This window comes from Equus asinus, chromosome 14 (genome assembly GCF_041296235.1).
Source record: "Equus asinus isolate D_3611 breed Donkey chromosome 14, EquAss-T2T_v2, whole genome shotgun sequence".
Lineage (NCBI taxonomy): Eukaryota > Metazoa > Chordata > Mammalia > Perissodactyla > Equidae > Equus > Equus asinus.
Window position 1 is genome coordinate 31,333,575 of NC_091803.1, and position 71,199 is coordinate 31,404,773.

The following is a 71,199-nucleotide window of genomic DNA, read 5'->3' on the forward strand; positions in this document are numbered from 1 at the left end:
AACATTTTAAAATTGAAAACTTTAAGATAAAAACTTAGATTTCTGGCTTTTCTTTAAAAGTTAGACCTCCTTGGAATAATGAGGAAGGACTTTACTACCGTGACTCAGAATCCTGAATCCATAAAAGAAGTGATTTAATAAATCTGCTATGTAAACATCAAAAACCCTCTCCATTGACAAATAACACTATAAGCAAAATCAGAAACTAACAACCACCGGGAGAAAGTATTCAACTTATATCACAGTAGAAGAGTTGATATCCCTAACACAAAAAGAGCTCCTAGAAGTTAAGAATGAAAAGCTGCAACCCAATGTAAAAGTGGGCAAAGTATATGAATGGGCAGTTCACAGAAAAGTGAACTCAAATGGCCTTTAAATATTAGAAAAAAATGCCCCACCTCACTCATAAGAAGGGTAATGCAAATTAAAACTTCACTGAAGTAATACTTTTTACATACCAGTTTAGTTAAATACAAAAGTTTGACCATATACTCTGTGGACAAGGCTAAGGGAAATAGACACTCTCACACATTACTGGTCAAAGGGCAAAATGGTACAACTCCGATGGAGAGGAATTTTGAAATATGTAACACAATTACCAATACATTTTCTCTTTGAATTTGCATTATTGCTCTCAAACTATTATGTGGGGACCCCTGAGGACACCAGAGATTCAGGGCACCTGTGAATTCAAAGCTATTTCAAAACAAAACTAAGACAAATTGGAATCCTTGTGCATCACTGGTGGGAATGTAAAATGGTACAGCTTCTATGGAGAACAATACAGCAGTTCCTCAAAAAATTAAAAATAATTAAATAGATTTAAAAAAATTACCATATAATCCAGCAATTCCACTCTTGGCTATATATCCAAAAGAACTGGAGGCAGGATCTTAAAGAGGTGTCTGTATATCCATGCTTATCAGTATTCACAATAGCCAAAAGGTAGGAACAAGCCAATGTCCATTGATGGATGAATGGATAATGGAGGATGCAGAGCTCATGTTCTAAAACAGCTTCTCCCCGAAGGGAAGGTGATCAGGGTTCTTATGGACTATGAAGGGGGAGGTGTCTCTGCGTCATCACTCAGGGCAGGGCATTTGGAGCATGCAGAACTTCCCTTCTTGCACACAGCACCTTTTGCATGCCTTTCCTTTTGCACATGGCACCCATCGCCATTCTTGGGCCTTTCTGGTTTGGACCATTTCTGCAGTTTGGCCATCTGGCAATGTTCTGCGTTGGTTCCTATAAGCAAGTACAACTTAAAAACAGAGCCTTAGAGGGGCTGGCCCCGTGGCCGAGTGGTTAAGTTCGCGCGCTCCACTGCAGGCGGCCCAGTGTTTCGTCGGTTCGAATCCTGGGCGCGGACATGGCACTTCTCGTCAGACCACGCTGAGGCAGCGTCCCACATGCCACAACTAGAGGAACCCACAACGAAGAATACACAACTATGTACCGGGGGGCTTTGGGGAGAAAAAGGAAAAAATAAAATCTTTAAAAAAAAAAAAAAACAGAGCCTTAGACGTGGAAGATGTTTTAGGGACTTCCCTGGGTGACACTGTCATGATGAAAGCCATATTCTTTTCTGACATTCAAGGCCATCTGGCCTCACCCTCACCTCTCAGTTCTTTTCTTTCCACACCTTATACTTCAGCCAAATTGGCCCTGTCCTCTGTACGTCCTCCTGCTTTTTCTCTTCCAGGCTTTGGGTTGGTTTATACTGTTTCCTTTGCTCTGAGTGCTCTTTCCACTCTCACCTCCACATAATCAAATCCCATATACAGAGTTCACCTCCAATCCTTTATATGCCCCTCTCTTTTGGAAATGATTGCTCTGTCCTCTGAGTCTCCTAATGCTTTCTCCTAAAGAACGGTGAACTTTCTGCCATGGATTAGTTATTCATATGCTTGTCGTGGCTCTCTGACTAGCCTGTGGACTACTTGAGGGTAAAGATCACACCTGACTCCTCTTTGAACCCGTCCTTTCTCCTGATCTAGTGACCAACACAGAGTAGAGATCAGATATCACCCTTACTGTATGGAGACGTTCAGTGAACACAGAATTGGAAATGACATTAGATAGAGACCTTCAAACCTGCTCTCAATTCCTACACTCTTTAAGGCAAGTTGATTCTGCAGGGTCCTAAATCTGTGTTTGGATCTCCTTGATTGCTTTTATCTTCTGATATTTGCATTAGAACACAAGATCGGTTAAACACCTGCCTGTAGGCCTCTGACCTACTTTCAGCCCTCCAGGTGCCTCAGGTCCCCTCTTACCTCAGTTTCCCCATCATAATGATGTGGGTGGTTCTGGCATTGTGTTGTGAGGGAGGTGAAATTGGAGGCTAGGGACTTGGCACAGATTGTAATTCTAGATCTTAAAAAATCACTGTGAAAGCTCCTTTCTTTGTTTATCTGGGTGACTTGTGGACATTTCCTGACTCTCAGGGTATTCCCATGTGACCAGTAAAATCTCCTTAAATTCTGTCAGTGTCTGTCTTAGTTGGCATTATGTTGCCTTCCAGGTACCAGGGCTTTAGAGGGTCTTGGATGTTATCCAGAAGACACTGTTATGAATTCATAGATTGAATAAATGAACAACTTCAGTTTCTCCAATTCTAATTCTCTACCTGATATCCACTGGTTGTTGTAGCTCATAAAGAGACAAAGACTTTGTGGTGAGGCTGGGCAACACATATACGTGTACCTACCTCCCCTAAGGGATCTTTGGGTAGAGTTTCAAGAACTTGAGCATGGAGTCAGAACACATAACCTTTTGTCTTAGGCAGAATTGACTGTAAGTTTGGGAAACCAAAACAAATGCAAGCCAATTACTTCCGTGGGTGTTGAACCAAAGAGATTGAAATCAGTCTCAATGCTGGAGGAAAAATTGATTAGATCAGATTTTCCAAGAGATAGTATAGTATCCATGAGCTATTTAAAAGATTATTTTTGTAAGTTGATTTTGTATCCCGCAACTTTGCTGTAATTGTTGACTGTTTCTAGTAGTTTTTTGATGGACTTTTGGGGGTTTTCTCTGTATAAAATCATGTCATCTGCAAACAGCAAGAGTTTCACTTCTTCATTGCCTGTTTGGATTCCTTTTACTTCTTTTTCTTGCCTAACTGGTCTGGCCAAAACCTCCAGTACTATGCTGAATAAGAGTGGTGAGAGTGGGCACCCTTGTCTTGCTCCTGTTCTCAGAGGGATGGCTTTCAATTTTTCCCCATTGAGTATGATGTTGGCTGTGGATTTGTCATATATGGCCTTTATTATGTTGAGGTAATTTCCTTCTATCCCCATTTTGTTAAGCATTTTTTATCACAAAGGGATGTTAGATCTTGTTTAATGCGTTCTCTGTGTCTATTTGAGATGATCGTGTGGTTTTTGTTCCTCGTTTTGTTAATGTGGTGTATCACACTGATTGACTGGCAGCTGTTGAACAATCCCTGTGTCCCTGGTATAAATCCCACTTGATCATGGTGTATGATCTTTCTAATGTATTGCTGCATTTGATTTGCCAATATTTTGTTGAGGATTTTTGCATCTATGTTCATCAGCAATATTGGCCAGTTGTATTTCTATACTCTAATAATGAACTAACAGAAAGAGAACTCAAGAGCACAATCTCATTCACAATTGCAACAAAAAGAAGAAAATATCTTGGAATAAATTTAACCAAGGAAGTGAAAGACCTATACAATGAAAACTACAAGACTTTCCTGAAAGAAATTGATGATGACATAAAGAGAAGGAAAGACATTCCATGCACATTTATTGGAAGAATAAACATAGTTAAAATGTCCATACTACCTAAAGCAATCTACAGATTCAGTGCAATCCCAATCAGAATCCCAATGACATTCTTCACAGAAATAGAGCAAAGAATCCTAAAATTCATATGGGGGCATCAAAAGACCCTGAATTGCTAAAACAATTGTGAGAAAAAAGAACAAAGCAGGAGGCATCACAATCCCTGACTTCAAAACATACTACAAAGCTATAGTAATCAAAACAGCATAGCACTGGTACAAAAACAGGCACACAGATCATGGAACAGAATTGAAAGACCAGAAATAAAACCACACATCTGCGGACAGCTAATCTTCAACAAAGGAGCTGACAACATACAAATGGAGAAAGGAAAGTCTCTTCAACAAATGGTGTTGGGAAAATTGGACAGCCACATGTAAAAGAATGAAAGTAGACCATTCTATTACACCATTCACAAAAATAAACTGAAAGTGGATCAAAAACTTGAAGGTAAGACCAGAAACTGTAAGACTTCTAGAAGAAAATCTAGGCAGTATACTCTTTGACATCAGTCTTAAAAGGATCTTGTTGGATGCCTTGTCTTCTCAGACAAGGGAAACAATAGAAAGAATAAACAAGTGGGACTTCATCACACTAAAGAGCTTCCACAAGGCAAGGGAAAACAGTATTGAAACAAAAGGACAACCCACCAACTGGGAAAAAATATTTGCAAGTCATACATCTGACAAAGGGTTAATCTTCATAATATATAAAGAACTCACACAACTGAACACCAAAATAATCAAACAGCCCGATCAAAAAATAGGCAGGGGATATGAACACACATTTCTCCAAAGAAGATATACAGATGGGCAGTAGGCATATGAAAAGATGCTCATCATCACTGATCATCAGGGAAATGCAAATCAAAACTACACTAAAATATCGCCTTACACCTGTTAGAATGGCTATAATAACCAAAAGAAAAAAATAACAAATGTTGGAGAGGTTGTGGAGAAAAAGGAACCCTCGTACACTGCTAGTTGGAAGGCAAACTGGTCCAGCCACTATGAAAGACAGTATAGAGATTTCTCAAAAAATTAAAAATAGAAATACCATATGACCCAGCCATCCCACTACTGGATATCGATTGAAATAACTTGAAATCAGCAATTCAAAGAGATTTCTGCACCCCTATGTTCATTGCAGCATTATTCACAATCACCAAGACGTGGAAGCAACATAATTGCTCATCGACTGATGACTGGATAATGAAGATATGGTGTATATATTTACAATGGAATACTACTCAGCCATAAAAAATGACAAAATTCCTCCATTCATAACAACGTGGATGGACCTTGAGGGTATTATGTTAAGTGAAATAAGCCAGATGATAGAGAAAGACAAACACTCTATGATTCCACTTATGTGTGAAATATAAACAAACACATGGACAAAGAGAAAAGATTAGTGGTTACCAGGGGGAAGGGGAGTGATGCGGGTACAAACGGTGAAGGGGTGCACCTATGAGATGACTGACAAATAATAATGCACAACTGAAATTTCACAATGTTTTAAACTACCATAATCTCAATTTTTAAAAATTGTAAAAATAAAATTTTAAAAAAGATTATTTTTTAAAAGAGTACCATGATGACATGGGATTTTCATCTTAGACGCTGAGTCTAGCCCCAAACCCCTTATAAGTTGTGATTCTGCCTTTGTGTTTATCACTACCTATAGTTGTCAACACACTTGTTCACCATGGTTCTGTTAGCAGAGAACAGGAAACATACAACAGTGTGTCTTTTGGGTAATTGCCCTGGATCCCTCCCCAGCTACATGGACCCACTGCTCTTCCTCTCTCCACCCAGACTCTTGGATTTCTGGATCTACAGTAATTTGTTTTTAATCCTTTTATGGACACCCTCCCACTTTGCTTTCAGTCTCGTTCCTTCTCTCAGTATTGACATTTTCTGCAGGCGTGGGTGAGAAACTCCTTTCTTAGCTTTAGTCCCATGAAACTCTCCCTTCATTCCCCAAGAAAAGAGCTTTCAGGCCTGTATAGGCTGTGTGAGGACTGTCCCTTAAAGCCTGACAAAATCCCATTCCCAAACCATACTGGGAATACTTGACCAGTGTGGGAGCTCCTGTTGTCTTGTTGGTTAATCCAATGGCCATTGGACCTTGACTCTTCATTCTCATGCAGGTCTGCTTCAGAGGGGCATCTGAAGTTGTGAGTTGTAAAAGATGCAACAATGAGTTCCAAATGCAGCTTCTCTGACTTAGAGCCAAGGACCCTGGCTTGGCTATCTGTGCTTTTTGAAAATAGCAGTCCATATCTTGGCATATCGGGGCATGATTTTTAGGGAGTCTGCTGCTAATTTTTCTTTTTTAAAAATTTTGTATTGATATTTTTGCATAAGAAATATATGAGGCATTTACAGCCTTGTTTTTCTCAGTAAAAGATCCTCTATTCAACCAATAGCTCAAGTCAAAAATCTGTAGGAATCTTTACTGTTTCTCTTTCCTATCGACTCACTTACTTACTTACCTACCTATCTACCTAGCCCACATGCTAACCATTGACAAGCCCCGCCAACTCTACCTCCAAAACATATCATGTCTATCTATTCTCATCACTTTCTCTGCTCAGGGATTGGACTGTGGTGAGGTGAGTGAAACATTTGCCTCAGGCATGGTGTTTAAGGGGACATCAACAAATTCAGTAGTCAAGGTAAATAATATTTTAATATCATAATTTTTTAAAAAGTAAAAATTAATGAAAAGATCCATAATAAACAAGGTTTCAAGATTTTAAATAAATATAGTATCCAGCATAGCACTTGTATGACTCACCTCACTGTGCCACCTTAATCCTGCCCCTGGCTCCAATCAAACTTTATTTGTAAAAAACAGGAAGCCGGTTTGAGGGTTGTAGTTTGCCAATTTGATTTTTTTAATTTCAAAAACATTTTTAAAGTATTTGTTTTTAAAAGGTTTATCAAATTAAAGTTACCTTACAGTGCCATGGTGGAGTGAGCTGTTCCCTTTGTCTCTCCCATGTAAGTCACAACCAGTAGGACATCCATTGACCAACAAAAGACTCCCTGCACAGCACACCAGAATGCCTGAGAGGTGCATACATCTATACTTCTGAAGGTGGGTGGATTGGACTTCCAGGAGGCAGGGGAGCAGCTCCCTCCCCCTTTCCCAGCAGTGACAGTCCAAAAGACAGATACCATTGGCAGGGGCGGTGGTGCCCTGACCTGAGGTTTCAAAAAGCATGCTGATGCTGGAGACCAGAGGCTGCAGGAACAGCCACAGTGCTCATGACTCAGCCCCTCCCACTTCCCCAGCAGTGGTACATGACACTGGAGACCTGAGGCTTCAGGAGCTATAGCAGGACCCATGACCCAGCCCACAGTGATGGCACCCCGACACTGACCCTACCAGCAGTGGGGGCTGCATACAAGACCCCAGCCCTCTGGCAGCAGCGGTGACACCCATGAACCCAGTTACCCTGGCAGTAGTTCTCCCCGGACCCCCAGATAACCCCAGTGCAGCAGTGCAGGTGGCATGTGGCAGCTGCAGCCAAGCCTGTGGAGAGCCCATGGAGGGCCAGTGAGGGATCACAAGACCCAAGTGACCGCAAAAGCAGCAGAAGTGCTCTCAACCTGGCGACCCCAGTGGCAGCACCCACAACTGAAGCAACATTGCAGGCAGCAAGCCACCTGCAACCTCGGAGACACAAGCAGCACAAGGAGGGCACTGATGATGCCTCTGGCAGAGGCACTGGAGGGTGGAAAGTGCAGGCTCTCAGATACAACCAGAAGCGACTCAGAATCAAAGTAAGAAAAGCCTTATCCACATAAGAAAGCTGTTTACTACCACAAATGTGCCGGCCCAGGATCAACTCATCAAGCACCGTGAAGAACTACAGTAACATGTCAGAACAGAAAGAAAATGATGTCTCTCCAAAAACCAAACATGAAGTCACAGAAGATTTCAACCTAACTGACAGAGAATTCAAAAGAGATGTCATGACGGAACAATGAGTTACAAGAAAACTCAGAAAGACATTAATGAACTCAGGAATAAAATTAATGAACAGAAGGAGTACTTCACCAAACAGATTGAAACTCTGAACAAAAACCAAACAAATTCTGGAGATGAAGACCACAATTAATGAGATGAAAAATAAAGCTAAAGCATTGGAAATAGAGCAGAAAATGTGGAAGAGACAACTAGTGAGCTCGAAGATAGAAATCCAGAAATGATTCAGGTGGAAGAGGCGATAGACTAAGATTTTTTAAATGAAGAAATTGTACAAAAAATATCCAACTGTATTAGGAAAAGCAACATAAGGATAATGGATATCCCAGAAGGAGACGAGAAGGAGAAAACAGCCGAGAGCTTATTTAAATAAATAATATTTGAAAACTTCTCAAACTTGGGGAAGGAACTAGACCCACAAGTACATGAAGATAATAGAACTCCTAATTATCAAAACATAAAAAGACCTCTCCAAGGCACATTATATTAAAACTGTCAAAAGTCAATGACATTACCATAGGGGAAGGCTAAAGGGGTAAGGGGTAAAGGGGTAAAGGGGCACATATGTATGGTGATGGATGAGAACTAGACTATTGGTGGTGAACACGATGCAATCTATACAGAAACTGATAAATAATAATGTACACCTGAAATTTACACAGTGCTGTAAGCCAATACGACCTCAATAAAAAGAAAAGAATACCTACAACACCCCAAAAAATCCAATTTAAAAAAATTATTAAAGGGCTTAGGTAGACATTTTTACAGGAAAGATATTCTGCAAATAAGATATATTTCTACAAATAAACAAGGAACACAAGAAAAGATGCTCACCATCATTAGTCATTAGGGAAATGTAAAATAAAACTGCGATGGGGCCCGCCCAGTGGCACAGCAGTTGAGTGTGCACGTTCTGCTTCGGTGGCCTGGGGTTCGCTGGTTTGGATCCCAGGTGCAGATATGGCACTGTTTGGCAAGCCATGCTGTGGTAGGCGTCCCACATACAAAGCAGAGGAAGATAGGCACGGACGTTAGCTCAGGGCCAGCCTTCTTCAACAAAAAGAGGAGGATTGGCAGCAGTTAGCTCAGGGCTAAACTTCCTAAAAAAAAAAAAAAAAAGAAAAACCAACATTGATGCATGCCAGCAAGATGGTGCGATAGGAAGGCCCAGCACTCATTGCCCACAGAAACCATGATTTAACCATAATCCATGGATGAAAATACCTTTAGGAAAGTTCTGGAATTCAGGTGTGAGGTCTCAGCATGCCGGTGGAGCAGAAAATCTGAGAACGACCACACTGAAAAGGGCAGAAAGGACAGCTCCACCTGCGTCACCGTTCCCACAGGCTGGCTCGGCTCAGCTCAGAGAGACCCCACCACCTGCGATTTCTCTCAGGGGGAAGAGAGCAGTGTGAGCGTCACTTCCACAGGCTTTCCAGGCACTGCTTGAAAGCCTATGTCTGTCTTGCTGAGGGAATCAGCATGGCTGGATCCTCTGGAGGTAGCTAAGAACAAAGATGTGGAGAGGGGTTCACAGCAACCACTGTGGGATCTCAAAGCCAGCCCACAGACACTGCCAGCCACCCCACCCACAGGCCCTGCAGCTGGTATGGATGTTCCTCAGAAAACTGAAAACAGGGCTACCATATGATGCAGGAATGCCACCCTGGGTATATATCCAGAGGAAATGAAATCAGGATCTCAGAGAGATATCTGCACCCCATGTTCACTGCGGCATTACTCACAATAGCCAAGATACGGGAACAACCTAAATGTCCATCAATGGCCGTATGGATAAAGAAAATGTGATGCATTTAAACACAATGGGATATTATTCAGCCTTAGAAAAGAAGGACATCCTGCCAATTGTGACAAGATGGATGAACCTGGAGGACATTATGCTAAGTGAAATAAGACAGACACAGAAAGATAAATATTGCATAAATTCACTTTTATGTAGAATAAAAAAAAACTGAACTCATAGTAACACACAGTAGAATAGTGATTACCAGAGGCTGTGGGATGGGGAGAAAGAAATGATATTGATCAAATGTAATAAACTGTCTGTAATAAGGTGAATAAGTTATGGAGACAAATGTACAGTATGGTGACTATAGTCAATATTGTGTTATATACCTGAAATTTACTAAGAGATCTCAAGTATTCTCACCACACACACACACACACACACACAGACATGCAAATTGTAACTATGTGAGGTGAAGGATGTGTTAATTAGCTTGAGCACAGTGATCTTTTCAAAATGTGCGTATTATCAAAATATCAAGATGTACACCTTAAATATATACAATTCCTATTTGTCAATTATACCCCAGTAAAGCTGAAGGGAAAAGAAAAAAAAGGTCAATGACAGAGAAAGAAAATTAAGGGCAGCCAGAGAATAGAAAATAAGATAGAATGGAACCCCCATCAGTCTATCAGTGGATTTCTCAGCAGAAATTCTACAGGCTAGGAGAGAATGGAATGAGAGATTCAAAATATATCACAGAAATATACCACTTCAAATATATACAGACACACAGAGAAAAACTCATGTCCACAATCAATATACTCACAGACAGAAACTCAGACTCTCAGGTCTCTAATGCAGAATAAGACAACCAAACACACATGCGCACACACACACTCCCAGACCCTCCCTCCCACCCCAGCCCACAAGACAGCTCCCAAGAGAGACAGACAGCCCTGGCACTCAGTGGAGGCCACTGCAGGCAGACAGGATGAATAGACCTCAGCATGACCTGCCCCACCTAAGCTGTCATGGCAGGGGGCATTTTCCTGATTCCAAACCAAATACTGGGGATCTGCCTCAAGCCAGGGCCTTCTGGATGGCTGTGCGTGGGTCCTGAGATGCCAGAGAGTGACCAGGGTAGGGTTTCTCTGAGGACAGGGGTCCAGGGCAGGGACAGGGACCCTGACAGGATGCAGTTAGAGTGGGTGTTTTGGATGGGGCTTAGCAGATCCTGAGGTCAAGAGAGGTGGAGAGGAGAGCTTCCCCAGGACCCTGCCGTGTGTTGGAGAGGGCTGCACCCTCTCCTACAATAACAACAATAACAGTAATGCCATCACTAGAGCTATTATATGGCAATATTATCTTCATCACAGCAATGACTGACCATTAGTCCCAGGTCAAGGAGCTGAGAGCTGACCATGGCTGCCTGGTTTGGCCTCATCTTCAGAGTAGGGCAGACCTCAAGCAAAGCTGGGTCCTGGACAAAGCTTCTCTCTGGCCCCTTCTCCCTCTGGAGTCTCTAGGCCTCAGTCTGCCCCTCTCCCAAAATCCCTTCCCAGACCCAAGTCCTCTCTGACCCTTTTCTCAGCCTTGGTACCGCCCTCTCCATGACCACTCTGAAGCTGATTCCCCAGCTGTGCAAGGGGGATAGAGATGGTACCAACTTCAGCATCCCATGAGATGATGCCTACACAGCACAATGCTTAGCACATGCCCATAAGAGGAGGGACCTTTGATTATATCATTATTGCCTTTAATGAATGTGCACCTTCTAAGGCACAAGTTCTGGGAGGACAGAGACCCTGGGAGATGATGCCAATATGCACAGGGACTGGGCACTTGGCTACCTCTTGTCCTTATGACAGTCTTCGGACTCAGGCATGGACACTCCCATTTTAATGAAGGAAACCTGATCAGTGTCACACAGCTGGTAAGCTGCACAACCAGCTCTCAAGCCCAAGGCTCCTGGCCTGGCCTCCAGGGACCTTGAAGGGCTCCCCTGCACTAGCTTTTGGTTGCAAGCACTTCCTTGGCTGCATAAAGGATCTCAACTGTTCCAGGTCCCCAACCTCTGTTCACTTCTCTTTCTTTCCTTCCTCCCTGCTGGAGCTCTGATCAGGGTGACCCTGGCATCCTTCATGGAAGTCACCAGTCCCTTACAGGCTGGGCCTCTCTCCCATTCACTTCTCTGCTGGTCTGACTTCCACACCTTCTGTACTGGTCTCTCCTTGTGTAACCAGATCAGTCCACCTCTGGGGCTCTTTAGGCAGCCAACAGCATCTAAACAGAATTTCATATGCTCTCTTGTTTTGTTTTTATTTTGCCTGATTTTTATGTTTTCTTTATATTTATGGTGAAAGACAGTGATTTTCCACCATAAAAGTGATGGAACATTTCCTGTTTACTATAAATTTACATAATAATAAAAATGGTGGGATTTAAAGTAATGATTTTAAGCTGCCATGGGCCTGAATGAGTTGGGGAAACAGTGTGCCCAATCATGCAGAACAGAGCCTTAAGGAATTCAGGATGGGAACAAGGAGAGATGATCACCAGTGGGGTTTGTCCTAGTCACCTGAGTCCCCTGGCCCCTGCCCGCCTATGTGGCTCTCCCCACCCATCACTTCTGGTGCTGCCAAGCTCTCTCCGTATTGCCCCCATGTGGCCCAGCAGAGAAGCTGATGAACTTTCTCTCTTAAAATGCTCACTTTCCTGGAGATCCTGGGAGATCAATCATGAGAGTCAGCTTAGAGATTTCCCCCATTAAAGTTCATAATGTAGAGCCATGCTATCTAGTAAGATGACATAGATAAGTGACATATCCACTGCTGTTTCAGGTGATAAAATATCTGGTTCATTAGGAATGATTTTGAGACCACACACACTTTGTCACGCAAAGTAGAATATCCAGACCAGAAGAAGACATATTTTCTTACCATTTAATCATAATCATATCATTCAGGTCAAATATAGCCTCTTTTCCTTTGGGATTTCTTCCTACAGTCTTATTTTATTAATCATATTTATAAATATTACAGTATTTTCAAACATATGGAACTATCTAGTAGCTTTCTATCAGTGACTTCTAGCACAGTTCCATTATTAGAAACATGCTCTGTGTGATGTCATTCCTCTAAAATATATTGAAATTTGCTTTATAGCCCAAATAAATAGGATTGATTTTGTAAATGTATCATATGTGCTTAAAATTAATGTGTCCTTGAGGCTGGCCTTGTGGCCTAGTGATTAAGTTCAGTGTGCTTCACTTTGGCAGCCCAGGTTCAATTCCCGGGCACGGACCTACACCACTCAGTAGCAGCATGCTGTGGTGGTGACCCACATACAAAACAGAGGAAGATTAGCCCAGATATTCATTCAGGGGAATCTTCCTCAGCAAGAAAAAAAATAATGTGTCCTCAACAGTTGTTTTCTGGGTACAGACAGATATACGTATACATCTACAGTATTAAGATGATGGGCTATTAAGATCTTTTGCATCTTACAGATGTTCTGCTTTTTGTATGAATTGCTGAGGGAGGGGTGTGAAAACCTCCCACTCTGCTTGTGTATTTGATTCTTCTTTCACTTCCGTCATCATTTGCTTTATATTTTTAAGCAAATGCCCATGGGAAATCTTGGGAGGTTGGAAAGGAAGGAGGGAGTGTCCAGAAGTGGGCGGCAGGGGACCTGGGTTGGGAAGGACCGGAAACCAAGTCTTTGAAGGTTCCAGAGAGGACCTGTCATTGGGATGCTCCTAGTGAGGCACCAAGTTGGGGAGGGGCATTCTAAAAACGAGGTCACGCAGAGTGTGCACTGTGATGAACCAAAGGTGAAGGCAGGGGATTGGTCAAGAGGGAGTATAAAGGATCAGGATTCCTAAGGCAGCACCCAAACAGGAGAAGGTTTAGAGGAAGACGAAGCCCTTGTCCCCTCCAACTGCTCCTGAGAGTCCACTTCACCTGCTCCTTGTGTCCTGCTGACCTACTGACCTGTCTGAACCCTCCTCCCTCCCCTCTAGGACTTGATCTCACCCAGTACTTTCCCTGACTCCCTTCTTCTTCTCCTCCCAGGTGTCCAACACCCGCCTTCCTGCACAGCCCCTGCACAATCCCATCCCGAATTCCAACTCCTCCCTGGACCCCCTCACCACCCCTCTACTGAACCCCTCCACATTTTTACTTCCCAGTTGCCTTCCTGGAAACCTCAGGGCCCTTGAGAGGATCAGGACATGGATGTGCAGGGGATGGTCTTGTGGCTCCTCCTGCTCGGGTCTCCCAGTTACCCAACCATGAATGTGAATAAATATCAGACATCACTGGTATCTTCTTTTTATTGGGCTCTTTCCCATGGTGGTTAATAACAGCTTTTCATGTAATCCTTGTCGGGAACTCAGACATTCCTTCTTTCTTTCTTTCTTCTTTTTTTATTTTTGAGGAAGATTAACCCTGAGCTAACATCTGCTGCAAATCCTCCTCTTTTTGCTGAGGAAGACTGGTCCTGAGCTCACATTCATGCCCATATGCCTCTACTTTATATGTGGGACACCTACGACAGTGTGGCGTGCCAAGTGATGCCATGTCTGCATCGGGATCCAAACTGGCAAACCCCGGGCTGCTGAAGCGGAATGTGCACACTTCACTGCCGTGCCACTGAGCCGGCCCCGGAACTCAGACATTCCTGAAGCCTGAGGGCCTCAGGGCAGGTTTCTTGACCAGCCTGAACTGGTTCTGGCCACAGCTGTCCACATCAAGTTCTGGGTCCTGACAGCACTGCTTGGACCAAACACAACAAGGCTGACAGGATGGAAACCTGAAAATAGTAACTTTATAGCTTCAAGAAGGAAGAATCTGTGAATATACTGAAAGCCATTGAGATGTACGTCATCAATGGGAGAAGTGTATGATTTCTGAATTATATCTCAATAAAGTTGTTTTTAGAAACATAGGGAACTCTTATTTAATAGAAGTCATGGGAGTTAGACTGGCTCCTGGAAGCCTTGTCAAGATCCTGCTTCAAGATATGGAAGTGTAGGGTCCATCTCATTTTTGGTTTGTTTTCCTGTAAGTACATGGTTCATATACGTGAAAGTTGGCAGCCCTGGGAGCAGTGGTATCGAAGCATTGGTGTTGGTACTAGTCTGTTAGAAAGTGAGATGTCATTTGTGCTCTGTGCTTTCTAGATTGTTGGCTTTTAACAACTTCTGAGTCATCCCTTCCTTTTGCTCTTGGAAGCTGCCCCCAGGGACTCTGTGTCCAACCAGGATGATGGGAGCCCTGAGAAGTCCCTCACAAAATAGGTGGCTGCATCCTGCTGGGATGTTTATAATGGGGAAATCATCAGGAGTGATATGACCAGCAGGTGAATGACTTGTGCTTTCTTTAGTAAAGTGTTCACGTCCAAAGTGTTGATTTATGCAAAGCTAAAAGGGTCCTTAATGTCCTTAGGCTTGTCCAAATATAAAGAAATTCCAGATTCTTACTGTGAAATGTTTACTTTGTCATTAAAAAACATGTCTACCTCCAGGAGAAGGAGTGAGAGGTGGGGGGTGGAAAGATACTGAGAACACCCTACAGAGATAAGTAGATGTGTTTTGATCAGCACGCGCCAGATTTGTAGAGAGGGATCTGGAAAGGTCTAGTGGTCAAGAATAACCCTTGCATTGAGGCAGAATCATCCCACATGAATAGCTCCAATCAAAGAAGAATCTATTCTGTTTCTTTTGAGTCTACAAAGGAGGAAATTTCTTGATAGTCTCCATTGAAACATTTCCTTCTCTACCTAGGCTACATTCTCATAGATGAGTTAAGCTCTCTTTCCCTACTTCATCTTTGAGAACCTGGATAAATTAACTCGTCTTGCATTTCCCACAGCCACCCTTTTTCGTGGTCATTGACCGTCAGAATCTCAGCTTTTTGGCCCCATTGGATCTCATCTAGGTAGGAGTCAACTACTGATATCAGTGTCCAGACAGTTGCCAGATGTAACGAGAGTGCCCACGACTGGGGATGTTTAACCAGGTAGTGACCAGATGGTCTTTGTCTTTTTTGTACATTTGGTCCACGTGTTTATCCATTGTGCTGAGAGTTACTGCTCTCTCCCTGACAGTGGTGACTCAAAGACGGTGTCTGTTTCCCATGAGCACACATTTTACTGACCCCAGCTGTGAGGGCTGAAGATGAAAATGTTATAGATTTCAGAGGCTACTTTCTAGAGAAGTTTCATTTGCACAAAACTGAAGTTTGGTATGTGGATTAGTACGAATTACATTGTGAGTTTGTTTTCTCCTAAGATCCTTGTAAATCTAGTTTTTGTAAATCAATGTTTGCCTTTTTATGTTGCCTTTGGTTTTGGTGAACATGCATTCCATAAATTTTGTATTCCCTTACAAATTAATTTTCATGGTTGCTGTTGCTTGATTTAGGTGCAATACTATGAAATATGAATGTGAATTCTTTTTGTTAGCTATGTGGAATTGTGTTTTTAACTAACTCCAATTCTCATACTTTTAATCATAATATACAAGATCACAGTATTATGCAAATCTTTACGTACTTCCGAAATCTGACATTATGTGCTCTGGTCAGAATCAAAGTGAACACTGAAAGCAAACCTCAGTGATTTCAGAAGCCTGGACTAACCAATAATCTATACTTAATTTTTATTGGAATAGTAATCCAAGTATTATTATAATAGCAGCTGCCCATGTCTCTCAGCTATGTGCATATTTGTGAACATCTCTCTGTATTATTCTCGTTTGTGTCTTAAGCACACATCTTTGATTGTTTTTGCCCATTCTTCTGGATATTTGGGCAGATTTTTGAAGATGTTTCAAAGAATTTTATCCAAGTTCTTCGTGAATCTACAACAGAAGACCTAGGTTTCCATCCACTACAAGTTTGATTTGACTTATTTTTCAATTATAAATTGATTTATAAACTCGTAAGCTCTGTTAACTGTTTAAAAAATATTTGCAATGTGTTTGTCAGCAAGTAAAACTTATCAGTTTGTGTATCACACACAGCTTAAGTGTGGTATAATTCATGCATAAAAGAAGCACATTTTTAATGAATACGATTTGTTGATGTTTGACATACGTATGCAGCAAGGAAACCACCACCATGTGTCTGTGTGTGTGTTTACAGTGTGGTGAGAGACTGGCGGTGGGGACAGGCACTGGAAACTCGCCTCCCTCGTTCTTGAGAGCCACATCACCCGCTCCTCTGCAAAATGGCCCTGCTCTTTTCACCCCTTTCCCATCCATTACCGCAATTCACTGCCATGGTTATGTCCTATTGTCATGGAATAATGCAATGCATGCTTTTATACTTCATAAAGTTATTTATATTTAAATAAAAAATACTTGCACGCATACTGGATTTTGTGTTTCTACTGTGGTTGACTGTAATGCATAACTTAATGCTTTCAGAAGACCAATTTCGTAAGACAAAGTTGACTTACCAGGGGCATGTTCAAAACTTCACAGGACTGTCGAGGTTCCAAATGGACACTAATCCATTAGCCTGAGTCCCCCAAGGAAGAGGATGTGGAGCAGAGCCACCGTTGACCTGCTGTGGACATGTGGTGTGTGAGATATAAACCTTCGCTGTGGTAAGCCACTGAGAGTCTGGATCACTCATTCACAGACGTAACCTTCTTTGTCCTGACTGATGCATGACTTAATGCCGTTATAAGATAAATTTCCCAAGACGAAGTCAACCACAGGCTTCCTCAGCACCTCAGAGAGCAGGCCTCGAAGGAGGGCCAGGGTGGAACCCCTGTGCAAGACAGACCTTCTGCAAGGTCCAGTTACAGCACTCGCCACCTATGAGACCTTGAGCAATTCTCTTCCTCTGGCTCCTCATCCCTAAAATGGGATATGGGGAGTGCTGGGTAAATACGATAACACACATGAAGATTTTTTTCTCTGGGCACATTATACTGCTCAGAGGGAAACCTCAATACATTTTCCCTAATATTAATCAGAGCCTTGGTCCCAACTCATTAGGGTAGGAAGCATTTCTGACTGACAGTAGGAGGAGATAAAGTGTCCTTGACGCCTGAGCACCCTGGATGGGATTCAATCCCATCTCTGCCAGTACCAGGCATGGGACCTTGGAGGCAGCACAGTGCCCCGCACCTGGTTTTAGAACATAATGCAGCTGCGGCTGGGGTGGGTGGAAACGCAGTACGAGCTCAGGAGCTGTGAGGAAGACTGCTCAGGGTCAGCTCCCCACAGGGCAGGCTCTGGAGTTTACCGCCAAGCGGCAGCACATTCTCCTGAAAGTCAACCCTATAAGTGACTGACCCAGAGGCTAAACGCAGTGAGCCCAGGAATAATGGCAAGTACCCATCTTCCCAAGTGTGATGGCCCCTGCAGATCTCGGCCCCAGGGAGGTCGGAGCCTTGGAGCTCGCAGAACCCTGAAGCCCGAGATTCTTGCCTTTCTGCCCCCTCCACTCTGGGCCCCTTCACAGAGCCACTCCAGCCTAGCCCATTGCTCCCCTTCCACCCACCCTAGCCCAGCTCCCCCGCTTCCTCCTTGCTTCCTCTTGTCTCTGCTTCTCTCTAGTTCTGTTTCCTTCTGACTTCCCTTTGCTCTCTAGGACTTAACCACCCCCCGCCCCCGACATCACTCACTCTCCCCCTGCCTGTCTCTTTCTTGTCTCTCTCCCCAGGCCCTCACACCCTCTGCTCCACTGCAGTCCTGTCCAGGACCACAGAGACCACCACCCTCGCCTCCACACCCTCCCTGCCATGTTTTGGCCCAGGTTCTGCTCACAGTGAATGAGAATGTGGTTAAGAGTCTGCTCATGCTGAGATTTACTGCTGTGCCGTTGTTCCAAGCCACTCCTGGGCAGCATGTGCACAGTCAGACCTTGACCTTTTGGTCTGGTCTCAACCCCAGAACTGATGAAGGGCTGGCCACTTACTCCTGCTTGGAAGGAGGGAGGGCCCTTCAGCCTCCAGGGGCTGCGGGGGCAGAATGGATTGGATTGGGGGACCTGGAGGGAGCCAGCTGTTTCCACCCCAGCACCTTCTCCTTGAGGTATGTGGGGGGTCCCATGCCATTGATGCCTGCCCTGCCCATCCCTCAGTAAGGAAATCATGGGAGGATTATGGGACCTCATGGGACTTACAAAAAACTGTGCTTCCATCAACTCCCCACAAAGCCTCCTGGACTTGGTGCTATTGGGGGGCAGCTGGCAAGTTGAGTGAAGGGCACAAAACCTGGATTGCCGCAGGGCCTCTTCACTGGTCTCCCGGAGCCACTCCCGGTTCCTCATCTATTCCCCACCATCAGAAATCGGCCACTTCCTGGGGACAGATAGCTGTCTCTCTGATCACCAGACACCCCTGGGACTGGCAGGCACCACGTGAGTATTTGCTGACTGAACAAACACAACCACAGCCAGATCCAGATGTAGGATGTGTCCACCACCACAGAAGGACTTCTCAGGCCCCTCGCAGTCAACAGTACCCCTCCCAAAATAACCTTGCTTCTGCCTCATTCCCATGGTTTCTGCCTGTTTTTGAACTGCGCGTACAAGACTCACACTGTGTACGCTCCCTGGAGTGAGTCGGTTGGTCCTCCAAAAAGCAGACGCTGACACTGAGTTAGAACCATAAAGGGTGTATTAGGGGTGACAATAAGAAAGATAAAAGTGGAGGGGGCAGGATTGGGTAGGGAAAACCATAATCAATTGCCATAGCCTTTTTATCACGGCTCAGACTCCTCTTTCAAAATCATCGTCCTGTAAGGCAAAAAGATTTGAGGTTATTTCAATGTGATCTTATTTTGTCCTGTATACATTTGTCTTCTGTAATATATCTGTGGCTTCTGATGAGCACTTTACTGTGTGGCTGCATATTTAATGGAAAATAATTGCCTTTGGATCTCAGGTATAGATCTCTGAACTCACATATTCTCAAAATTATCTTTCCTTTTTTGACTGGAAGTTCCTGAATTTCACTAGGAAAAAGGTGGGGGGGGGGGTCTTTGCCTTATCTTTCAAACAAGGATTGTGCATCTCTGGGCCTGAGCTCTTACGCCCTTAGTTTAGTTGAATGTACTTCAGTGACCATCTTCTGATAATCTTCTGTGTGGAGATATTTTCATTTGAATAGTGAGAATGGTGAGTGCCAACATGTCCCAGCCATTTTGCAAGACACTTTCATTATGTACTTAGTCTTGTCTTCCTCACAATGACCTCAGAAGCCAGTATTACCCCCTCTCACAGACAACGGGGCTGAGGCTCTGAGTAGGCCCCACTGAGAGCTGGTATTAGGGGCTGAGACAGCGGGAACACAGGCAAAGAATTGGGATACTGTGTGGTAAGTTTGGGGAGATGCAAAGCTGACAGTCAGGGGTGGTGACTGGAGGATGCAGGGATGTGGTGAGAGGGGTCCAGCAGGGGTGGCTGCTGATCAACCTTGAATCCCCCACAAAGAGTCCGACTCACTGAAGGCCAAGGCAGCCGCTCGGCTGATCTAGATCCTGTCTGCACTCTCAATCTCACGCGGGCACGATAATCCCAGGCAGACATAGCATCCTGAAAGAACCAAGTAAAATCTCCAAACCTCCAGGGATTTTTTTCTGTCACACAGATCAAGAACTTTCAGAAACCCAAGGGAAATAAGAACCTCTATTTAGATTATGAACCAAGGGCTGTCTGGCAACAGTGACAACTTGGTGAGGATAACTGCATTGCTCGCTCTGTGTGACTGGAAAACACGCAGTGGCTCTGCATGGACCTCACGCTGCCTTCACACTCCCTGCTCAAGCTGCTTGCCCTGCTGGGAATGGCCATCCCAGGCAATACATTATTGTCATCACACATGTCACTGCCTTGAAGCCAAACACAAATGTCACAAATCTTGCAGCCAAACAGCTCAAATGAACAGCCTTTTGTAGTGGAAGGTAAATATTGTCACCAGATTCACCTTGAAAGTTCTCTGCTCCACATTAAGAGGGATAGGACTTTTCAACATGGCTAGAAGTCTCCAATACTCTCTCCTACAATTTCTCAGTTCTATGTTTCTTGGAGGGGAGGGAGAGCTGAATGATAAAGGATGTAAAAACAAAAAAAAATTCTTCCTAAGTCCTTAAATTTAAAAAGGCATTGTGGTATTAGTACTTGAAACAGCAGTGAACAGCATGGAGGAATGCAGGGCTCAATTCATCCAATGAACGAAAAGTCTCAAAAGCCAAATTAGGGTCATAGCTTAGTAGCAAAACTTTCCCAAGTCCTGATTCTTCTTTTTTTCTTTTTTGCTGAAGAAGATTCACCCTGAGCTAACATCTGTTGCCAATCTTCCTGTTTTTGCTTGAGGAAGATTCTCCCTGGGCTAAGATCTGTGCCAATCTTCCTCTATTTTGCATGTGGGTCACTGCCACAGCATGGCCACTGATGAGTGGTGTAGGTCCACACCTGGGAACTGAACCTGGGCCACTAAAGCGGAGCACACTGTTATTAACCACTAGGCTACAGACCAGCCCCACCAAGTCCTGACTCTTGATGTTCCGGTCTCTATCTGACTGCAACTTCACATGTATACTTTGAATGATGCTATTAAGGATTTCATTAGTGCGTTCAAGTGATTCGAGGTTATTCTTCAACAAAACAAACAGACATTAGTCATAGTTACCCATTACTTGTACTTCTGTTTTTAAAGTGTAATCTAGGAAAAGAAGAGATTTTTACCCTCAATTCTTTTAGGCTTTGCTTCTTTGATCTACAGAAATATATGATAAAGGATTCAGAAGTCAAGAATATTAATTATAGTGATAGCAGAACCTGTCTCCCGTGGGTAAGTCCTTACTAAAATAAGTAAAGTGGTGCTTTCTAAGATGCTTGCTTGGAATTTAGACTGTTATACAATGTAATGAAACGGGACACTAGGATGAAGGAAGAGACAGCAAAAGAAGTGAAATAGAAGAAAGTGGAATTACTTCAACATGAAGCCATGAAAAGAAAAATCAAAGGATGATTATACCTTTTTCTCATGCGTGGCTATGTCTGTTTTTAAATAGGCTATGTCCTGCATGCATTGCTTTATCTCCCTTGAAAGGTGATGCAAATTAATCATAAAGAGATGAAAACCATTTCTAAGATTATTACTAAAACCAATAAAATTAAATTACCACAATACGTCAACAGCAAAAGCACGTTATTGGCACTATAAGTATAAATAACTTTTCAGCGGGACTATGGTCCCTGAAGAAAGCAAGGCTTAGTTAGTGGCCTTTCAAATGTAGGAAACAAATATGGAAGTAAGAACCCTATTTCAATGAGATTCCTATTTAACCTTTTTTCAAAGATGGGGAAACACAATAAAATGTCTTAGTCTAACATCCCATCATTAAGCAATATTCTTAGAAAATATGAACAGTTCAAACAGCCCTGTCATCACCAGAGGAGAAACAAGCGAAAAATCAAGCAACTGATGTACTTATATTCCATCCTCGAATTACCAAATACAATAAATAGATCAGTGTAAACGTGTTAAAAAACAAAAATCAAGGCTCTGGCCCGGTGGCACAGCAGTTAGGTTCACACATTCCACTTCGGTGGCCCGGGATTTGCTGGTTCGGATCCCTGGTGTGGACCTATGTGCTTCTTGTCAAGTCATGCTGTGGCAGGCGTCTCACATATAAAGTAGAGGAAGACACACATGGATGTTAGCTCGGGGCAAGTCTTCCTCAGCGAAAAAAAAAAAAAAATGGGGAGAGGATTAGCAGCAGATGTTAGCTCAGGGCTAATTTTCCTCAAAAAAAATTAAATAAATAAAAATAAATTTAAAAAATTTAAAAAAGAAAAAAACCCAAAAAACAAAACTCAAAATGAAAAGAAAACAAAACACCTGACTTCCTACAGGTTTCCCCTACTTCCACCTGGCCTTTAAAATTATCCAGAGAGGGGCCGGCCCGGTGGTGCAGCAGTTAAGTGTGCATGTTCCACTTCGGCGGCCCGGGGTTCCCCGGTTCGGATCCCAGGTGCGGACATGACACCGCTCGTCAAGTCATGCTGTGGTAGGCATCCCACATATAAAGTGGAGGAAGATGGGCATGGATGTCAGCTCAGGGCCAGTCTTCCTCAGCAAAAAAAGAGGAGGATTGGCAGCAGATGTAACTCAGGGCTAATCTTCCTCAAAAAAAAATTATCCCAAGAGATTCTTCTAAATGTCACTTGACTGGCTACTCAAAGGCCTCCAATGCCTTTCTGCGACCCAGCAGATTCCCTTTCATGAGAACCAGGGTGGGTGGCTCAGGAGGACAAGGTCTTTGGAATCAAATACACTTGAGTACAGTCTCAGCTTTACCACTTGATCATTACAGGACCTGGATAACTCACAATTTCTTTAAGTCACAAGATATATCACCACAAAGATGCAAATGTTACCACCCACCATATAGGTAAACAACACACATGAAACACTCACCTTACAGGTGGATGACACGTATAAAGCACCTAGAACATGACCCAGGATTCCAGAATCTTCTGACAGGCATTTAATTCTACTGTTTGACCCCAAAGTACAAACTTATCTTCTATTTGCATGACATGACAGCTCTGCTGCCCTGAGGCCACACTTCTCCCTACCACCAATGCTCTAGTCACCATAAGAGACACCAGCTTTTAAGGGCCTATTGTGTGCCCGAAAGCCACCCTGGTTCTCAACAGACAGCATCACTTAATCGTCACAGTCTACGAAGCCGATGCAGAATGCATTAGCCCCACTTTGCATCCTATTCACTTTGCCTCATTCTCCACTGGCTTTAGGGGCTCCTTCCACTGAAGACTCAGAACACATGGTTTCAACCTCTGTTGTGACACACACTTTGCCTGGCAGTAGTTAGGTTCTTCTCTAAGCCTTAAGCTTCTTGATAGGCTCATATAGAATCTCGATCATCTTTACATTCCCCCAATTGTTAGGTCAAAGCACTCCGGCCAAATTTCAGACTCATGTCATCACTGGCTTCCTAAACATTTCTAATCAGAGTTAAACTCCTCCCCTTCTCACTACTCATGTGATCTGTTCCTCCTCTCGGTCTCCCACTTCAATAGGTGGCAACTCAGTCTATGTCTTCATTTGGGCTGCAAACCAGGAGTAGTAAAATTGTCGAGTTAAGAGGCCAACCAGACCTGAGAAGTCAATGGATTTACTTCTAGCTGAATTAGAACCCACATCAAACATCTGTCTTGAGAAAATATTACAAGGAAAACAGAAGCCTGAAATCTTACCTTCATGCACCGGAGGGCATTCCTAGAAGAAGGAGAAGCAAAATTGATGTAAAAACATGTCATTTTTAAAACAAACCTACAGTTCCTGACCATACAGTCAAAATTGTAATCCAATTGTATTATAATAATGTTGTAGTTCAGCAAAATAAATTCATAGAATTATAATCAATAGAAAGATTTTCCTATTTAATTGGTGATATTTCATAAACCATCTCTAATAAAGAGAATTAAAGTAAATATCTTATTTTGGAACAAAAGCTCTAGTTATGTTCTACTAAATGCACACCAATCTACTTCACTTTAATAATGGAAATGGCAGGCATTTTAACATTAATATGCTAATGCACCATTTACCTGGCATTCTGTTTGTCAATGCCAAGAGCCATAATAAAGTCCAGAATCAAGGACTGTTTTCAAAGCCTCCAAGAAAACAAAAGTAAAGGCAAAACTTTTGGACTAACACATGCCTTTTCACTCACCAGAAACACCTTAGAAATCTTTTATTCAGTGTTGACTATTCACTGAACTGACAAACAATTCTAACAAATCAGGTCCTATATCTTTCCCAGATCACTAACGACAAAGGTTGTCAAATTAGAAATGGAGTGGGAGACAGCTAGAGAAAATGGACAAGCAACAACGTAATGAGAGCTAACATTCCAGAAAAAGCAAAAAGTCTTCCCAAACCTGAGTCATCTCCTGAAGACATCACTGAATTACAGCTCAGTGAAACCCAGGCAGGGCCCCAATTAAACAACATGGAAAGACACACTTTCTTGGCCTCTAGAACATATTTCCCCGATCAAAAGTTATAAATGGTCATCAGATGCTGAGTTCAGCCTGAAAAACTTGACAAGAATATCATTGCAGTATCGAAACACCACTTATAATATGTTATCACGGGAAATGCATCCAGAGAAGGCCAACGGGAAAGTCAAGGATGTTCCTCTAACATTGTATCCTGCTCAGCAGACAGTGAGCTTCCTCTACCTGATGACACCCTACCCACAGGCAGTGACAAGCAGGAGGAGCGATGAATGGCAACTGAGAGGAAGGAGGAGGATTCAAGAGTCAAGTAATTCAGCTGAGGGGCAGGATCAGGATCAAGACAACAGTCTCCTGAAAATCAGAGCAGAGGGGCGTTTCAGATAAGAGAAGCAGTGGGAACATGAAGTGCTTTCCCCTTCTCCCGCTCCAAGCTCTGTTGTACTCTGATTCTCTTTCTTCTGAAGGAATTCCTTGGGCGAGGGGGAAGAAGATATCCCAGGAACCCAGGAGAAAGACGTTTGCTTTCAAGGAATTTCCCAAGCAATATGCATGGGGAAAAATTCATTTACAATGATAGGTCCATTACAATTATGAAGTCCAGAAATCTGTTCTCAATTTTAGAACTTTTGTACCTAAAACTCTGCCGCTTTAACTCATCAGTTTCAGTCATCTGCAAAGCTCATTTATGCAGAACAATTTGTTCCCAGTTATGTTAGATAACTGAGGCATTGGTTGGGACCATCACCAAATATAGTCACGTCCTGCCCTCCACAATTAACATATTAAAAGGACTTAAAATATAAATCAAGTCCAAGGATGCCTCGGACATGAATGTGTGGGAAGACAAGCGAATATGACAAAATGTGAATATTTGCCTGGTGTCAGAAACCATTTCACTTCATTAAGGTGAGTTACGCACATCAATTAACTAGGCCCTAAGGTTGGTCTTCGTCTAACCATGTCTCCGAGTTTCCTCCTGGTCTATTGATAAAAGATTGTTATACATGTTTGGTGAGTAAAATGCTTTTCAAAGAAGAAGAAATTTGCTAAGCACCATAGTACATAATCAAGTCAGGAAATTTTGCAAACAGATGCATTAGAAAAAATGTTAAAAATTACCTTGTCCCTTAAAGATAAGCACTTTTTCTTATCATTCTATGGTGTTTTCATGTAGCAATTTTTTTCATTCTAGGTATACATAGAAGCATATACATTTTTAACTACAGTGTATAGAAACTCATGGTTTCTGGTTTTTCCACTTGACAATAGCATTGTCCATTTCCTGAAATGTCTTTGAAACATACAAATTTTAAAAGCTGCCCGATACAGTCACCCCTCAGTATCCTCAGGAGATTGGTTCCAGCAATCTGGTATCCATCCCCCAGCAGATACCAAAATCAGAGGATGCTCAGATCCCTTACTTGGTCCTCCATATCCATGGATACAGAACCTGCACATATAGAGGGCCGACTGCATTTCACTGTGTGGATGTACAATAATTTAACAATTCTCCTACTAAGTATCATTTAGGTTGCTGCTATCTTTTCACTATAATCAATACTGTCCTATTAAATATCTTCATACAAGATCTTTAACTGCATGCCTGGTTATTTCCTGAGGGTGGATTATGAGAAGTGGAATTATACTCAAGAAAAGAAAATGAACATTTTTAAGGTTTCAGATACATACTATTAACCTGTATCTAAGAATGGTTACGAGATTTCACAATTCTCTAACAGTGTATGAAAGAGCCTATCAAGCAATTAAAATTTATTATTTCTTTTTGATAGAAAGGATTTCAAGCTTGAAGTTTTCTTATGGAGTTTATAGTTGTTTACTGAGTTCTTTACTAAAAAAGATTAGAATATTTTACAAGGTTGCTTCAGTTTCAAACATTAATTTGTATTCTTGTTAATAATCTGAAAGGAAACAAATGAAAGGCCCAGTGACTATAAAAAACCCCTGCATATTTAGGAATCAAAGTCTACCTACAAAGTACTGTAATATACTCACAGCGAAGAGCTTCTTCCAGCAGTAAATGGCCAATAGAGCAATTTGCAGGTAGGCAGTAATAACGACAAGCTGCCAAAGAAAACATAAAATTCAGGGCCAGGATGGAAATGGTTGGGCAGAATATCAAATAGGTGGAATAAAAATAATGTTAACATAAGTAAATGAAATAATAGAAAGTCTCAAAGAAATTGAACATATAGCAGTCACAAAGATTCGTTGTTCTAAAGTAGTGTCTAAGAGGTGACCACGCCCCTCAGATATCCCCAGTGGATTCCACTGCTTCAGAAAAGATCAGAACTGGCACTCGCACGTTTCTTTAGTGGCTGGCAGTGTTGTCAGGCCCTGTGACTGTGGGCATCTTGAAGCAGAGCTCAATTTCCAGTTCACCTGGGACCCTACCAGTTCCTGTGTCTAATGCTGGGCCAGCATCTCTCTGAATCACAACTTTCTTTTGATAATTTGAATTTTATCACTTAAAGATCAACATAAGACAAAAAACATAAAGTCAAGAAAAATATGACTTTAATCAGAAATAATCAACTTTTGAGGCTCGTATAAACAAAAGTGGTGATAATGTATATGGTACAAATATGTGTAATTCCTCTAAGATCTTAGATTTTAATTCTATTACATTTAATGTAAATAAAGACAAAGATTTCCACTTAGCATGTGCAAACTGCTCCTGAGAACTGTTCTGCACTGATTGCTCTAGATTTAACTGTATGTTCTTGAAAACTAGATACCTTAGTTCCAAATGCTGTCTTTAAACAAACAGAAGTATTCATTCAAAAGAATATGGCTCAGAGGGAATGAATTATTTACTAATTCATGCAACAACATGAATGAATCTCAGAAACACTGTGCTGAACAGGATAAGACAGGCACAAAAGAGCACATACAGCACGCGTTTATTTACATGAAATTTTAGAACAGGCAAAATTAACCTACAATGAGGGCAGGGATTGACTGGGAGGAGAGTGAGGGCACATTCTGGGAAGACAGTAATATTCTATATCGAATGAAGCTGGAATATACTGGTATATATATTTGTCAAAACTCAGTGAATGTATTTTCAGATTTGTATATTTCACTCTATGTAGTTTTATATTAAAATAAAAATATATGTAAATAAATATTGAACTCTAGTTACTGGCAGGCATGATGAAATATTTAGGAAGAAATATACTGATGGCTGCAATTTAATTTGAAATACATCAAAAATAAGAAGGACTCATGGATGGGTAGAGAAATGTATGGGTAGATACATGATAAATCAAGTTTAGTAAAATGTTAGGGAACCAATGTTGCTGTGTGTTTGAAAATCCCCATAATAAAATGTTGGTGGTAATTAGCAAGACCAAAATGCCACGTCAGTGATTGTTCTATTGAACGAGAATTCCAAAAATAATTGTTATTAATGTACTAGATATTTAAAAAAATTTTAGCACATTCCCAATTGGATTTTTTTCTCAACCAGTTCATCATGGAACTGCAAACTCCAAGTACACACTGGACAGTCCTGCAGAGGTGCTACTCCAGGGTTATGTTTTAAGGGGCGTGACCAAAGGGAAATAACCAGCCCCATGGCTTTTTTTCAGGTAGAGAATGAGTCAATTGTGGTATATCCCATATCAAGGAGCTCTATACAGCAATGAAAAGGAACAAACTATGAGTATACAAAATGTTATGGGTAAACATTGAAATGATATTGCTGACCTGAAGAATCCAGGTTTTTAAAAATAATCCTATATGATTCCACTACATAAAAATCTATAGACTATACACCAGTGGCTGAAGGTAACGCGTGTGGGAATAAAAGGGGGTGAAGGCAGATGGAGGCGAAGGAGCATGAGGAACCTTTTAGACGTGTTCAATATGTTTATTATCTTAATCGTGGTGATAGCTGCATGGCTGTACACATATATCAAAATTCAACAAATTATATTCTTGAAATAAGTGGTGCATCTTTTACACCACTTATTCCTCCATCTAGTTTCAGAAAAAAAAATGGATTTACAAAGTGTTAGAGGTTTTTATTTTCCTGAAAAAAACTTACAAACATTTAAAAAAGTTAGTTAACAGAATTTAACTTATGAATTTCTAAGCCAGTTTGTAATTGACAAAAATAAATAAATAAATTACAAACTTACCTGGGGATTTAAGTGTGGGCATGCATGAAATGCTTGGGTGTAATTCTTTGAAAAATATCCAAAAAAATCCCAATCCTGTATGAATGAATGGGAAAAAATTAAAATTCTATATTCAAACTATAAACAAGAGAAGTATATATAGATATGAGCATAACTAAGATAGGCAGATACTATTATAACTACACTTGAATTAATCTACCAGTAAAAATTAAGTATAGAATACCCTTAAGACCGAACCTCTAAAATCATTGATAATATTTTCTTTCAACATTCATTTTTATTTTGAATCAGGGCAGATAATGTCAGATTTCTGAACTGCATAAAAGATTTGCATAAGAGAGGAATCTTGCATGTTCTATGGTTAAAACTATGAGAATCAAAACTAGTCAAAAACACAACTCTTAGAGTGGCGAGCCAGAACTCACTGTGTATTTCACAGTATTGCTCCTAAAACAAGCAGAGCCGGCTGACCCAGAACTCGACGAGGACAGCAGGGGCCAGAGCCTGGCCAGGCTGCTCAAGAAACCTGCACTTAGGTCCCCTGTTGGCAGACAGGACCGAGTTCCCCTCAAAGAAATCCAAAGAAGCTGTTATTTAAACCACAGTGTGAAGCAGCAGGATGAAAAGGAAGGAACCACTGATGTCCGAGGTTTACTCTCTGTCGAGTTTCGGTGACCAGGAGACCCCAGCAAGAGGAAGAGCAGCCTCTGCGCCTCCATGTCCTGGTTCTCTCAGGCGGCACTCAAGGTGCCAGGGAGGAGTATGGGGACAGGGAGGGGTGTGGCAAAAAGGTGGGGAGTTGGGTAGGCAAAGGTCTGGCAGGGGTGGGGGGAGACAGGGCAGACCAAGCCTGAGAGGTCAGTAGGTCAGCAGGTCAGTGGGACACAGGACAGGTGAAGTGGACTCTCAGGAGCAGCTGGAGGAGATGAGCCTCCTCTGAGCCTTCTCCTGTTGGGTGCAGCCTTAGCAACCCAGATGCTTTATAGCGTAGTGTCCCTTATCCACGGTTTCACTTTCCTTGGTTTCAGTTACTTGTGGCCCAAAAATATGAAATAGAAAATTCCAGAAATTAACAATTCATAAGTTGTAAATTGTGCACTGTTTTGAGTGGCGTGATGGACTCTCTCACCGTCCTGCTGTGTCTTACCCAGGGCATGAATCATCCCTTTGTTGGATCCCAAGCCATCGACATAGTCTGCTCCTGACATCGAACCATCGATACGGTCATGGCTTAATGATCCTCCTTCTGAGTATGGTCAGAAGGTCAATATAGCCTAATGTCATGTCACAATGCCTATGGCATTCACCTCACTTCACCTCATCAGGTAGGCATTGTATCATCTCACGTCACCACAAGAAGAAGGGCGAGTACAGTACAATAAGATACTTCGAGGGAGAAACCACATTCACACAACTTTTATTACAGTACATTGTTATAATCGTTCTATTTTATTATCAGTGATTGTTGTTAGTCTCTTACTGGCCCTAATTTATAAATTAAACTTTATCACAGGTATGCATGCATAGGAAAGAACATAGAGTTTGGTACTATCCACAGTTTCAGGCATCCCCTGGGGGTCTTAGAACGTCTCCCCCTCAGATAAGTGGGGACTGTGGTACTCTCTCTTGACCAATCTCCTGCCTTCCCCCGTTCCATCACAGTGGACCCCATATGACTTCATTGTTAGAACACCCCTCCCTGACCTGATGCCCCACCACACACGATCCTAACGACAGTTCCTCTCTGGAACCTTCCAGGACCTTGTGATTCTGGTCCTTCCCACTCAACCCCCTTCTTTCTGGAACACTGCAGGTTTCCCCACAGTCAGTCTCAGCTGCAAACCATATAAAACAAACGATGGCGAAACTGCAAAAAGAATCAAATACACAAGCAGAGTAGGAGATTGTTACCCTCCCTCTCAGCAATTCACAGACTAAGCAGACAGAACATCAGTAGGGATGCAGAAGATTAGAACAGCAAAGCATCTTAGCCTGATAGAAATATATACAGAGAGAAATTATTACACCAAACAACTGTGGAGTATACATTATTTTCAAGCACATGTGGTATATTTACAAAAATTAAATAAATATTAAACCTATTTGGATATAAAGCCAATTTCAATATATTTCAGAGAAATGAAATCCCACAGAGGATGTTCTCAGATTACAATGTAATTGTGCTGTAAATCCATGATAGAAACACAGACTAGAAATTTCCATAAGTTTGGGAATTGAGAAGTACCCTTAGGAATAAAAGTCAAGGGTTGGCCCAGTAGCCTAGTGGTTAGGTTCATGTGCTCTGCTTCTGCGGCCCACACTTCACAGGTTCAGATCCCGGGCATGGACCTAGCACTGCTCATCAAGCCATGCTGTGGCAATATCCCACATAAAATAGAGGAGGATTGCCATAGACATTAGCTCAGTGACAGTCTTTCTCAAGCAAAAAGAGGAAGATTGGCAACAGATGTTAGCTCAGGGCCAATCTTCCTCAGAAAAAACAAAACAATAAGAGTCAAAGATTATATTGGAAATGAATGACAATGATCGTAACATTACGGCAATAAAATACATCTCCATCTGCCCTGGGAATTCCACTCTGTGTGATGAGATTGTATGATCTCTGAATCATCCTTGATTAAACGGACATCTTCACACCTGAAACAGTGGTGAACATGTCACTTATCTGTCACCCTGCTACCTGTTAGCATGGCTTTACCTTACAAACCTCAGTGGGGGAAAATCCAAGCTGACTCTCATGATTGATCTCCCGATTTCCAGGAAATTGAGCATTTTAAGAGAGAAAGTTCATCAGCTTCTCTCCTGGGGGGTACTGGGGACAACACCCAGAGAGCTTGGCAGCACCAGGAGTGATGGGTGGGGAGAGCCACATAGGCGGGCAGGGGCCCAGGGACCCAGGTGACTAGGACAAACCCCACTGGAGATCATCTCTCCTGGGCCCCGTCCTGAGCTCCCTGAGGTGCTGTTCTGCATGATTGTGCACAGTTTCCCCAACTCATTCAGGCCCATAGCAGCTTAAAATCATTGCTTCAAATCCCACCACTTTTTATTATTATGTAAATTTATAGCAAACAGGAAATATTCTATCACTTTATAGAAAATCAATGTCTTTTACCATAAATATAAAGAAATGATTAAAAACAAAACAAGGACAACAAAACAATAGTGCACATGAAATTCTGTTTAGATGCTGTTGGCTGCCTAAAGAACCCCAGAGGTGGGCTGACCTGGTTACACAAGGAGAGACCAGTACAGAAGGTGTGGAAGTCAGACTAGCCTAGAAGTGAACGGAAGAGAGGCCCAGCCTGTAAGGGACTGGGGACTTCCATGAAGGGCGCCAGGGTCACCCTGATCATAGCTCCAGCAGGGACGAGGGGGAGAAGGAGAAGTGACAGAGGTTGGGGGCCGGGAACAGGGGATATCCTTCCTGCAGCCAAGGAAGCGCTTGCTCCGCAAAGCCAGTGTGAGCCTCCCATGCAGGGGAGCCCTTCATGGCCCCTGAAGGCCAGGCCAGGAGCCTTGGGCTCAAGACCCGGCTGTGCTGCTTTCCAGCTGTGTGACACTGAGCTGGTTTCCTTCATTAAAATGAGAATGTCCATGCCATTGTCCAAAGACTGTAATAAGGACAAGAAGAAGTCATGTGCTGAGGCCCCGTGCTCAACATAATCAGCAGCATCATCTCCCAGGGGCATCTGTCCTTTGGAAACCAGTGCCTTGAAAGTGTGCAGCCATTAAAGGCCATAATGATACAACCAAAGGCCCCTCCTGTTAGCAGCCTGTGCTAAATACTGCTTTTCCTCCAGAGGAAAAGGCTAGTACTGTTGGCTACCTAACCTTCACTCTGTTATCCTATGAGATTTGGGGAGCAGAGCACTGTGAACCACTCAGGGGGACCAGCCCCATCCATTAGCGCTTGTCACCTTCCTCAGATGCTTTATGGGGTTGTCCCTGACTTCACGTGCTGCTGCTGCTCCTTGGTGAGCTGGTCTCAGTCCTGGGACGGGAACTACGGGGTAAGGACAATAAACGCCTTCACCCCCTGCAGCGCAGAACCAGATGGGGGGCTCAGGTTGAGTGCCAACCACTTATATGGTTTGAAAAGTAAATGTTCATGAAGGAAAGGAAAGAGAAGTTGACTTTTGAGCCGACAGTGGTTAAGCGCATGGCGGCTTTGGAAAAGGATGGGACCTGGCTCAAGTCCCAGGACTTCCAATCTCCACTCTACACCGTGGAAACTTACTTAAGCTCTCTTAACCCCAGTTTCTTTCTCTGTGAAATGGGGGCAGTAAGGTTCATTCTTCACAGGGTTTCTGTAAAGATTCCATGAGATAATGCATATGAGACATCTGGCTAGTTTAAATTTATCATTATTCCTATCATTTTTCCTATGTATATATTTTTTCCTATATCCATATTTACTCTTATTGTATGTTTTTGGCTGAAGGCCAGTGGGTATTTAAGAAGTATTGGTGATTTATTATTTTTACATTATTAATTGCACAGAGCCTCATATACGGAAGATGCTCAGTAAACACCTGTAGAGTCAATGAATGCATGCTCTGGAGCCAGACTGCTTAGATCTCCATTCTGATTCCACCGCTGTGGCATCTGGGCAACTTATTTAACTTCTTTAGGCCTCTGTTTCCTTATCTATAAAAAGGGTATAATAAGAGTCCTGAACTCATTAGGTTGCTGTAAGGGATAGATGAGGGGGCACATAAGAGCTCATTAAGTACTGGATGTCATCAGCAGCACCAGCACCAGCACCAGCACCAGCACCAGCAGCAGTTTCAGTCACAGATGAGGCCACAGTGCCTCCTGGTGACCACACAGTGTAAGTGCACATGCACACCAACTGGCGGGCACCCTGCCCCTGTCCCCCGCCCCCCCACCTCCCACCCCTACCCCACCCTACCTCCAAGGCTGGGTTGACATGGCCTGGAAGTTTCCCCTGCACCTGCCTTCCCAGCGCCCACACACAGACATGATGACCTCTGTGTCCTCATCCTCCCCTCCCCTCAAACTGGGCCTGTGGGGCTAGGCAAGCTGAGAGCTCCGCCAGGGCATTCTCCACTTCTGCTGGCCCCATGAGATACCTGGAGGATCAACAGTTCCTCTAAGATTTCTGAGCAGATGCCAGGCACGGGGGACCCAGGTCCTCAAGTCTCATGTTTTGGAGGGTCACATCTTCCCTTGGCATGGAGGATAACTGTCACAGGGAGCCAGATAACTGCGACCTGGCTTGGTCATAGGCCCAAAACATGAAGACCTGAGCATTCCATGCTAGGAGATATAAGACTCATATGCTGCCCAGAGCTGCTCATCTCACTGCCTCTGGTGAGGGAGGGCAATGTTCTGGCCTCCCCGAGCTCTAAGGCTTGGCTCAAGCAGCTTCCTCCAGCGTAAAATCTATTGGAAGCCTCCAATTTTACCTGAAACATTCATGCAAATTCTGCATCCTACTCCTCTGCATCCTACTCCCCATTGTATCAGCATGTTTTAGAAAAAAGAAAAAAAGACTCTCAATTTCCTAAATATAAAAGGGAATTTGGTGCTGTAGGATAACGTGACCTTTTCTTTAAAAGCTATGCTATTTTAAAAATCTTTCCCGTCCCTCTTTCTGAACTCCCTCCAAGACTGAAAAATCTTTGTTCAACAAATATTAAGTGCCTGCTACGTGCCAGGCATGATTCAAGGTCTTGGAGATACAGCAGAGAACAAACATTGTCCCTGCTCCCAGGTAACTTACGTTCTTCATTTTTACACTTTATTGCACTTAAACTTCATAACAAGCTTAGAAAGTAGACAGTTACTATTCCCAGTTTCTCTGAAGGAAAACGGAGACTCAAAATGGGGAAGTAATTTGTCCAATGCCGCATAGCTAGTGTTGGGGCCTCAAGGCTGAATTAATGCCTGTTTCATTCTAAAGTTCATGCCATATGTTTTCTGGCACGTGGACTGTAATTTTAATACAGTCAATGAGGTTTTCCTAGGATGATTTTCCTTTCTAAAGCTGAAGATTGCCTCCTACATTTCCTATCATATTAGTGCCTCAGTGCATGGGTTTTCTGGTGCATTAAGATGCCACTCTAATGTGCAGCCAGGTAGCACATGGAAGTGTGAACAAGGTCAACATTTCTGATACTTTGAAACATTTTAAAAACATAGATCTGCTGATACTTTGAACTAGAAGTGCTGAGGCGTAGATTCCAAGTCTGGTAAGGAACAGCTGAAAGAATTTGTAAAAGGGCCTCTGCATCTCTGTGTCCAGGTTTCCGATTCATTCATCCATTCAATGAATATTGATGGAAAACCTACACTTTTCTACACAAAGGACATCATGGTAAGCCAAAACACACAACCCCTGACTCATGGTGCTTATATATAGCAGAACAAAAGATTTAACCTAATAATATTCTAATAAAAATATAGCCACAAACTGAAATACACTCATGTGCCGCATAATGACGTTTTGGTCAACGATGGACCACATATTCCATAAGGACAGTGCTGTATAGACTAGGTGTGTAGTAGGCTATACCATCTAGGTTTGTGTAAGTGCACTCTATGATGTTTGCACAATGACAAAATTGCCTAACGACGGATTACTCAGAATGTATCCCCGCTGTTAAGAAACACGTGACTGCTCTGAAGTGAAGGGCTGGGATTCTGTGAAGATACATTTTTAAAGGAAATTAGCTTCTTTTAGGCATCAAGGAAGCCTTCCCTAAGAAAGCCCTGCTTGCCCTGAGACCTGAAGGCTGAACAGGAGTTCACCAGGTGAGGGGGCGTCCTGGGCGGAGGGAGCAGGTCGCACTAGAGGAACTCTCAGAAAGTTCGTGCACAGACTACAGAGCAGGGGGTTATGATGCCGAGAGTCATCGGAGAGGTGGGCTTGGTCCAACCTTCCAGGCCATTTAGAGCCAAGACAGCAATTGTCGCCAATATCTGTTCTCTCTTCTCTGCCATTTTAAGACAACAGCTGAGTTTAAGATAAATGATGTGAGGCTTAGAGAAGCTAAACCACTTGCAAAGATCACACAGTCACTTTGGGTTGGAATTTTTTAGTTGAGGTATTATTCAAATACCATAAAATTTACCATTTTAGGTGTATAATGGGTGGTTCTCAGTATATTCATAAGGTTCTGCAACCACTGCCACTAGAACCACTTGCTTTTAAGCATTACCTACTTTGTTCTCTTCCCATCCTTAGAAAAATTATCTTAAAATATTTAATTGAGATAAAAATACACATTTTAAATTGCACACGTCTTTTAAAACAGCTTGATAAAACTTTTACACGTGCATTCCTCTGTGGAGCCATCTACCAGATCAAGATGCTCAGGTCATCTCCACCTGCCTAGCTGGCTCCCCATGCCGCTCCCACTCGGTATGCCGCTCCCACTCGGTATGCTTCTCCAAAGTAACCACTAACCATTCTTAAAGCCCCATAGTAGGTATCGGAAAGGCGCTGACTTAGAAGGGTCAGGTGTCAATCTCGCATGTTATGAAGCAAAGAGGCCTGACCAGATCCACACCTGCTCCCTAGGACAGGCCTCCTTCTCAGAGGTGAGCAGAAAGGTCCTGGGAAGCTTCGTCCATCTTGAAAGGGATGGCGGCCACAACTCTCATGGCCCTGGTGGTGTGGGGGCTAGGAGACTTCCTTCCTGGCCCTAAAAGACTCAGTTGGTTCCGACTGAACTGTGGGAAGGGACTGTTGGGATCCTCATTACCCCAGGCCCTCCATGGGCAGGATGATGCTGAGGGAAGCCGCATTGGCCATTAACACAATGATATTCAGTAAGGAACTCACCGCTTACATCACTGATCACTGTGACGGCTTTGTCATGTGTCAGCATGGTACCCACATAAAGACAGTGACAGAGTCATACTTCCACCCATGATCCTACCATCCCTAGCACAACTGAAAACACACGAACCCTTTCCTAGATAGGCTTGTCTTTGGGTGATGTTCTGAAATATGCATCCCAGGCTCAATGAGGAGTATGTATTCCTGACCCTACTTCTAGCAGTCTTGTTGATAGTGTCAGTCGATTATAGACGAGATATAAGATTTCAAGATGCCAAGAAAGTTGATGGTCGAGAAATATTCAAACCACTCATAAAATGGCAAAGGAGGATGTCAGAGAGTTAGGCCAGTTACATGAGAAGGAGAGAAAATAAAAAGGAGTGAAGTTACATTTGATTCAAAAAGGATAAAGAAAGGAGTCAATCTTGCAGGAAAATATGTGAACCTCAAACATTTTAGATGAAAAAACGGAACAACGTAGTGACGGTGATGTAAAATGAGAAATGAATTAAAACATTTCATTACAGTTGATGTAAAATTCTGTCAGGAAATTTATACACTCAACTCTTTTCCACCAACAGATGACTATCTAATTGTTTATCCTCAAAATGAGAAAAAACTTGAAAAAATAAACAGGAAATTATTAAATAAAGTAAACAATTTAATACAGGACAGAAATAGTCAAGACAAATTTCAAAAGAATAGATATTTTTGGAAAGAAAATAATTAGTTTTTGGACACTGAAGCTAAAGGACACAGGAGGGAAGAGTTCATACAGCACTTTCCTGAAGTTCAAATTTCCTGTCTTCAGTGCCCAGTCCATCTCCTACGGAAAACAAGGCAGCTCAGGCCATTCAGAAGATCCTGACCTAGAGTACGACAGGAGGGACGCAGGAGAGCACACTGGCCAACAGAGATGGCACCGGCAAGAACTGTGACGTTGCCCGCGATCTAGGAAAATTGCTAACAGCACAAAGCACCCGGTATGAAATTGGAGGGATGGGGGTCTCGCGTTTCCTGCCTAGGAGGAGGACAGAGGAAGTTCACAAACGGCTCACCAACTAACCTGAACCAGACAAGGAATGAAAAACCACAGCCAGAACAACACCATGGCAAGGAGTTAGGTAAGGAGTCGGCTGTGCCAGGAGACTTCAGTGGGTGTTGTGTCATCCTCCGAGTGGAAGTGACAGAAACACTGTGGGAGAGCCCTGCAGTCCTCAGCCCAGAAGGACTGAAGGCTTCTGGGTCAGAAAAGATGAGAGGGGAGAGGGGAGGAGGCTTCTGGCTCCCAGGAAACGCTTTTTACTAGCACTAAAGTCAATGACACAGTACACTTGCAATGGAATACACTAAGCCTGTAGGAGGAAAGAAGATGCTGCTGCAGCACAGGGGCATGCTTCCAGAAACAATTGCAATAGAAAAAGACCCCAGCATTTACCTCGCCAACGTGCTGCTTCATCTCATCCTCCACCAGGGGGCAGACGTCGTCCACAAAATGAGAAGCCGCAACAGGTGCCACACCTGAGAAAAATCAAGACAGGAGAAAAGGAGAAGTGGTCCCTCTAGCAAGACCCTGAGGAAGGAACAAGGGGCCTAAGAGCCATCCTAGAAGAGTCTGATGATCATTCCAACCATCAGTGCACTGATCAGAGAGAAATGGATACAAACAGGCCTCAGCTCACTGGCTAAGTTGCCAGGGAGAGCCATCCACGACCGACCTTGAGGAAGACGCCCCCGGGGCTGCTTCCAGAGTCCGCGGTATTGCTCAGCAGCTTGTGGACAGCTCAGGACTTGGTCAGCGGCGGCCAAGTGCCCGAGGGGGCCACCTCAACCTGCGCAGGGCCCGGCAGGGGGTCTCGGGGCCACAGGCCTCCGCAGAAGATCTCCTTCTGCCTCTCTGCAGGCATCCTCTTTCCTTCAGTACCCAAGGGCCCAGCGGGCCGGCCCAGGCTGGACAGAGGACGCAGCCCATGGGAACGACTGATCCGAGAAGCGCAAGGAACGCTCCAGTGGCCTCAGCCGGCTTGGCCCTCGCGCTGCCGAGCCCTCGCGCACGTCTCCCCTTTCGACCCAACCAAGCCAGAGGCCAAGAGATGAACCCGCCCTACGAGGCAACTCCGACTCTTCAGGTGGCCTTACCGCGGGGGGCAGGTGGAGGCGAGGGCAGACGGCCCAGAGGTCGCCCGGCCGCAGGAGGGGCTGGCGGCCCCGAGCTCGCGGCGGCCGCGACGCCCGTGGCGTTGGGCGTGCCGCCGGCTGGTCCTCGCGATGCGGCCGGCCCGCCGGACCGCACGCTCACCTGCGCGATACAAGGGTGAAGGGAGGGTGACGTGGCCCACGCGAGCACCAGCACCAACGAGAGCTGAAACCCACGGAAGCAGGGCCAGCACCCCACCCGGCTCCCTCCCCTCCGCCAGGTGCCAGGGGAGCGGCAGCAGGGCCAGACCACTCCAGCCCCGCCACGGCGGGCCCGCCCAGCCGGGCGCGCAACCCACACCCCACCACGGGCAGGGGCCACCGGCGCCACACCTCCCTGCCTGTGTCCGACAAAGCAGAAGAGCAAGGGCCCCTGTCCCACACAGGGCCGGCAGAGGCCACGCCCAGGGAAGGCAGGGCCAGGTGCCAGGCAGACAGGCATCTCGGGCCAGGGGGCCGCCCTCCGCCCTCCTCCCCACCGCCGCCACCCCAGAGGCTTGAAGCTGCTTGGCTCCCCCTCCAGAAGAGAGAGGAGCACGGACGCGGACGGAAAGGCCCACGCCCCAGCTCTGGAAGCCGAGCTCCCCCTTGGGGCCGGGCTCTGCCTGCCAGCCCTTCCACGGCCCGTGCCCCGCCTCTGCGGCCCTCCCTCGCCAAGGGGTCGTCTCCTCTGCGCAGCGGCTGCCCACGGGCGCCACGGCCTCCCGGGACGGGGGCCCTTCCCGGGCTCCCGCAGGGCCACGGGGACAGCGTGCTCTGAGAGGAACGCGGGCACCTGCCAAGCTCGGCCAGGCCCAGCGCACCGCTCTGGGGCTCGGCGCTCGCAGGGGAGTCCGCTTGCCAAGTCCCCCGGCAGAGGCGCGCGGGCTGCGCCCGACGCCAACACGAGGGGAGCCTTCCGAACCACACGGCCAACACAAGCGTGCTGCGTGCGTTGCGATCTCAGCGGGGAAAACCCCGGGACGGCTGGGCTGAGGAGGGCACGCCCCGCGCCCTGCTCCAACGCCGCCCCGGGACACCACGGGACCGCCGCCCCGGCAACCCGGGGGAAGGCCTCTGCTGGATCTCGGTCCTGCAGGACTTTCCTGACCCTCACTCTTCCCTCCTTCAGGGCCCCCGTCCACCGCCGCCCGCACGCAGCCCAGCTCTGGCCATTCAGCAGATCCTCACCCAAGCTAGCGCGGGAGGGACCCGGGAGGCCACGCTGGCCAACACAGGCGGCAGCGGCAGGAACTCTGCCGTCGCCCACCCCCCCCCCGGGCGTAGCCCACCGCACGTGGCACGTGGCACACAGCACCCGCACCCGAGGGCAACTGGGAGGGGTGGCCTCCGGCGTTTCTCGCCTGGGAGGACGACGGCAGACGTCCCCGGCCGGCTCCCCCCACCGAGCCACACCAGGAGAGGAGCCAAGGCGCCACGCCCAGAGCAACGCCACGTCTAGGAGTTCGGGCCGGGGTCGGCCAGGCCGTGCCAGGAGACCTCAGCGTGGGGTTTAAGTGTCAGGCTCCGAGTGGCAGCGCCCGAAACGCGGCGGCGGGAGAGCCCTGCCGTCCTCAGCCCGGGAGCACCGGGGGCCTCCGGGGGCGCCAGCAACGGTGAGAGCCCAGAGGGCGGGGGGCCGGAGGCGCCTGGGGGGAAGGATGGCGCTGGCGCCAAGGGCGATGACCCGGTCGCCGTGCCACGGGACACACGAAGCGCCGCGCAGGCCAGGCCGGGCTGCTGCAGCGCGCGGCCGCGCTTCCAGAAAGAGTCGCGACAGAAGAGAGACCGCGCCATTTACCTTGCCCACGGCCTGCTGCTGCGCCGCTGCAGCCGCCTGCTCCGGGGGGCGGGAGCCGCTGTCCTTCCGGGCAGCCACAGAACCGGGTCCAGCATCTGACAAAGGCCAGACAGCAGGGATGGAGGCTTATTCCTCAGGCCCGCGTGGACCGGGCCGTGAGGAAGGAACAGGGACCCTCGGCGCCATCCTCCAGAAGGCGCCTGACGCCCTGGCCCACCCTCAGGGGCCTGGCTGGCGGCAGGCGGCTCCCCAGGCGCCTCGGCTCGCCCCTGAGGAGGCCGGGGAGACCTGCCCCCGCCCCCACGACCCTGGCTTGAGGAAAACCCCACAGGGCCCGCTGCGGGAGTCTCCGCGACTCCTCAGCAACGTGTGGACGGCTCAGGGCTCGGCCGGCGGCGGCCAAGCGGCCGAGGGGAGCGCGGCAACCCGCGCGGGGCCGGGAACGGGGTCTCCGGGCCACGCGCCTCCGCAGAACCGCCCCTTCTGCCTCTCTGCAGGCATCCTCTTTCCTTCCCGCAGGCACCCGACGGCCCAGCGGCCCGGCCCAGGCTGGAAAGAGGACGCAGCCCGTGGGACGTCCGGCCCGACAAGCGCGAGGAACGCTCCAGAGGCCTCGGCCGGCTTGGCCCTCGCGCTGCCGAGCCCTCGCGCACGTCTCCCCTTTCGACCCAACCAAGCCAGAGGCCAAGAGATGAACCCGCCCTACGAGGCAACTCCGACTCTTCAGGTGGCCTTACCGCGGGGGGCAGGTGGAGGCGAGGGCAGACGGCCCAGAGGTCGCCCGGCCGCAGGAGGGGCTGGCGGCCCCGAGCTCGCGGCGGCCGCGACGCCCGTGGCGTTGGGCGTGCCGCCGGCTGGTCCTCGCGATGCGGCCGGCCCGCCGGACCGCACGCTCACCTGCGCGATACAAGGGTGAAGGGAGGGTGACGTGGCCCACGCGAGCACCAGCACCAACGAGAGCTGAAACCCACGGAAGCAGGGCCAGCACCCCACCCGGCTCCCTCCCCTCCGCCAGGTGCCAGGGGAGCGGCAGCAGGGCCAGACCACTCCAGCCCCGCCACGGCGGGCCCGCCCAGCCGGGCGCGCAACCCACACCCCACCACGGGCAGGGGCCACCGGCGCCACACCTCCCTGCCTGTGTCCGACAAAGCAGAAGAGCAAGGGCCCCTGTCCCACACAGGGCCGGCAGAGGCCACGCCCAGGGAAGGCAGGGCCAGGTGCCAGGCAGACAGGCATCTCGGGCCAGGGGGCCGCCCTCCGCCCTCCTCCCCACCGCCGCCACCCCAGAGGCTTGAAGCTGCTTGGCTCCCCCTCCAGAAGAGAGAGGAGCACGGACGCGGACGGAAAGGCCCACGCCCCAGCTCTGGAAGCCGAGCTCCTCCTTGGGGCCGGGCTCTGCCTGCCAGCCCTTCCACGGCCCGTGCCCCGCCTCTGCGGCCCTCCCTCGCCAAGGGGTCGTCTCCTCTGCGCAGCGGCTGCCCACGGGCGCCACGGCCTCCCGGGACGGGGGCCCTTCCCGGGCTCCCGCAGGGCCACGGGGACAGCGTGCTCTGAGAGGAACGCGGGCACCTGCCAAGCTCGGCCAGGCCCAGCGCACCGCTCTGGGGCTCGGCGCTCGCAGGGGAGTCCGCTTGCCAAGTCCCCCGGCAGAGGCGCGCGGGCTGCGCCCGACGCCAACACGAGGGGAGCCTTCCGAACCACACGGCCAACACAAGCGTGCTGCGTGCGTTGCGATCTCAGCGGGGAAAACCCCGGGACGGCTGGGCTGAGGAGGGCACGCCCCGCGCCCTGCTCCAACGCCGCCCCGGGACACCACGGGACCGCCGCCCCGGCAACCCGGGGGAAGGCCTCTGCTGGATCTCGGTCCTGCAGGACTTTCCTGACCCTCACTCTTCCCTCCTTCAGGGCCCCCGTCCACCGCCGCCCGCACGCAGCCCAGCTCTGGCCATTCAGCAGATCCTCACCCAAGCTAGCGCGGGAGGGACCCGGGAGGCCACGCTGGCCAACACAGGCGGCAGCGGCAGGAACTCTGCCGTCGCCCACCCCCCCCCCCCCGGGCGTAGCCCACCGCACGTGGCACGTGGCACACAGCACCCGCACCCGAGGGCAACTGGGAGGGGTGGCCTCCGGCGTTTCTCGCCTGGGAGGACGACGGCAGACGTCCCCGGCCGGCTCCCCCCACCGAGCCACACCAGGAGAGGAGCCAAGGCGCCACGGCCAGAGCAACGCCACGTCTAGGAGTTCGGGCCGGGGTCGGCCAGGCCGTGCCAGGAGACCTCAGCGTGGGGTTTAAGTGTCAGGCTCCGAGTGGCAGCGCCCGAAACGCGGCGGCGGGAGAGCCCTGCCGTCCTCAGCCCGGGAGCACCGGGGGCCTCCGGGGGCGCCAGCAACGGTGAGAGCCCAGAGGGCGGGGGGCCGGAGGCGCCTGGGGGGAAGGATGGCGCTGGCGCCAAGGGCGATGACCCGGTCGCCGTGCCACGGGACACACGAAGCGCCGCGCAGGCCAGGCCGGGCTGCTGCAGCGCGCGGCCGCGCTTCCAGAAAGAGTCGCGACAGAAGAGAGACCGCGCCATTTACCTTGCCCACGGCCTGCTGCTGCGCCGCTGCAGCCGCCTGCTCCGGGGGGCGGGAGCCGCTGTCCTTCCGGGCAGCCACAGAACCGGGTCCAGCATCTGACAAAGGCCAGACAGCAGGGATGGAGGCTTATTCCTCAGGCCCGCGTGGACCGGGCCGTGAGGAAGGAACAGGGACCCTCGGCGCCATCCTCCAGAAGGCGCCTGACGCCCTGGCCCACCCTCAGGGGCCTGGCTGGCGGCAGGCGGCTCCCCAGGCGCCTCGGCTCGCCCCTGAGGAGGCCGGGGAGACCTGCCCCCGCCCCCACGACCCTGGCTTGAGGAAAACCCCACAGGGCCCGCTGCGGGAGTCTCCGCGACTCCTCAGCAACGTGTGGACGGCTCAGGGCTCGGCCGGCGGCGGCCAAGCGGCCGAGGGGAGCGCGGCAACCCGCGCGGGGCCGGGCACGGGGTCTCCGGGCCACGCGCCTCCGCAGAACCGCCCCTTCTGCCTCTCTGCAGGCATCCTCTTTCCTTCCCGCAGGCACCCGACGGCCCAGCGGCCCGGCCCAGGCTGGAAAGAGGACGCAGCCCGTGGGACGTCCGGCCCGACAAGCGCGAGGAACGCTCCAGAGGCCTCGGCCGGCTTGGCCCTCGCGCTGCCGAGCCCTCGCGCACGTCTCCCCTTTCGACCCAACCAAGCCAGAGGCCAAGAGATGAACCCGCCCTACGAGGCAACTCCGACTCTTCAGGTGGCCTTACCGCGGGGGGCAGGTGGAGGCGAGGGCAGACGGCCCAGAGGTCGCCCGGCCGCAGGAGGGGCTGGCGGCCCCGAGCTCGCGGCGGCCGCGACGCCCGTGGCGTTGGGCGTGCCGCCGGCTGGTCCTCGCGATGCGGCCGGCCCGCCGGACCGCACGCTCACCTGCGCGATACAAGGGTGAAGGGAGGGTGACGTGGCCCACGCGAGCACCAGCACCAACGAGAGCTGAAACCCACGGAAGCAGGGCCAGCACCCCACCCGGCTCCCTCCCCTCCGCCAGGTGCCAGGGGAGCGGCAGCAGGGCCAGACCACTCCAGCCCCGCCACGGCGGGCCCGCCCAGCCGGGCGCGCAACCCACACCCCACCACGGGCAGGGGCCACCGGCGCCACACCTCCCTGCCTGTGTCCGACAAAGCAGAAGAGCAAGGGCCCCTGTCCCACACAGGGCCGGCAGAGGCCACGCCCAGGGAAGGCAGGGCCAGGTGCCAGGCAGACAGGCATCTCGGGCCAGGGGGCCGCCCTCCGCCCTCCTCCCCACCGCCGCCACCCCAGAGGCTTGAAGCTGCTTGGCTCCCCCTCCAGAAGAGAGAGGAGCACGGACGCGGACGGAAAGGCCCACGCCCCAGCTCTGGAAGCCGAGCTCCCCCTTGGGGCCGGGCTCTGCCTGCCAGCCCTTCCACGGCCCGTGCCCCGCCTCTGCGGCCCTCCCTCGCCAAGGGGTCGTCTCCTCTGCGCAGCGGCTGCCCACGGGCGCCACGGCCTCCCGGGACGGGGGCCCTTCCCGGGCTCCCGCAGGGCCACGGGGACAGCGTGCTCTGAGAGGAACGCGGGCACCTGCCAAGCTCGGCCAGGCCCAGCGCACCGCTCTGGGGCTCGGCGCTCGCAGGGGAGTCCGCTTCCCAAGTCCCCCGGCAGAGGCGCGCGGGCTGCGCCCGACGCCAACACGAGGGGAGCCTTCCGAACCACACGGCCAACACAAGCGTGCTGCGTGCGTTGCGATCTCAGCGGGGAAAACCCCGGGACGGCTGGGCTGAGGAGGGCACGCCCCGCGCCCTGCTCCAACGCCGCCCCGGGACACCACGGGACCGCCGCCCCGGCAACCCGGGGGAAGGCCTCTGCTGGATCTCGGTCCTGCAGGACTTTCCTGACCCTCACTCTTCCCTCCTTCAGGGCCCCCGTCCACCGCCGCCCGCACGCAGCCCAGCTCTGGCCATTCAGCAGATCCTCACCCAAGCTAGCGCGGGAGGGACCCGGGAGGCCACGCTGGCCAACACAGGCGGCAGCGGCAGGAACTCTGCCGTCGCCCACCCCCCCCCCCCGGGCGTAGCCCACCGCACGTGGCACGTGGCACACAGCACCCGCACCCGAGGGCAACTGGGAGGGGTGGCCTCCGGCGTTTCTCGCCTGGGAGGACGACGGCAGACGTCCCCGGCCGGCTCCCCCCACCGAGCCACACCAGGAGAGGAGCCAAGGCGCCACGCCCAGAGCAACGCCACGTCTAGGAGTTCGGGCCGGGGTCGGCCAGGCCGTGCCAGGAGACCTCAGCGTGGGGTTTAAGTGTCAGGCTCCGAGTGGCAGCGCCCGAAACGCGGCGGCGGGAGAGCCCTGCCGTCCTCAGCCCGGGAGCACCGGGGGCCTCCGGGGGCGCCAGCAACGGTGAGAGCCCAGAGGGCGGGGGGCCGGAGGCGCCTGGGGGGAAGGATGGCGCTGGCGCCAAGGGCGATGACCCGGTCGCCGTGCCACGGGACACACGAAGCGCCGCGCAGGCCAGGCCGGGCTGCTGCAGCGCGCGGCCGCGCTTCCAGAAAGAGTCGCGACAGAAGAGAGACCGCGCCATTTACCTTGCCCACGGCCTGCTGCTGCGCCGCTGCAGCCGCCTGCTCCGGGGGGCGGGAGCCGCTGTCCTTCCGGGCAGCCACAGAACCGGGTCCAGCATCTGACAAAGGCCAGACAGCAGGGATGGAGGCTTATTCCTCAGGCCCGCGTGGACCGGGCCGTGAGGAAGGAACAGGGACCCTCGGCGCCATCCTCCAGAAGGCGCCTGACGCCCTGGCCCACCCTCAGGGGCCTGGCTGGCGGCAGGCGGCTCCCCAGGCGCCTCGGCTCGCCCCTGAGGAGGCCGGGGAGACCTGCCCCCGCCCCCACGACCCTGGCTTGAGGAAAACCCCACAGGGCCCGCTGCGGGAGTCTCCGCGACTCCTCAGCAACGTGTGGACGGCTCAGGGCTCGGCCGGCGGCGGCCAAGCGGCCGAGGGGAGCGCGGCAACCCGCGCGGGGCCGGGCACGGGGTCTCCGGGCCACGCGCCTCCGCAGAACCGCCCCTTCTGCCTCTCTGCAGGCATCCTCTTTCCTTCCCGCAGGCACCCGACGGCCCAGCGGCCCGGCCCAGGCTGGAAAGAGGACGCAGCCCGTGGGACGTCCGGCCCGACAAGCGCGAGGAACGCTCCAGAGGCCTCGGCCGGCTTGGCCCTCGCGCTGCCGAGCCCTCGCGCACGTCTCCCCTTTCGACCCAACCAAGCCAGAGGCCAAGAGATGAACCCGCCCTACGAGGCAACTCCGACTCTTCAGGTGGCCTTACCGCGGGGGGCAGGTGGAGGCGAGGGCAGACGGCCCAGAGGTCGCCCGGCCGCAGGAGGGGCTGGCGGCCCCGAGCTCGCGGCGGCCGCGACGCCCGTGGCGTTGGGCGTGCCGCCGGCTGGTCCTCGCGATGCGGCCGGCCCGCCGGACCGCACGCTCACCTGCGCGATACAAGGGTGAAGGGAGGGTGACGTGGCCCACGCGAGCACCAGCACCAACGAGAGCTGAAACCCACGGAAGCAGGGCCAGCACCCCACCCGGCTCCCTCCCCTCCGCCAGGTGCCAGGGGAGCGGCAGCAGGGCCAGACCACTCCAGCCCCGCCACGGCGGGCCCGCCCAGCCGGGCGCGCAACCCACACCCCACCACGGGCAGGGGCCACCGGCGCCACACCTCCCTGCCTGTGTCCGACAAAGCAGAAGAGCAAGGGCCCCTGTCCCACACAGGGCCGGCAGAGGCCACGCCCAGGGAAGGCAGGGCCAGGTGCCAGGCAGACAGGCATCTCGGGCCAGGGGGCCGCCCTCCGCCCTCCTCCCCACCGCCGCCACCCCAGAGGCTTGAAGCTGCTTGGCTCCCCCTCCAGAAGAGAGAGGAGCACGGACGCGGACGGAAAGGCCCACGCCCCAGCTCTGGAAGCCGAGCTCCCCCTTGGGGCCGGGCTCTGCCTGCCAGCCCTTCCACGGCCCGTGCCCCGCCTCTGCGGCCCTCCCTCGCCAAGGGGTCGTCTCCTCTGCGCAGCGGCTGCCCACGGGCGCCACGGCCTCCCGGGACGGGGGCCCTTCCCGGGCTCCCGCAGGGCCACGGGGACAGCGTGCTCTGAGAGGAACGCGGGCACCTGCCAAGCTCGGCCAGGCCCAGCGCACCGCTCTGGGGCTCGGCGCTCGCAGGGGAGTCCGCTTGCCAAGTCCCCCGGCAGAGGCGCGCGGGCTGCGCCCGACGCCAACACGAGGGGAGCCTTCCGAACCACACGGCCAACACAAGCGTGCTGCGTGCGTTGCGATCTCAGCGGGGAAAACCCCGGGACGGCTGGGCTGAGGAGGGCACGCCCCGCGCCCTGCTCCAACGCCGCCCCGGGACACCACGGGACCGCCGCCCCGGCAACCCGGGGGAAGGCCTCTGCTGGATCTCGGTCCTGCAGGACTTTCCTGACCCTCACTCTTCCCTCCTTCAGGGCCCCCGTCCACCGCCGCCCGCACGCAGCCCAGCTCTGGCCATTCAGCAGATCCTCACCCAAGCTAGCGCGGGAGGGACCCGGGAGGCCACGCTGGCCAACACAGGCGGCAGCGGCAGGAACTCTGCCGTCGCCCCCCCCCCCCCCCCCGGGCGTAGCCCACCGCACGTGGCACGTGGCACACAGCACCCGCACCCGAGGGCAACTGGGAGGGGTGGCCTCCGGCGTTTCTCGCCTGGGAGGACGACGGCAGACGTCCCCGGCCGGCTCCCCCCACCGAGCCACACCAGGAGAGGAGCCAAGGCGCCACGCCCAGAGCAACGCCACGTCTAGGAGTTCGGGCCGGGGTCGGCCAGGCCGTGCCAGGAGACCTCAGCGTGGGGTTTAAGTGTCAGGCTCCGAGTGGCAGCGCCCGAAACGCGGCGGCGGGAGAGCCCTGCCGTCCTCAGCCCGGGAGCACCGGGGGCCTCCGGGGGCGCCAGCAACGGTGAGAGCCCAGAGGGCGGGGGGCCGGAGGCGCCTGGGGGGAAGGATGGCGCTGGCGCCAAGGGCGATGACCCGGTCGCCGTGCCACGGGACACACGAAGCGCCGCGCAGGCCAGGCCGGGCTGCTGCAGCGCGCGGCCGCGCTTCCAGAAAGAGTCGCGACAGAAGAGAGACCGCGCCATTTACCTTGCCCACGGCCTGCTGCTGCGCCGCTGCAGCCGCCTGCTCCGGGGGGCGGGAGCCGCTGTCCTTCCGGGCAGCCACAGAACCGGGTCCAGCATCTGACAAAGGCCAGACAGCAGGGATGGAGGCTTATTCCTCAGGCCCGCGTGGACCGGGCCGTGAGGAAGGAACAGGGACCCTCGGCGCCATCCTCCAGAAGGCGCCTGACGCCCTGGCCCACCCTCAGGGGCCTGGCTGGCGGCAGGCGGCTCCCCAGGCGCCTCGGCTCGCCCCTGAGGAGGCCGGGGAGACCTGCCCCCGCCCCCACGACCCTGGCTTGAGGAAAACCCCACAGGGCCCGCTGCGGGAGTCTCCGCGACTCCTCAGCAACGTGTGGACGGCTCAGGGCTCGGCCGGCGGCGGCCAAGCGGCCGAGGGGAGCGCGGCAACCCGCGCGGGGCCGGGCACGGGGTCTCCGGGCCACGCGCCTCCGCAGAACCGCCCCTTCTGCCTCTCTGCAGGCATCCTCTTTCCTTCCCGCAGGCACCCGACGGCCCAGCGGCCCGGCCCAGGCTGGAAAGAGGACGCAGCCCGTGGGACGTCCGGCCCGACAAGCGCGAGGAACGCTCCAGAGGCCTCGGCCGGCTTGGCCCTCGCGCTGCCGAGCCCTCGCGCACGTCTCCCCTTTCGACCCAACCAAGCCAGAGGCCAAGAGATGAACCCGCCCTACGAGGCAACTCCGACTCTTCAGGTGGCCTTACCGCGGGGGGCAGGTGGAGGCGAGGGCAGACGGCCCAGAGGTCGCCCGGCCGCAGGAGGGGCTGGCGGCCCCGAGCTCGCGGCGGCCGCGACGCCCGTGGCGTTGGGCGTGCCGCCGGCTGGTCCTCGCGATGCGGCCGGCCCGCCGGACCGCACGCTCACCTGCGCGATACAAGGGTGAAGGGAGGGTGACGTGGCCCACGCGAGCACCAGCACCAACGAGAGCTGAAACCCACGGAAGCAGGGCCAGCACCCCACCCGGCTCCCTCCCCTCCGCCAGGTGCCAGGGGAGCGGCAGCAGGGCCAGACCACTCCAGCCCCGCCACGGCGGGCCCGCCCAGCCGGGCGCGCAACCCACACCCCACCACGGGCAGGGGCCACCGGCGCCACACCTCCCTGCCTGTGTCCGACAAAGCAGAAGAGCAAGGGCCCCTGTCCCACACAGGGCCGGCAGAGGCCACGCCCAGGGAAGGCAGGGCCAGGTGCCAGGCAGACAGGCATCTCGGGCCAGGGGGCCGCCCTCCGCCCTCCTCCCCACCGCCGCCACCCCAGAGGCTTGAAGCTGCTTGGCTCCCCCTCCAGAAGAGAGAGGAGCACGGACGCGGACGGAAAGGCCCACGCCCCAGCTCTGGAAGCCGAGCTCCCCCTTGGGGCCGGGCTCTGCCTGCCAGCCCTTCCACGGCCCGTGCCCCGCCTCTGCGGCCCTCCCTCGCCAAGGGGTCGTCTCCTCTGCGCAGCGGCTGCCCACGGGCGCCACGGCCTCCCGGGACGGGGGCCCTTCCCGGGCTCCCGCAGGGCCACGGGGACAGCGTGCTCTGAGAGGAACGCGGGCACCTGCCAAGCTCGGCCAGGCCCAGCGCACCGCTCTGGGGCTCGGCGCTCGCAGGGGAGTCCGCTTGCCAAGTCCCCCGGCAGAGGCGCGCGGGCTGCGCCCGACGCCAACACGAGGGGAGCCTTCCGAACCACACGGCCAACACAAGCGTGCTGCGTGCGTTGCGATCTCAGCGGGGAAAACCCCGGGACGGCTGGGCTGAGGAGGGCACGCCCCGCGCCCTGCTCCAACGCCGCCCCGGGACACCACGGGACCGCCGCCCCGGCAACCCGGGGGAAGGCCTCTGCTGGATCTCGGTCCTGCAGGACTTTCCTGACCCTCACTCTTCCCTCCTTCAGGGCCCCCGTCCACCGCCGCCCGCACGCAGCCCAGCTCTGGCCATTCAGCAGATCCTCACCCAAGCTAGCGCGGGAGGGACCCGGGAGGCCACGCTGGCCAACACAGGCGGCAGCGGCAGGAACTCTGCCGTCGCCCACCCCCCCCCCCCCGGGCGTAGCCCACCGCACGTGGCACGTGGCACACAGCACCCGCACCCGAGGGCAACTGGGAGGGGTGGCCTCCGGCGTTTCTCGCCTGGGAGGACGACGGCAGACGTCCCCGGCCGGCTCCCCCCACCGAGCCACACCAGGAGAGGAGCCAAGGCGCCACGCCCAGAGCAACGCCACGTCTAGGAGTTCGGGCCGGGGTCGGCCAGGCCGTGCCAGGAGACCTCAGCGTGGGGTTTAAGTGTCAGGCTCCGAGTGGCAGCGCCCGAAACGCGGCGGCGGGAGAGCCCTGCCGTCCTCAGCCCGGGAGCACCGGGGGCCTCCGGGGGCGCCAGCAACGGTGAGAGCCCAGAGGGCGGGGGGCCGGAGGCGCCTGGGGGGAAGGATGGCGCTGGCGCCAAGGGCGATGACCCGGTCGCCGTGCCACGGGACACACGAAGCGCCGCGCAGGCCAGGCCGGGCTGCTGCAGCGCGCGGCCGCGCTTCCAGAAAGAGTCGCGACAGAAGAGAGACCGCGCCATTTACCTTGCCCACGGCCTGCTGCTGCGCCGCTGCAGCCGCCTGCTCCGGGGGGCGGGAGCCGCTGTCCTTCCGGGCAGCCACAGAACCGGGTCCAGCATCTGACAAAGGCCAGACAGCAGGGATGGAGGCTTATTCCTCAGGCCCGCGTGGACCGGGCCGTGAGGAAGGAACAGGGACCCTCGGCGCCATCCTCCAGAAGGCGCCTGACGCCCTGGCCCACCCTCAGGGGCCTGGCTGGCGGCAGGCGGCTCCCCAGGCGCCTCGGCTCGCCCCTGAGGAGGCCGGGGAGACCTGCCCCCGCCCCCACGACCCTGGCTTGAGGAAAACCCCACAGGGCCCGCTGCGGGAGTCTCCGCGACTCCTCAGCAACGTGTGGACGGCTCAGGGCTCGGCCGGCGGCGGCCAAGCGGCCGAGGGGAGCGCGGCAACCCGCGCGGGGCCGGGCACGGGGTCTCCGGGCCACGCGCCTCCGCAGAACCGCCCCTTCTGCCTCTCTGCAGGCATCCTCTTTCCTTCCCGCAGGCACCCGACGGCCCAGCGGCCCGGCCCAGGCTGGAAAGAGGACGCAGCCCGTGGGACGTCCGGCCCGACAAGCGCGAGGAACGCTCCAGAGGCCTCGGCCGGCTTGGCCCTCGCGCTGCCGAGCCCTCGCGCACGTCTCCCCTTTCGACCCAACCAAGCCAGAGGCCAAGAGATGAACCCGCCCTACGAGGCAACTCCGACTCTTCAGGTGGCCTTACCGCGGGGGGCAGGTGGAGGCGAGGGCAGACGGCCCAGAGGTCACCCGGCCGCAGGAGGGGCTGGCGGCCCCGAGCTCGCGGCGGCCGCGACGCCCGTGGCGTTGGGCGTGCCGCCGGCTGGTCCTCGCGATGCGGCCGGCCCGCCGGACCGCACGCTCACCTGCGCGATACAAGGGTGAAGGGAGGGTGACGTGGCCCACGCGAGCACCAGCACCAACGAGAGCTGAAACCCACGGAAGCAGGGCCAGCACCCCACCCGGCTCCCTCCCCTCCGCCAGGTGCCAGGGGAGCGGCAGCAGGGCCAGACCACTCCAGCCCCGCCACGGCGGGCCCGCCCAGCCGGGCGCGCAACCCACACCCCACCACGGGCAGGGGCCACCGGCGCCACACCTCCCTGCCTGTGTCCGACAAAGCAGAAGAGCAAGGGCCCCTGTCCCACACAGGGCCGGCAGAGGCCACGCCCAGGGAAGGCAGGGCCAGGTGCCAGGCAGACAGGCATCTCGGGCCAGGGGGCCGCCCTCCGCCCTCCTCCCCACCGCCGCCACCCCAGAGGCTTGAAGCTGCTTGGCTCCCCCTCCAGAAGAGAGAGGAGCACGGACGCGGACGGAAAGGCCCACGCCCCAGCTCTGGAAGCCGAGCTCCCCCTTGGGGCCGGGCTCTGCCTGCCAGCCCTTCCACGGCCCGTGCCCCGCCTCTGCGGCCCTCCCTCGCCAAGGGGTCGTCTCCTCTGCGCAGCGGCTGCCCACGGGCGCCACGGCCTCCCGGGACGGGGGCCCTTCCCGGGCTCCCGCAGGGCCACGGGGACAGCGTGCTCTGAGAGGAACGCGGGCACCTGCCAAGCTCGGCCAGGCCCAGCGCACCGCTCTGGGGCTCGGCGCTCGCAGGGGAGTCCGCTTGCCAAGTCCCCCGGCAGAGGCGCGCGGGCTGCGCCCGACGCCAACACGAGGGGAGCCTTCCGAACCACACGGCCAACACAAGCGTGCTGCGTGCGTTGCGATCTCAGCGGGGAAAACCCCGGGACGGCTGGGCTGAGGAGGGCACGCCCCGCGCCCTGCTCCAACGCCGCCCCGGGACACCACGGGACCGCCGCCCCGGCAACCCGGGGGAAGGCCTCTGCTGGATCTCGGTCCTGCAGGACTTTCCTGACCCTCACTCTTCCCTCCTTCAGGGCCCCCGTCCACCGCCGCCCGCACGCAGCCCAGCTCTGGCCATTCAGCAGATCCTCACCCAAGCTAGCGCGGGAGGGACCCGGGAGGCCACGCTGGCCAACACAGGCGGCAGCGGCAGGAACTCTGCCGTCGCCCACCCCCCCCCCCGGGCGTAGCCCACCGCACGTGGCACGTGGCACACAGCACCCGCACCCGAGGGCAACTGGGAGGGGTGGCCTCCGGCGTTTCTCGCCTGGGAGGACGACGGCAGACGTCCCCGGCCGGCTCCCCCCACCGAGCCACACCAGGAGAGGAGCCAAGGCGCCACGCCCAGAGCAACGCCACGTCTAGGAGTTCGGGCCGGGGTCGGCCAGGCCGTGCCAGGAGACCTCAGCGTGGGGTTTAAGTGTCAGGCTCCGAGTGGCAGCGCCCGAAACGCGGCGGCGGGAGAGCCCTGCCGTCCTCAGCCCGGGAGCACCGGGGGCCTCCGGGGGCGCCAGCAACGGTGAGAGCCCAGAGGGCGGGGGGCCGGAGGCGCCTGGGGGGAAGGATGGCGCTGGCGCCAAGGGCGATGACCCGGTCGCCGTGCCACGGGACACACGAAGCGCCGCGCAGGCCAGGCCGGGCTGCTGCAGCGCGCGGCCGCGCTTCCAGAAAGAGTCGCGACAGAAGAGAGACCGCGCCATTTACCTTGCCCACGGCCTGCTGCTGCGCCGCTGCAGCCGCCTGCTCCGGGGGGCGGGAGCCGCTGTCCTTCCGGGCAGCCACAGAACCGGGTCCAGCATCTGACAAAGGCCAGACAGCAGGGATGGAGGCTTATTCCTCAGGCCCGCGTGGACCGGGCCGTGAGGAAGGAACAGGGACCCTCGGCGCCATCCTCCAGAAGGCGCCTGACGCCCTGGCCCACCCTCAGGGGCCTGGCTGGCGGCAGGCGGCTCCCCAGGCGCCTCGGCTCGCCCCTGAGGAGGCCGGGGAGACCTGCCCCCGCCCCCACGACCCTGGCTTGAGGAAAACCCCACAGGGCCCGCTGCGGGAGTCTCCGCGACTCCTCAGCAACGTGTGGACGGCTCAGGGCTCGGCCGGCGGCGGCCAAGCGGCCGAGGGGAGCGCGGCAACCCGCGCGGGGCCGGGCACGGGGTCTCCGGGCCACGCGCCTCCGCAGAACCGCCCCTTCTGCCTCTCTGCAGGCATCCTCTTTCCTTCCCGCAGGCACCCGACGGCCCAGCGGCCCGGCCCAGGCTGGAAAGAGGACGCAGCCCGTGGGACGTCCGGCCCGACAAGCGCGAGGAACGCTCCAGAGGCCTCGGCCGGCTTGGCCCTCGCGCTGCCGAGCCCTCGCGCACGTCTCCCCTTTCGACCCAACCAAGCCAGAGGCCAAGAGATGAACCCGCCCTACGAGGCAACTCCGACTCTTCAGGTGGCCTTACCGCGGGGGGCAGGTGGAGGCGAGGGCAGACGGCCCAGAGGTCGCCCGGCCGCAGGAGGGGCTGGCGGCCCCGAGCTCGCGGCGGCCGCGACGCCCGTGGCGTTGGGCGTGCCGCCGGCTGGTCCTCGCGATGCGGCCGGCCCGCCGGACCGCACGCTCACCTGCGCGATACAAGGGTGAAGGGAGGGTGACGTGGCCCACGCGAGCACCAGCACCAACGAGAGCTGAAACCCACGGAAGCAGGGCCAGCACCCCACCCGGCTCCCTCCCCTCCGCCAGGTGCCAGGGGAGCGGCAGCAGGGCCAGACCACTCCAGCCCCGCCACGGCGGGCCCGCCCAGCCGGGCGCGCAACCCACACCCCACCACGGGCAGGGGCCACCGGCGCCACACCTCCCTGCCTGTGTCCGACAAAGCAGAAGAGCAAGGGCCCCTGTCCCACACAGGGCCGGCAGAGGCCACGCCCAGGGAAGGCAGGGCCAGGTGCCAGGCAGACAGGCATCTCGGGCCAGGGGGCCGCCCTCCGCCCTCCTCCCCACCGCCGCCACCCCAGAGGCTTGAAGCTGCTTGGCTCCCCCTCCAGAAGAGAGAGGAGCACGGACGCGGACGGAAAGGCCCACGCCCCAGCTCTGGAAGCCGAGCTCCCCCTTGGGGCCGGGCTCTGCCTGCCAGCCCTTCCACGGCCCGTGCCCCGCCTCTGCGGCCCTCCCTCGCCAAGGGGTCGTCTCCTCTGCGCAGCGGCTGCCCACGGGCGCCACGGCCTCCCGGGACGGGGGCCCTTCCCGGGCTCCCGCAGGGCCACGGGGACAGCGTGCTCTGAGAGGAACGCGGGCACCTGCCAAGCTCGGCCAGGCCCAGCGCACCGCTCTGGGGCTCGGCGCTCGCAGGGGAGTCCGCTTGCCAAGTCCCCCGGCAGAGGCGCGCGGGCTGCGCCCGACGCCAACACGAGGGGAGCCTTCCGAACCACACGGCCAACACAAGCGTGCTGCGTGCGTTGCGATCTCAGCGGGGAAAACCCCGGGACGGCTGGGCTGAGGAGGGCACGCCCCGCGCCCTGCTCCAACGCCGCCCCGGGACACCACGGGACCGCCGCCCCGGCAACCCGGGGGAAGGCCTCTGCTGGATCTCGGTCCTGCAGGACTTTCCTGACCCTCACTCTTCCCTCCTTCAGGGCCCCCGTCCACCGCCGCCCGCACGCAGCCCAGCTCTGGCCATTCAGCAGATCCTCACCCAAGCTAGCGCGGGAGGGACCCGGGAGGCCACGCTGGCCAACACAGGCGGCAGCGGCAGGAACTCTGCCGTCGCCCACCCCCCCCCCGGGCGTAGCCCACCGCACGTGGCACGTGGCACACAGCACCCGCACCCGAGGGCAACTGGGAGGGGTGGCCTCCGGCGTTTCTCGCCTGGGAGGACGACGGCAGACGTCCCCGGCCGGCTCCCCCCACCGAGCCACACCAGGAGAGGAGCCAAGGCGCCACGCCCAGAGCAACGCCACGTCTAGGAGTTCGGGCCGGGGTCGGCCAGGCCGTGCCAGGAGACCTCAGCGTGGGGTTTAAGTGTCAGGCTCCGAGTGGCAGCGCCCGAAACGCGGCGGCGGGAGAGCCCTGCCGTCCTCAGCCCGGGAGCACCGGGGGCCTCCGGGGGCGCCAGCAACGGTGAGAGCCCAGAGGGCGGGGGGCCGGAGGCGCCTGGGGGGAAGGATGGCGCTGGCGCCAAGGGCGATGACCCGGTCGCCGTGCCACGGGACACACGAAGCGCCGCGCAGGCCAGGCCGGGCTGCTGCAGCGCGCGGCCGCGCTTCCAGAAAGAGTCGCGACAGAAGAGAGACCGCGCCATTTACCTTGCCCACGGCCTGCTGCTGCGCCGCTGCAGCCGCCTGCTCCGGGGGGCGGGAGCCGCTGTCCTTCCGGGCAGCCACAGAACCGGGTCCAGCATCTGACAAAGGCCAGACAGCAGGGATGGAGGCTTATTCCTCAGGCCCGCGTGGACCGGGCCGTGAGGAAGGAACAGGGACCCTCGGCGCCATCCTCCAGAAGGCGCCTGACGCCCTGGCCCACCCTCAGGGGCCTGGCTGGCGGCAGGCGGCTCCCCAGGCGCCTCGGCTCGCCCCTGAGGAGGCCGGGGAGACCTGCCCCCGCCCCCACGACCCTGGCTTGAGGAAAACCCCACAGGGCCCGCTGCGGGAGTCTCCGCGACTCCTCAGCAACGTGTGGACGGCTCAGGGCTCGGCCGGCGGCGGCCAAGCGGCCGAGGGGAGCGCGGCAACCCGCGCGGGGCCGGGCACGGGGTCTCCGGGCCACGCGCCTCCGCAGAACCGCCCCTTCTGCCTCTCTGCAGGCATCCTCTTTCCTTCCCGCAGGCACCCGACGGCCCAGCGGCCCGGCCCAGGCTGGAAAGAGGACGCAGCCCGTGGGACGTCCGGCCCGACAAGCGCGAGGAACGCTCCAGAGGCCTCGGCCGGCTTGGCCCTCGCGCTGCCGAGCCCTCGCGCACGTCTCCCCTTTCGACCCAACCAAGCCAGAGGCCAAGAGATGAACCCGCCCTACGAGGCAACTCCGACTCTTCAGGTGGCCTTACCGCGGGGGGCAGGTGGAGGCGAGGGCAGACGGCCCAGAGGTCGCCCGGCCGCAGGAGGGGCTGGCGGCCCCGAGCTCGCGGCGGCCGCGACGCCCGTGGCGTTGGGCGTGCCGCCGGCTGGTCCTCGCGATGCGGCCGGCCCGCCGGACCGCACGCTCACCTGCGCGATACAAGGGTGAAGGGAGGGTGACGTGGCCCACGCGAGCACCAGCACCAACGAGAGCTGAAACCCACGGAAGCAGGGCCAGCACCCCACCCGGCTCCCTCCCCTCCGCCAGGTGCCAGGGGAGCGGCAGCAGGGCCAGACCACTCCAGCCCCGCCACGGCGGGCCCGCCCAGCCGGGCGCGCAACCCACACCCCACCACGGGCAGGGGCCACCGGCGCCACACCTCCCTGCCTGTGTCCGACAAAGCAGAAGAGCAAGGGCCCCTGTCCCACACAGGGCCGGCAGAGGCCACGCCCAGGGAAGGCAGGGCCAGGTGCCAGGCAGACAGGCATCTCGGGCCAGGGGGCCGCCCTCCGCCCTCCTCCCCACCGCCGCCACCCCAGAGGCTTGAAGCTGCTTGGCTCCCCCTCCAGAAGAGAGAGGAGCACGGACGCGGACGGAAAGGCCCACGCCCCAGCTCTGGAAGCCGAGCTCCCCCTTGGGGCCGGGCTCTGCCTGCCAGCCCTTCCACGGCCCGTGCCCCGCCTCTGCGGCCCTCCCTCGCCAAGGGGTCGTCTCCTCTGCGCAGCGGCTGCCCACGGGCGCCACGGCCTCCCGGGACGGGGGCCCTTCCCGGGCTCCCGCAGGGCCACGGGGACAGCGTGCTCTGAGAGGAACGCGGGCACCTGCCAAGCTCGGCCAGGCCCAGCGCACCGCTCTGGGGCTCGGCGCTCGCAGGGGAGTCCGCTTGCCAAGTCCCCCGGCAGAGGCGCGCGGGCTGCGCCCGACGCCAACACGAGGGGAGCCTTCCGAACCACACGGCCAACACAAGCGTGCTGCGTGCGTTGCGATCTCAGCGGGGAAAACCCCGGGACGGCTGGGCTGAGGAGGGCACGCCCCGCGCCCTGCTCCAACGCCGCCCCGGGACACCACGGGACCGCCGCCCCGGCAACCCGGGGGAAGGCCTCTGCTGGATCTCGGTCCTGCAGGACTTTCCTGACCCTCACTCTTCCCTCCTTCAGGGCCCCCGTCCACCGCCGCCCGCACGCAGCCCAGCTCTGGCCATTCAGCAGATCCTCACCCAAGCTAGCGCGGGAGGGACCCGGGAGGCCACGCTGGCCAACACAGGCGGCAGCGGCAGGAACTCTGCCGTCGCCCACCCCCCCCCCCTCCGGGCGTAGCCCACCGCACGTGGCACGTGGCACACAGCACCCGCACCCGAGGGCAACTGGGAGGGGTGGCCTCCGGCGTTTCTCGCCTGGGAGGACGACGGCAGACGTCCCCGGCCGGCTCCCCCCTCCGAGCCACACCAGGAGAGGAGCCAAGGCGCCACGCCCAGAGCAACGCCACGTCTAGGAGTTCGGGCCGGGGTCGGCCAGGCCGTGCCAGGAGACCTCAGCGTGGGGTTTAAGTGTCAGGCTCCGAGTGGCAGCGCCCGAAACGCGGCGGCGGGAGAGCCCTGCCGTCCTCAGCCCGGGAGCACCGGGGGCCTCCGGGGGCGCCAGCAACGGTGAGAGCCCAGAGGGCGGGGGGCCGGAGGCGCCTGGGGGGAAGGATGGCGCTGGCGCCAAGGGCGATGACCCGGTCGCCGTGCCACGGGACACACGAAGCGCCGCGCAGGCCAGGCCGGGCTGCTGCAGCGCGCGGCCGCGCTTCCAGAAAGAGTCGCGACAGAAGAGAGACCGCGCCATTTACCTTGCCCACGGCCTGCTGCTGCGCCGCTGCAGCCGCCTGCTCCGGGGGGCGGGAGCCGCTGTCCTTCCGGGCAGCCACAGAACCGGGTCCAGCATCTGACAAAGGCCAGACAGCAGGGATGGAGGCTTATTCCTCAGGCCCGCGTGGACCGGGCCGTGAGGAAGGAACAGGGACCCTCGGCGCCATCCTCCAGAAGGCGCCTGACGCCCTGGCCCACCCTCAGGGGCCTGGCTGGCGGCAGGCGGCTCCCCAGGCGCCTCGGCTCGCCCCTGAGGAGGCCGGGGAGACCTGCCCCCGCCCCCACGACCCTGGCTTGAGGAAAACCCCACAGGGCCCGCTGCGGGAGTCTCCGCGACTCCTCAGCAACGTGTGGACGGCTCAGGGCTCGGCCGGCGGCGGCCAAGCGGCCGAGGGGAGCGCGGCAACCCGCGCGGGGCCGGGCACGGGGTCTCCGGGCCACACGCCTCCGCAGAACCGCCCCTTCTGCCTCTCTGCAGGCATCCTCTTTCCTTCCCGCAGGCACCCGACGGCCCAGCGGCCCGGCCCAGGCTGGAAAGAGGACGCAGCCCGTGGGACGTCCGGCCCGACAAGCGCGAGGAACGCTCCAGAGGCCTCGGCCGGCTTGGCCCTCGCGCTGCCGAGCCCTCGCGCACGTCTCCCCTTTCGACCCAACCAAGCCAGAGGCCAAGAGATGAACCCGCCCTACGAGGCAACTCCGACTCTTCAGGTGGCCTTACCGCGGGGGGCAGGTGGAGGCGAGGGCAGACGGCCCAGAGGTCGCCCGGCCGCAGGAGGGGCTGGCGGCCCCGAGCTCGCGGCGGCCGCGACGCCCGTGGCGTTGGGCGTGCCGCCGGCTGGTCCTCGCGATGCGGCCGGCCCGCCGGACCGCACGCTCACCTGCGCGATACAAGGGTGAAGGGAGGGTGACGTGGCCCACGCGAGCACCAGCACCAACGAGAGCTGAAACCCACGGAAGCAGGGCCAGCACCCCACCCGGCTCCCTCCCCTCCGCCAGGTGCCAGGGGAGCGGCAGCAGGGCCAGACCACTCCAGCCCCGCCACGGCGGGCCCGCCCAGCCGGGCGCGCAACCCACACCCCACCACGGGCAGGGGCCACCGGCGCCACACCTCCCTGCCTGTGTCCGACAAAGCAGAAGAGCAAGGGCCCCTGTCCCACACAGGGCCGGCAGAGGCCACGCCCAGGGAAGGCAGGGCCAGGTGCCAGGCAGACAGGCATCTCGGGCCAGGGGGCCGCCCTCCGCCCTCCTCCCCACCGCCGCCACCCCAGAGGCTTGAAGCTGCTTGGCTCCCCCTCCAGAAGAGAGAGGAGCACGGACGCGGACGGAAAGGCCCACGCCCCAGCTCTGGAAGCCGAGCTCCCCCTTGGGGCCGGGCTCTGCCTGCCAGCCCTTCCACGGCCCGTGCCCCGCCTCTGCGGCCCTCCCTCGCCAAGGGGTCGTCTCCTCTGCGCAGCGGCTGCCCACGGGCGCCACGGCCTCCCGGGACGGGGGCCCTTCCCGGGCTCCCGCAGGGCCACGGGGACAGCGTGCTCTGAGAGGAACGCGGGCACCTGCCAAGCTCGGCCAGGCCCAGCGCACCGCTCTGGGGCTCGGCGCTCGCAGGGGAGTCCGCTTGCCAAGTCCCCCGGCAGAGGCGCGCGGGCTGCGCCCGACGCCAACACGAGGGGAGCCTTCCGAACCACACGGCCAACACAAGCGTGCTGCGTGCGTTGCGATCTCAGCGGGGAAAACCCCGGGACGGCTGGGCTGAGGAGGGCACGCCCCGCGCCCTGCTCCAACGCCGCCCCGGGACACCACGGGACCGCCGCCCCGGCAACCCGGGGGAAGGCCTCTGCTGGATCTCGGTCCTGCAGGACTTTCCTGACCCTCACTCTTCCCTCCTTCAGGGCCCCCGTCCACCGCCGCCCGCACGCAGCCCAGCTCTGGCCATTCAGCAGATCCTCACCCAAGCTAGCGCGGGAGGGACCCGGGAGGCCACGCTGGCCAACACAGGCGGCAGCGGCAGGAACTCTGCCGTCGCCCACCCCCCCCCCGGGCGTAGCCCACCGCACGTGGCACGTGGCACACAGCACCCGCACCCGAGGGCAACTGGGAGGGGTGGCCTCCGGCGTTTCTCGCCTGGGAGGACGACGGCAGACGTCCCCGGCCGGCTCCCCCCACCGAGCCACACCAGGAGAGGAGCCAAGGCGCCACGCCCAGAGCAACGCCACGTCTAGGAGTTCGGGCCGGGGTCGGCCAGGCCGTGCCAGGAGACCTCAGCGTGGGGTTTAAGTGTCAGGCTCCGAGTGGCAGCGCCCGAAACGCGGCGGCGGGAGAGCCCTGCCGTCCTCAGCCCGGGAGCACCGGGGGCCTCCGGGGGCGCCAGCAACGGTGAGAGCCCAGAGGGCGGGGGGCCGGAGGCGCCTGGGGGGAAGGATGGCGCTGGCGCCAAGGGCGATGACCCGGTCGCCGTGCCACGGGACACACGAAGCGCCGCGCAGGCCAGGCCGGGCTGCTGCAGCGCGCGGCCGCGCTTCCAGAAAGAGTCGCGACAGAAGAGAGACCGCGCCATTTACCTTGCCCACGGCCTGCTGCTGCGCCGCTGCAGCCGCCTGCTCCGGGGGGCGGGAGCCGCTGTCCTTCCGGGCAGCCACAGAACCGGGTCCAGCATCTGACAAAGGCCAGACAGCAGGGATGGAGGCTTATTCCTCAGGCCCGCGTGGACCGGGCCGTGAGGAAGGAACAGGGACCCTCGGCGCCATCCTCCAGAAGGCGCCTGACGCCCTGGCCCACCCTCAGGGGCCTGGCTGGCGGCAGGCGGCTCCCCAGGCGCCTCGGCTCGCCCCTGAGGAGGCCGGGGAGACCTGCCCCCGCCCCCACGACCCTGGCTTGAGGAAAACCCCACAGGGCCCGCTGCGGGAGTCTCCGCGACTCCTCAGCAACGTGTGGACGGCTCAGGGCTCGGCCGGCGGCGGCCAAGCGGCCGAGGGGAGCGCGGCAACCCGCGCGGGGCCGGGCACGGGGTCTCCGGGCCACGCGCCTCCGCAGAACCGCCCCTTCTGCCTCTCTGCAGGCATCCTCTTTCCTTCCCGCAGGCACCCGACGGCCCAGCGGCCCGGCCCAGGCTGGAAAGAGGACGCAGCCCGTGGGACGTCCGGCCCGACAAGCGCGAGGAACGCTCCAGAGGCCTCGGCCGGCTTGGCCCTCGCGCTGCCGAGCCCTCGCGCACGTCTCCCCTTTCGACCCAACCAAGCCAGAGGCCAAGAGATGAACCCGCCCTACGAGGCAACTCCGACTCTTCAGGTGGCCTTACCGCGGGGGGCAGGTGGAGGCGAGGGCAGACGGCCCAGAGGTCGCCCGGCCGCAGGAGGGGCTGGCGGCCCCGAGCTCGCGGCGGCCGCGACGCCCGTGGCGTTGGGCGTGCCGCCGGCTGGTCCTCGCGATGCGGCCGGCCCGCCGGACCGCACGCTCACCTGCGCGATACAAGGGTGAAGGGAGGGTGACGTGGCCCACGCGAGCACCAGCACCAACGAGAGCTGAAACCCACGGAAGCAGGGCCAGCACCCCACCCGGCTCCCTCCCCTCCGCCAGGTGCCAGGGGAGCGGCAGCAGGGCCAGACCACTCCAGCCCCGCCACGGCGGGCCCGCCCAGCCGGGCGCGCAACCCACACCCCACCACGGGCAGGGGCCACCGGCGCCACACCTCCCTGCCTGTGTCCGACAAAGCAGAAGAGCAAGGGCCCCTGTCCCACACAGGGCCGGCAGAGGCCACGCCCAGGGAAGGCAGGGCCAGGTGCCAGGCAGACAGGCATCTCGGGCCAGGGGGCCGCCCTCCGCCCTCCTCCCCACCGCCGCCACCCCAGAGGCTTGAAGCTGCTTGGCTCCCCCTCCAGAAGAGAGAGGAGCACGGACGCGGACGGAAAGGCCCACGCCCCAGCTCTGGAAGCCGAGCTCCCCCTTGGGGCCGGGCTCTGCCTGCCAGCCCTTCCACGGCCCGTGCCCCGCCTCTGCGGCCCTCCCTCGCCAAGGGGTCGTCTCCTCTGCGCAGCGGCTGCCCACGGGCGCCACGGCCTCCCGGGACGGGGGCCCTTCCCGGGCTCCCGCAGGGCCACGGGGACAGCGTGCTCTGAGAGGAACGCGGGCACCTGCCAAGCTCGGCCAGGCCCAGCGCACCGCTCTGGGGCTCGGCGCTCGCAGGGGAGTCCGCTTGCCAAGTCCCCCGGCAGAGGCGCGCGGGCTGCGCCCGACGCCAACACGAGGGGAGCCTTCCGAACCACACGGCCAACACAAGCGTGCTGCGTGCGTTGCGATCTCAGCGGGGAAAACCCCGGGACGGCTGGGCTGAGGAGGGCACGCCCCGCGCCCTGCTCCAACGCCGCCCCGGGACACCACGGGACCGCCGCCCCGGCAACCCGGGGGAAGGCCTCTGCTGGATCTCGGTCCTGCAGGACTTTCCTGACCCTCACTCTTCCCTCCTTCAGGGCCCCCGTCCACCGCCGCCCGCACGCAGCCCAGCTCTGGCCATTCAGCAGATCCTCACCCAAGCTAGCGCGGGAGGGACCCGGGAGGCCACGCTGGCCAACACAGGCGGCAGCGGCAGGAACTCTGCCGTCGCCCACCCCCCCCCCGGGCGTAGCCCACCGCACGTGGCACGTGGCACACAGCACCCGCACCCGAGGGCAACTGGGAGGGGTGGCCTCCGGCGTTTCTCGCCTGGGAGGACGACGGCAGACGTCCCCGGCCGGCTCCCCCCACCGAGCCACACCAGGAGAGGAGCCAAGGCGCCACGCCCAGAGCAACGCCACGTCTAGGAGTTCGGGCCGGGGTCGGCCAGGCCGTGCCAGGAGACCTCAGCGTGGGGTTTAAGTGTCAGGCTCCGAGTGGCAGCGCCCGAAACGCGGCGGCGGGAGAGCCCTGCCGTCCTCAGCCCGGGAGCACCGGGGGCCTCCGGGGGCGCCAGCAACGGTGAGAGCCCAGAGGGCGGGGGGCCGGAGGCGCCTGGGGGGAAGGATGGCGCTGGCGCCAAGGGCGATGACCCGGTCGCCGTGCCACGGGACACACGAAGCGCCGCGCAGGCCAGGCCGGGCTGCTGCAGCGCGCGGCCGCGCTTCCAGAAAGAGTCGCGACAGAAGAGAGACCGCGCCATTTACCTTGCCCACGGCCTGCTGCTGCGCCGCTGCAGCCGCCTGCTCCGGGGGGCGGGAGCCGCTGTCCTTCCGGGCAGCCACAGAACCGGGTCCAGCATCTGACAAAGGCCAGACAGCAGGGATGGAGGCTTATTCCTCAGGCCCGCGTGGACCGGGCCGTGAGGAAGGAACAGGGACCCTCGGCGCCATCCTCCAGAAGGCGCCTGACGCCCTGGCCCACCCTCAGGGGCCTGGCTGGCGGCAGGCGGCTCCCCAGGCGCCTCGGCTCGCCCCTGAGGAGGCCGGGGAGACCTGCCCCCGCCCCCACGACCCTGGCTTGAGGAAAACCCCACAGGGCCCGCTGCGGGAGTCTCCGCGACTCCTCAGCAACGTGTGGACGGCTCAGGGCTCGGCCGGCGGCGGCCAAGCGGCCGAGGGGAGCGCGGCAACCCGCGCGGGGCCCGGCACGGGGTCTCCGGGCCACGCGCCTCCGCAGAACCGCCCCTTCTGCCTCTCTGCAGGCATCCTCTTTCCTTCCCGCAGGCACCCGACGGCCCAGCGGCCCGGCCCAGGCTGGAAAGAGGACGCAGCCCGTGGGACGTCCGGCCCGACAAGCGCGAGGAACGCTCCAGAGGCCTCGGCCGGCTTGGCCCTCGCGCTGCCGAGCCCTCGCGCACGTCTCCCCTTTCGACCCAACCAAGCCAGAGGCCAAGAGATGAACCCGCCCTACGAGGCAACTCCGACTCTTCAGGTGGCCTTACCGCGGGGGGCAGGTGGAGGCGAGGGCAGACGGCCCAGAGGTCGCCCGGCCGCAGGAGGGGCTGGCGGCCCCGAGCTCGCGGCGGCCGCGACGCCCGTGGCGTTGGGCGTGCCGCCGGCTGGTCCTCGCGATGCGGCCGGCCCGCCGGACCGCACGCTCACCTGCGCGATACAAGGGTGAAGGGAGGGTGACGTGGCCCACGCGAGCACCAGCACCAACGAGAGCTGAAACCCACGGAAGCAGGGCCAGCACCCCACCCGGCTCCCTCCCCTCCGCCAGGTGCCAGGGGAGCGGCAGCAGGGCCAGACCACTCCAGCCCCGCCACGGCGGGCCCGCCCAGCCGGGCGCGCAACCCACACCCCACCACGGGCAGGGGCCACCGGCGCCACACCTCCCTGCCTGTGTCCGACAAAGCAGAAGAGCAAGGGCCCCTGTCCCACACAGGGCCGGCAGAGGCCACGCCCAGGGAAGGCAGGGCCAGGTGCCAGGCAGACAGGCATCTCGGGCCAGGGGGCCGCCCTCCGCCCTCCTCCCCACCGCCGCCACCCCAGAGGCTTGAAGCTGCTTGGCTCCCCCTCCAGAAGAGAGAGGAGCACGGACGCGGACGGAAAGGCCCACGCCCCAGCTCTGGAAGCCGAGCTCCCCCTTGGGGCCGGGCTCTGCCTGCCAGCCCTTCCACGGCCCGTGCCCCGCCTCTGCGGCCCTCCCTCGCCAAGGGGTCGTCTCCTCTGCGCAGCGGCTGCCCACGGGCGCCACGGCCTCCCGGGACGGGGGCCCTTCCCGGGCTCCCGCAGGGCCACGGGGACAGCGTGCTCTGAGAGGAACGCGGGCACCTGCCAAGCTCGGCCAGGCCCAGCGCACCGCTCTGGGGCTCGGCGCTCGCAGGGGAGTCCGCTTGCCAAGTCCCCCGGCAGAGGCGCGCGGGCTGCGCCCGACGCCAACACGAGGGGAGCCTTCCGAACCACACGGCCAACACAAGCGTGCTGCGTGCGTTGCGATCTCAGCGGGGAAAACCCCGGGACGGCTGGGCTGAGGAGGGCACGCCCCGCGCCCTGCTCCAACGCCGCCCCGGGACACCACGGGACCGCCGCCCCGGCAACCCGGGGGAAGGCCTCTGCTGGATCTCGGTCCTGCAGGACTTTCCTGACCCTCACTCTTCCCTCCTTCAGGGCCCCCGTCCACCGCCGCCCGCACGCAGCCCAGCTCTGGCCATTCAGCAGATCCTCACCCAAGCTAGCGCGGGAGGGACCCGGGAGGCCACGCTGGCCAACACAGGCGGCAGCGGCAGGAACTCTGCCGTCGCCCACCCCCCCCCCGGGCGTAGCCCACCGCACGTGGCACGTGGCACACAGCACCCGCACCCGAGGGCAACTGGGAGGGGTGGCCTCCGGCGTTTCTCGCCTGGGAGGACGACGGCAGACGTCCCCGGCCGGCTCCCCCCACCGAGCCACACCAGGAGAGGAGCCAAGGCGCCACGCCCAGAGCAACGCCACGTCTAGGAGTTCGGGCCGGGGTCGGCCAGGCCGTGCCAGGAGACCTCAGCGTGGGGTTTAAGTGTCAGGCTCCGAGTGGCAGCGCCCGAAACGCGGCGGCGGGAGAGCCCTGCCGTCCTCAGCCCGGGAGCACCGGGGGCCTCCGGGGGCGCCAGCAACGGTGAGAGCCCAGAGGGCGGGGGGCCGGAGGCGCCTGGGGGGAAGGATGGCGCTGGCGCCAAGGGCGATGACCCGGTCGCCGTGCCACGGGACACACGAAGCGCCGCGCAGGCCAGGCCGGGCTGCTGCAGCGCGCGGCCGCGCTTCCAGAAAGAGTCGCGACAGAAGAGAGACCGCGCCATTTACCTTGCCCACGGCCTGCTGCTGCGCCGCTGCAGCCGCCTGCTCCGGGGGGCGGGAGCCGCTGTCCTTCCGGGCAGCCACAGAACCGGGTCCAGCATCTGACAAAGGCCAGACAGCAGGGATGGAGGCTTATTCCTCAGGCCCGCGTGGACCGGGCCGTGAGGAAGGAACAGGGACCCTCGGCGCCATCCTCCAGAAGGCGCCTGACGCCCTGGCCCACCCTCAGGGGCCTGGCTGGCGGCAGGCGGCTCCCCAGGCGCCTCGGCTCGCCCCTGAGGAGGCCGGGGAGACCTGCCCCCGCCCCCACGACCCTGGCTTGAGGAAAACCCCACAGGGCCCGCTGCGGGAGTCTCCGCGACTCCTCAGCAACGTGTGGACGGCTCAGGGCTCGGCCGGCGGCGGCCAAGCGGCCGAGGGGAGCGCGGCAACCCGCGCGGGGCCGGGCACGGGGTCTCCGGGCCACGCGCCTCCGCAGAACCGCCCCTTCTGCCTCTCTGCAGGCATCCTCTTTCCTTCCCGCAGGCACCCGACGGCCCAGCGGCCCGGCCCAGGCTGGAAAGAGGACGCAGCCCGTGGGACGTCCGGCCCGACAAGCGCGAGGAACGCTCCAGAGGCCTCGGCCGGCTTGGCCCTCGCGCTGCCGAGCCCTCGCGCACGTCTCCCCTTTCGACCCAACCAAGCCAGAGGCCAAGAGATGAACCCGCCCTACGAGGCAACTCCGACTCTTCAGGTGGCCTTACCGCGGGGGGCAGGTGGAGGCGAGGGCAGACGGCCCAGAGGTCGCCCGGCCGCAGGAGGGGCTGGCGGCCCCGAGCTCGCGGCGGCCGCGACGCCCGTGGCGTTGGGCGTGCCGCCGGCTGGTCCTCGCGATGCGGCCGGCCCGCCGGACCGCACGCTCACCTGCGCGATACAAGGGTGAAGGGAGGGTGACGTGGCCCACGCGAGCACCAGCACCAACGAGAGCTGAAACCCACGGAAGCAGGGCCAGCACCCCACCCGGCTCCCTCCCCTCCGCCAGGTGCCAGGGGAGCGGCAGCAGGGCCAGACCACTCCAGCCCCGCCACGGCGGGCCCGCCCAGCCGGGCGCGCAACCCACACCCCACCACGGGCAGGGGCCACCGGCGCCACACCTCCCTGCCTGTGTCCGACAAAGCAGAAGAGCAAGGGCCCCTGTCCCACACAGGGCCGGCAGAGGCCACGCCCAGGGAAGGCAGGGCCAGGTGCCAGGCAGACAGGCATCTCGGGCCAGGGGGCCGCCCTCCGCCCTCCTCCCCACCGCCGCCACCCCAGAGGCTTGAAGCTGCTTGGCTCCCCCTCCAGAAGAGAGAGGAGCACGGACGCGGACGGAAAGGCCCACGCCCCAGCTCTGGAAGCCGAGCTCCCCCTTGGGGCCGGGCTCTGCCTGCCAGCCCTTCCACGGCCCGTGCCCCGCCTCTGCGGCCCTCCCTCGCCAAGGGGTCGTCTCCTCTGCGCAGCGGCTGCCCACGGGCGCCACGGCCTCCCGGGACGGGGGCCCTTCCCGGGCTCCCGCAGGGCCACGGGGACAGCGTGCTCTGAGAGGAACGCGGGCACCTGCCAAGCTCGGCCAGGCCCAGCGCACCGCTCTGGGGCTCGGCGCTCGCAGGGGAGTCCGCTTGCCAAGTCCCCCGGCAGAGGCGCGCGGGCTGCGCCCGACGCCAACACGAGGGGAGCCTTCCGAACCACACGGCCAACACAAGCGTGCTGCGTGCGTTGCGATCTCAGCGGGGAAAACCCCGGGACGGCTGGGCTGAGGAGGGCACGCCCCGCGCCCTGCTCCAACGCCGCCCCGGGACACCACGGGACCGCCGCCCCGGCAACCCGGGGGAAGGCCTCTGCTGGATCTCGGTCCTGCAGGACTTTCCTGACCCTCACTCTTCCCTCCTTCAGGGCCCCCGTCCACCGCCGCCCGCACGCAGCCCAGCTCTGGCCATTCAGCAGATCCTCACCCAAGCTAGCGCGGGAGGGACCCGGGAGGCCACGCTGGCCAACACAGGCGGCAGCGGCAGGAACTCTGCCGTCGCCCACCCCCCCCCCGGGCGTAGCCCACCGCACGTGGCACGTGGCACACAGCACCCGCACCCGAGGGCAACTGGGAGGGGTGGCCTCCGGCGTTTCTCGCCTGGGAGGACGACGGCAGACGTCCCCGGCCGGCTCCCCCCACCGAGCCACACCAGGAGAGGAGCCAAGGCGCCACGCCCAGAGCAACGCCACGTCTAGGAGTTCGGGCCGGGGTCGGCCAGGCCGTGCCAGGAGACCTCAGCGTGGGGTTTAAGTGTCAGGCTCCGAGTGGCAGCGCCCGAAACGCGGCGGCGGGAGAGCCCTGCCGTCCTCAGCCCGGGAGCACCGGGGGCCTCCGGGGGCGCCAGCAACGGTGAGAGCCCAGAGGGCGGGGGGCCGGAGGCGCCTGGGGGGAAGGATGGCGCTGGCGCCAAGGGCGATGACCCGGTCGCCGTGCCACGGGACACACGAAGCGCCGCGCAGGCCAGGCCGGGCTGCTGCAGCGCGCGGCCGCGCTTCCAGAAAGAGTCGCGACAGAAGAGAGACCGCGCCATTTACCTTGCCCACGGCCTGCTGCTGCGCCGCTGCAGCCGCCTGCTCCGGGGGGCGGGAGCCGCTGTCCTTCCGGGCAGCCACAGAACCGGGTCCAGCATCTGACAAAGGCCAGACAGCAGGGATGGAGGCTTATTCCTCAGGCCCGCGTGGACCGGGCCGTGAGGAAGGAACAGGGACCCTCGGCGCCATCCTCCAGAAGGCGCCTGACGCCCTGGCCCACCCTCAGGGGCCTGGCTGGCGGCAGGCGGCTCCCCAGGCGCCTCGGCTCGCCCCTGAGGAGGCCGGGGAGACCTGCCCCCGCCCCCACGACCCTGGCTTGAGGAAAACCCCACAGGGCCCGCTGCGGGAGTCTCCGCGACTCCTCAGCAACGTGTGGACGGCTCAGGGCTCGGCCGGCGGCGGCCAAGCGGCCGAGGGGAGCGCGGCAACCCGCGCGGGGCCCGGCACGGGGTCTCCGGGCCACGCGCCTCCGCAGAACCGCCCCTTCTGCCTCTCTGCAGGCATCCTCTTTCCTTCCCGCAGGCACCCGACGGCCCAGCGGCCCGGCCCAGGCTGGAAAGAGGACGCAGCCCGTGGGACGTCCGGCCCGACAAGCGCGAGGAACGCTCCAGAGGCCTCGGCCGGCTTGGCCCTCGCGCTGCCGAGCCCTCGCGCACGTCTCCCCTTTCGACCCAACCAAGCCAGAGGCCAAGAGATGAACCCGCCCTACGAGGCAACTCCGACTCTTCAGGTGGCCTTACCGCGGGGGGCAGGTGGAGGCGAGGGCAGACGGCCCAGAGGTCGCCCGGCCGCAGGAGGGGCTGGCGGCCCCGAGCTCGCGGCGGCCGCGACGCCCGTGGCGTTGGGCGTGCCGCCGGCTGGTCCTCGCGATGCGGCCGGCCCGCCGGACCGCACGCTCACCTGCGCGATACAAGGGTGAAGGGAGGGTGACGTGGCCCACGCGAGCACCAGCACCAACGAGAGCTGAAACCCACGGAAGCAGGGCCAGCACCCCACCCGGCTCCCTCCCCTCCGCCAGGTGCCAGGGGAGCGGCAGCAGGGCCAGACCACTCCAGCCCCGCCACGGCGGGCCCGCCCAGCCGGGCGCGCAACCCACACCCCACCACGGGCAGGGGCCACCGGCGCCACACCTCCCTGCCTGTGTCCGACAAAGCAGAAGAGCAAGGGCCCCTGTCCCACACAGGGCCGGCAGAGGCCACGCCCAGGGAAGGCAGGGCCAGGTGCCAGGCAGACAGGCATCTCGGGCCAGGGGGCCGCCCTCCGCCCTCCTCCCCACCGCCGCCACCCCAGAGGCTTGAAGCTGCTTGGCTCCCCCTCCAGAAGAGAGAGGAGCACGGACGCGGACGGAAAGGCCCACGCCCCAGCTCTGGAAGCCGAGCTCCCCCTTGGGGCCGGGCTCTGCCTGCCAGCCCTTCCACGGCCCGTGCCCCGCCTCTGCGGCCCTCCCTCGCCAAGGGGTCGTCTCCTCTGCGCAGCGGCTGCCCACGGGCGCCACGGCCTCCCGGGACGGGGGCCCTTCCCGGGCTCCCGCAGGGCCACGGGGACAGCGTGCTCTGAGAGGAACGCGGGCACCTGCCAAGCTCGGCCAGGCCCAGCGCACCGCTCTGGGGCTCGGCGCTCGCAGGGGAGTCCGCTTGCCAAGTCCCCCGGCAGAGGCGCGCGGGCTGCGCCCGACGCCAACACGAGGGGAGCCTTCCGAACCACACGGCCAACACAAGCGTGCTGCGTGCGTTGCGATCTCAGCGGGGAAAACCCCGGGACGGCTGGGCTGAGGAGGGCACGCCCCGCGCCCTGCTCCAACGCCGCCCCGGGACACCACGGGACCGCCGCCCCGGCAACCCGGGGGAAGGCCTCTGCTGGATCTCGGTCCTGCAGGACTTTCCTGACCCTCACTCTTCCCTCCTTCAGGGCCCCCGTCCACCGCCGCCCGCACGCAGCCCAGCTCTGGCCATTCAGCAGATCCTCACCCAAGCTAGCGCGGGAGGGACCCGGGAGGCCACGCTGGCCAACACAGGCGGCAGCGGCAGGAACTCTGCCGTCGCCCACCCCCCCCCCGGGCGTAGCCCACCGCACGTGGCACGTGGCACACAGCACCCGCACCCGAGGGCAACTGGGAGGGGTGGCCTCCGGCGTTTCTCGCCTGGGAGGACGACGGCAGACGTCCCCGGCCGGCTCCCCCCACCGAGCCACACCAGGAGAGGAGCCAAGGCGCCACGCCCAGAGCAACGCCACGTCTAGGAGTTCGGGCCGGGGTCGGCCAGGCCGTGCCAGGAGACCTCAGCGTGGGGTTTAAGTGTCAGGCTCCGAGTGGCAGCGCCCGAAACGCG

At 57.1% G+C, this 71,199-nt stretch overlaps 1 long non-coding RNA gene across 1 annotated transcript; it reads right to left on the reverse strand.

Moving 5' to 3' along the window:
- Nucleotides 1-18,990: 18,990 nt before the first annotated feature.
- Nucleotides 18,991-38,092, reverse strand: LOC139040121 (uncharacterized). The gene is made up of 5 exons (XR_011494017.1): nucleotides 38,008-38,092; nucleotides 28,739-28,813; nucleotides 26,589-26,657; nucleotides 23,808-23,829; nucleotides 18,991-19,316 (listed from the first exon to the last, which is right to left on the reverse strand). It is a non-coding gene; the product is annotated as an uncharacterized lncRNA (long non-coding RNA).
- Nucleotides 38,093-71,199: the final 33,107 nt, after the last annotated feature.